Raw genomic sequence first — 72,089 nt, 5'->3', positions numbered from 1 at the left:
AGTCTGTGTTCTAACAGAATGTGGACTCAGATTTTGTTCAAAAATTACTCAGTCTGTTTCTAACAGAATATGGTCTCAGTCTTTGTTTAAAGAATACTCACTCAGCTCAGTGTTCTAACATAACACTCACTTAGCCTGTGTTCTAACAGAATGTGGTTTCAGATCAAAAATTACTAACTCAGTCTGTGTTCTAACAGAATGTGGGTTCAGATCAAAAATTACTAACTCAGTCTGTGTTCTAACAGAATATGAACTCAGATTTTGTTCAAAAATTACTCAGTCTGTGTTCTAACAGAATATGCACTCAGTCTATATTTAAAGAATACTCACTCACCTCAGTATTCTAACAGAACCCTCACGTAGCCAGTGTTCTAACAGAATACTAACTCATCCTGTGTTCTAACAGAATGTGGATTCAGATCAAAAATTACTAACTCAGTCTGTGTTCTAACAGAATGTGGACTCAGATTTTGTTCAAAAATTACTCAGTCTGTTTCTAACAGAATATGGTCTCAGTCTTTGTTTAAAGAATACTCACTCAGCTCAGTGTTCTAACATAACACTCACTTAGCCTGTGTTCTAACAGAATGTGGTTTCAGATCAAAAATTACTAACTCAGTCTGTGTTCTAACAGAATATGAACTCAGATTTTGTTCAAAAATTACTCAGTCTGTGTTCTAACAGAATATGGACTCAGTCTATGTTTAAAGAATACTCACTCAGCCAGTGTTCTACCAGAATATGGATTCAGACTATTTTCAAGAATACTCACTCAGCCTGTGTTCTAGCAGAACGCTCACTTAGCCTGTGTTCTAACAGAATGTGTACTCAGATATTGTTCAAAAATTACTTACTCAGTCTGTGTTCTAACAGAATTTGGACGCAGTCTCTGTTTAAAGAATACTCACTCAGCCAGTATTTTACCAGAGTATGGACTCAGCCTGTGTTCTAACAGAATACTCACACAGCCTGTGTTCTAACAGAATATGTACTCAGTCTATATTTAAAGAATACTCACTCACCTAAGTATTCTAACAGAACACTCACGTAGCCAGTGTTCTAACAGAATACTAACTCATCCTGTGTTCTAACAGAATGTGGATTCAGATCAAAAATTACTAACTCAGTCTGTGTTCTAACAGAATGTGGACTCAGATTTTGTTCAAAAATTACTCAGTCTGTTTCTAACAGAATATGGTCTCAGTCTTTGTTTAAAGAATACTCACTCAGCTCAGTGTTCTAACATAACACTCACTTAGCCTGTGTTCTAACAGAATGTGGTTTCAGATCAAAAATTACTAACTCAGTCTGTGTTCTAACAGAATATGAACTCAGATTTTGTTCAAAAATTACTCAGTCCGTGTTCTAACAGAATATGGACTCAGTCTATATTTAAAGAATACTCACTCACCTCAGTATTCTAACAGAACACTCACGTAGCCTGTGTTCTAACAGAACACTAACTCAGCCTTCTTTCTAACAGAATGTGGATTCAGATCAAATATTACTAACGCAGTCTGTGTTCTAACAGAATGTGGACTCAGTCTATGTTTAAAGAATACTCACTCAGCCAGTGTTCTACCAGAATATGGATTCAGACTATTTTCAAGAATACTCACTCAGCCTGTGTTCTAGCAGAACGCTCACTTAGCCTGTGTTCTAACAGAATGTGGACTCAGATATTGTTCAAAAATTACTAACTCAGTCTGTGTTCTAACAGAATTTGGACGCAGTCTCTGTTTAAAAAATACTCACTCACCTCAGTGTTCTAACAGAACACTCACGTAGCCTGTGTTCTAACAGAACACTAACTCAGCCTGTTTTCTAACAAAATGTGGATTCAGATCAAAAATTACTAACGCAGTCTGTGTTCTAACAGAATATGGACTTAGATTTTGTTCAAAAATTACTCAGTCTGTGTTCTAACAGAATATGGACTCAGTCTATGTTTAAAGAATACTCACTCAGCCAGTATTTTACCAGAGTATGGACTCAGCCTGTGTTCTAACAGAATACTCACACAGCCTGTGTTCTAACAGAATATGTACTCAGTCTATATTTAAAGAATACTCACTCACCTCAGTATTCTAACAGAACACTCACGTAGCCAGTGTTCTAACAGAATACTAACTCAGCCTGTGTTCTAACAGAATGTGGACTCAGATTTTGTTCAAAAATTACTCAGTCTGTTTCGAACAGAATATGGACTCAGTCTATGTTTAAAGAATACTCACTCAACCAGTATTTTAACAGAGTATGGACTCAGCCTGTGTTCTACCAGAATACTCACACAGCCTGTGTTCTAACAGAATATGGACTCAGTCTATATTTAAAGAATACTAACTGACCTCAGTATTCTAACAGAACACTCACGTACCCTGTGTTCTAACAGAACACTAACTTAGCCTGTTTTCTAACAGAATGTGGATTCAGATCAAAAATTACTAACGCAGTCTGTGTTCTAACAGAATATGGACTTAGATTTTGTTCAAAAATTACTCAGTCTGTGTTCTAACAGCATATGGACTCAGTCTATGTTTAAAGAATACTCACTCAGCCAGTATTTTACCAGAGTATGGACTCAGCCTGTGTTCTAACAGAATACTCACACAGCCTGTGTTCTAACAGAATATGGACTCAGTCTATATTTAAAGAATACTCACTCACCTCAGTATTCCTACAGAACACTTACGTAGCCAGTGTTCTAACAGAATACTAACTCAGCCTGTGTTCTAACAGAATGTGCATTCAGATCAAATATTACTAACTCAGTCTGTGTTCTAACAGAATGTGGACTCAGATTTTGTTCAAAAATTACTCAGTCTGTGTTCTAACAGAATGTGGATTCAGATCAAAAATTACTAACTCAGTCTGTGTTCTAACAGAATGTGGGTTCAGATCAAAAATTACTAACTCAGTCTGTGTTCTAACAGAATGTGGACTCAGATTTTGTTCAAAAATTACTCAGTCTGTTTCTAACAGAATATGGTCTCAGTCTTTGTTTAAAGAATACTCACTCAGCTCAGTGTTCTAACATAACACTCACTTAGCCTGTGTTCTAACAGAATGTGGTTTCAGATCAAAAATTACTAACTCAGTCTGTGTTCTAACAGAATATGAACTCAGATTTTGTTCAAAAATTACTCAGTCTGTGTTCTAACAGAATATGGACTCAGTCTATGTTTAAAGAATACTCACTCAGCCAGTGTTCTACCAGAATATGGATTCAGACTATTTTCAAGAATACTCACTCAGCCTGTGTTCTAGCAGAACGCTCACTTAGCCTGTGTTCTAAAAGAATGTGTACTCAGATATTGTTCAAAAATTACTAACTCAGTCTGTGTTCTAACAGAATTTGGACGCAGTCTCTGTTTAAAAAATACTCACTCACCTCAGTGTTCTAACAGAACACTCACGTAGCCTGTGTTCTAAGAGAACACTAACTCAGCCTGTTTTCTAACAAAATGTGGATTCAGATCAAAAATTACTAACGCAGTCTGTGTTCTAACAGAATATGGACTTAGATTTTGTTCAAAAATTACTCAGTCTGTGTTCTAACAGAATATGGACTCAGTCTATGTTTAAAGAATACTCACTCAGCCAGTATTTTACCAGAGTATGGACTCAGCCTGTGTTCTAACAGAATACTCACACAGCCTGTGTTCTAACAGAATATGGACTCAGTCTATATTTAAAGAATACTCACTCACCTCAGTATTCCAACAGAACACTCATGTAGCCAGTGTTATAACAGAATACTAACTCAGCCTGTGTTCTAACGGAATGTGGATTCAGATCAAATATTACTAACTCAGTCTGTGTTCTAACAGAATGTGGACTCAGATTTTGTTCAAAAATTATTCAGTCTGTTTCTAACAGAATATGGTCTCAGTCTTTGTTTAAAGAATACTCACTCAGCTCAGTGTTCTAACATAACACTCACTTAGCCTGTGTTCTAACAGAATGTGGTTTCAGATCAAAAATTACTAACTCAGTCTGTGTTCTAACAGAATATGAACTCAGATTTTGTTCAAAAATTACTCAGTCTGTGTTCTAACAGAATATGGACTCAGTCTATGTTTAAAGAATACTCACTCAGCCAGTGTTCTACCAGAATATGGATTCAGACTATTTTCAAGAATACTCACTCAGCCTGTGTTCTAGCAGAACGCTCACTTAGCCTGTGTTCTAACAGAATGTGGACTCAGATATTGTTCAAAAATTACTTACTCAGTCTGTGTTCTAACAGAATTTGGACGCAGTCTCTGTTTAAAAAATACTCACTCACCTCAGTATTCTAACAGAACACTCACGTAGCCTGTGTTCTAACAGAACACTAACTCAGCCTGTTTTCTAACAAAATGTGGATTCAGATCAAAAATTACTAACGCAGTCTGTGTTCTAACAGAATATGGACTTAGATTTTGTTCAAAAATTACTCAGTCTGTGTTCTAACAGAATATGGACTCAGTCTATGTTTAAAGAATACTCACTCAGCCAGTATTTTACCAGAGTATGGACTCAGCCTGTGTTCTAACAGAATACTCACACAGCCTGTGTTCTAACAGAATATGTACTCAGTCTATATTTAAAGAATACACACTCACCTCAGTATTCTAACAGAACACTCACGTAGCCAGTGTTCTAACAGAATACTAACTCAGCCTGTGTTCTAACAGAATGTGGTTTCAGATCAAAAATTACTAACTCAGTCTGTGTTCTAACAGAATATGAACTCAGATTTTGTTCAAAAATTACTCAGTCTGTGTTCTAACAGAATATGGACTCAGTCTATGTTTAAAGAATACTCACTCAGCCAGTGTTCTACCAGAATATGGATTCAGACTATTTTCAAGAATACTCACTCAGCCTGTGTTCTAGCAGAACGCTCACTTAGCCTGTGTTCTAACAGAATGTGTACTCAGATATTGTTCAAAAATTACTTACTCAGTCTGTGTTCTAACAGAATTTGGACGCAGTCTCTGTTTAAAAAATACTCACTCACCTCAGTATTCTAACAGAACACTCACGTAGCCTGTGTTCTAACAGAACACTAACTCAGCCTGTTTTCTAACAAAATGTGGATTCAGATCAAAAATTACTAACGCAGTCTGTGTTCTAACAGAATATGGACTTAGATTTTGTTCAAAAATTACTCAGTCTGTGTTCTAACAGAATATGGACTCAGTGTATGTTTAAAGAATACTCACTCAGCCAGTATTTTACCAGAGTATGGACTCAGCCTGTGTTCTAACAGAATACTCACACAGCCTGTGTTCTAACAGAATATGTACTCAGTCTATATTTAAAGAATACTCACTCACCTCAGTATTCTAACAGAACACTCACGTAGCCAGTGTTCTAACAGAATACTAACTCAGCCTGTGTTCTAACAGAATGTGGACTCAGATTTTGTTCAAAAATTACTCAGTCTGTTTCTAACAGAATATGGACTCAGTCTATGTTTAAAGAATACTCACTCAACCAGTATTTTACCAGAGTATGGACTCAGCCTGTGTTTTACCAGAATACTCACACAGCCTGTGTTCTAACAGAATATGGACTCAGTCTATATTTAAAGAATACTAACTGACCTCAGTATTCTAACAGAACACTCACGTACCCTGTGTTCTAACAGAACACTAACTCAGCCTGTTTTCTAACAGAATGTGGATTCAGATCAAAAATTACTAACGCAGTCTGTGTTCTAACAGAATATGGACTTAGATTTTGTTCAAAAATTACTCAGTCTGTGTTCTAACAGCATATGGACTCAGTCTATGTTTAAAGAATACTCACTCAGCCAGTATTTTACCAGAGTATGGACTCAGCCTGTGTTCTAACAGAATACTCACACAGCCTGTGTTCTAACAGAATATGGACTCAGTCTATATTTAAAGAATACTCACTCACCTCAGTATTCCTACAGAACACTCACGTAGCCAGTGTTCTAACAGAATACTAACTCAGCCTGTGTTCTAACAGAATGTGCATTCAGATCAAATATTACTAACTCAGTCTGTGTTCTAACAGAATGTGGACTCAGATTTTGTTCAAAAATTACTCAGTCTGTGTTCTAACAGAATGTGGATTCAGATCAAAAATTACTAACTCAGTCTGTGTTCTAACAGAATGTGGGTTCAGATCAAAAATTACTAACTCAGTCTGTGTTCTAACAGAATATGAACTCAGATTTTGTTCAAAAATTACTCAGTCTGTGTTCTAACAGAATATGCACTCAGTCTATATTTAAAGAATACTCACTCACCTCAGTATTCTAACAGAACACTCACGTAGCCAGTGTTCTAACAGAATACTAACTCATCCTGTGTTCTAACAGAATGTGGATTCAGATCAAAAATTACTAACTCAGTCTGTGTTCTAACAGAATGTGGACTCAGATTTTGTTCAAAAGTTACTCAGTCTGTTTCTAACAGAATATGGTCTCAGTCTTTGTTTAAATAATACTCACTCAGCTCAGTGTTCTAACATAACACTCACTTAGCCTGTGTTCTAACAGAATGTGGTTTCAGATCAAAAATTACTAACTCAGTCTGTGTTCTAACAGAATATGAACTCAGATTTTGTTCAAAAATTACTCAGTCTGTGTTCTAACAGAATATGGACTCAGTCTATGTTTAAAGAATACTCACTCAGCCAGTGTTCTACCAGAATATGGATTCAGACTATTTTCAAGAATACTCACTCAGCCTGTGTTCTAGCAGAACGCTCACTTAGCCTGTGTTCTAACAGAATGTGTACTCAGATATTGTTCAAAAATTACTAACTCAGTCTGTGTTCTAACAGAATTTGGACGCAGTCTCTGTTTAAAAAATACTCACTCACCTCAGTGTTCTAACAGAACACTCACGTAGCCTGTGTTCTAAGAGAACACTAACTCAGCCTGTTTTCTAACAAAATGTGGATTCAGATCAAAAATTACTAACGCAGTCTGTGTTCTAACAGAATATGGACTTAGATTTTGTTCAAAAATTACTCAGTCTGTGTTCTAACAGAATATGGACTCAGTCTATGTTTAAAGAATACTCACTCAGCCAGTATTTTACCAGAGTATGGACTCAGCCTGTGTTCTAACAGAATACTCACACAGCCTGTGTTCTAACAGAATATGGACTCAGTCTATATTTAAAGAATACTCACTCACCTCAGTATTCCAACAGAACACTCATGTAGCCAGTGTTATAACAGAATACTAACTCAGCCTGTGTTCTAACGGAATGTGGATTCAGATCAAATATTACTAACTCAGTCTGTGTTCTAACAGAATGTGGACTCAGATTTTGTTCAAAAATTATTCAGCCTGTGTTCAAACAGAATGTGGATTCAGATAAAAATTACTAACTCAGTCTGTGTTCTAACAGAATGTGGGTTCAGATCAAAAATTACTAACTCAGTCTGTGTTCTAACAGAATATGAACTCAGATTTTGTTCAAAAATTACTCAGTCTGTGTTCTAGCAGAATATGGACTCAGTCTATATTTAAAGAATATTCACTAACCTAAGTATTCTAACAGAACACTCACGTAGCCAGTGTTCTAACAGAATACTAACTCATCCTGTGTTCTAACAGAATGTGGACTCAGATTTTGTTCAAAAATTACTCAGTCTGTTTCTAACAGAATATGGTCTCAGTCTTTGTTTAAAGAATACTCACTCAGCTCAGTGTTCTAACATAACACTCACTTAGCCTGTGTTCTAACAGAATGTGGTTTCAGATCAAAAATTACTAACTCAGTCTGTGTTCTAACAGAATGTGGGTTCAGATCAAAAATTACTAACTCAGTCTGTGTTCTAACAGAATATGAACTCAGATTTTGTTCAAAAATTACTCAGTCTGTGTTCTAACAGAATATGGACTCAGTCTATGTTTAAAGAATACTCACTCAGCCAGTATTTTACCAGAGTATGGACTCAGCCTGTGTTCTAACAGAATACTCACACAGCCTGTGTTCTAACAGAATATGGACTCAGTCTATATTTAAAGAATACTCACTCACCTCAGTATTCCTACAGAACACTCACGTAGCCAGTGTTCTAACAGAATACTAACTCAGCCTGTGTTCTAACAGAATGTGCATTCAGATCAAATATTACTAACTCAGTCTGTGTTCTAACAGAATGTGGACTCAGATTTTGTTCAAAAATTACTCAGTCTGTGTTCTAACAGAATGTGGATTCAGATCAAAAATTACTAACTCAGTCTGTGTTCTAACAGAATGTGGATTCAGATCAAAAATTACTAACTCAGTCTGTGTTCTAACAGAATATGAACTCTGATTTTGTTCAAAAATTACTCAGTCTGTGTTCTAACAGAATATGGACTCAGTCTATATTTAAAGAATACTCACTCACCTCAGTATTCTAACAGAACACTCACGTAGCCAGTGTTCTAACAGAATACTAACTCATCCTGTGTTCTAACAGAATGTGGATTCAGATCAAAAATTACTAACTCAGTCTGTGTTCTAACAGAATGTGGACTCAGATTTTGTTCAAAAATTACTCAGTCTGTTTCTAACAGAATATGGTCTCAGTCTTTGTTTAAAGAATACTCACTCAGCTCAGTGTTCTAACATAACACTCACTTAGCCTGTGTTCTAACAGAATGTGGTTTCAGATCAAAAATTACTAACTCAGTCTGTGTTCTAACAGAATATGAACTCAGATTTTGTTCAAAAATTACTCAGTCTGTGTTCTAACAGAATATGGACTCAGTCTATGTTTAAAGAATACTCACTCAGCCAGTGTTCTACCAGAATATGGATTCAGACTATTTTCAAGAATACTCACTCAGCCTGTGTTCTAGCAGAACGCTCACTTAGCCTGTGTTCTAACAGAATGTGTACTCAGATATTGTTCAAAAATTACTTACTCAGTCTGTGTTCTAACAGAATTTGGACGCAGTCTCTGTTTAAAAAATACTCACTCACCTCAGTATTCTAACAGAACACTCACGTAGCCTGTGTTCTAACAGAATACTCACACAGCCTGTGTTCTAACAGAATATGTACTCAGTCTATATTTAAAGAATACTCACTCACCTCAGTATTCTAACAGAACACTCACGTAGCCAGTGTTCTAACAGAATACTAACTCAGCCTGTGTTCTAACAGAATGTGGACTCAGATTTTGTTCAAAAATTACTCAGTCTGTTTCGAACAGAATATGGACTCAGTCTATGTTTAAAGAATACTCACTCAACCAGTATTTTACCAGAGTATTGACTCAGCCTGTGTTCTAACAGAATACTCACACAGCCTGTGTTCTAACAGAATATGGACTCAGTCTATATTTAAAGAATACTCACTGACCTCAGTATTCTAACAGAACACTCACGTACCCTGTGTTCTAACAGAACACTAACTCAGCCTGTTTTCTAACAGAATGTGGATTCAGATCAAAAATTACTAACGCAGTCTGTGTTCTAACAGAATATGGACTTAGATTTTGTTCAAAAATTACTCAGTCTGTGTTCTAACAGAATATGGACTCAGTCTATGTTTAAAGAATACTCACTCAGCCAGTATTTTACCAGAGTATGGACTCAGCCTGTGTTCTAACAGAATACTCACACAGCCTGTGTTCTAACAGAGTATGTACTCAGTCTATATTTAAAGAATACTCACTCACCTCAGTATTCTAACAGAACACTCACGTAGCCAGTGTTCTAACAGAATACTAACTCAGCCTGTGTTCTAACAGAATGTGGACTCAGATTTTGTTCAAAAATTACTCAGTCTGTTTCGAACAGAATATGGACTCAGTCTATGTTTAAAGAATACTCACTCAACCAGTATTTTACCAGAGTATGGACTCAGCCTGTGTTCTACCAGAATACTCACACAGCCTGTGTTCTAACAGAATATGGACTCAGTCTATATTTAAAGAATACTCACTGACCTCAGTATTCTAACAGAACACTCACGTACCCTGTGTTCTAACAGAACACTAACTCAGCCTGTTTTCTAACAGAATGTGGATTCAGATCAAAAATTACTAACGCAGTCTGTGTTCTAACAGAATATGGACTTAGATTTTGTTCAAAAATTACTCAGTCTGTGTTCTAACAGAATATGGACTCAGTCTATGTTTAAAGAATACTCACTCAGCCAGTATTTTACCAGAGTATGGACTCAGCCTGTGTTCTAACAGAATACTCACACAGCCTGTGTTCTAACAGAATATGGACTCAGTCTATATTTAAAGAATACTCACTCACCTCAGTATTCCTACAGAACACTCACGTAGCCAGTGTTCTAACAGAATACTAACTCAGCCTGTGTTCTAACAGAATGTGCATTCAGATCAAATATTACTAACTCAGTCTGTGTTCTAACAGAATGTGGACTCAGATTTTGTTCAAAAATTACTCAGTCTGTGTTCTAACAGAATGTGGATTCAGATCAAAAATTACTAACTCAGTCTGTGTTCTAACAGAATATGAACTCAGATTTTGTTCAAAAATTACTCAGTCTGTGTTCTAACAGAATATGCACTCAGTCTATATTTAAAGAATACTCACTCACCTCAGTATTCTAACAGAACACTCACGTAGCCAGTGTTCTAACAGAATACTAACTCATCCTGTGTTCTAACAGAATGTGGATTCAGATCAAAAATTACTAACTCAGTCTGTGTTCTAACAGAATGTGGACTCAGATTTTGTTCAAAAATTACTCAGTCTGTTTCTAACAGAATATGGTCTCAGTCTTTGTTTAAAGAATACTCACTCAGCTCAGTGTTCTAACATAACACTCACTTAGCCTGTGTTCTAACAGAATGTGGTTTCAGATCAAAAATTACTAACTCAGTCTGTGTTCTAACAGAATATGAACTCAGATTTTGTTCAAAAATTACTCAGTCTGTGTTCTAACAGAATATGGACTCAGTCTATGTTTAAAGAATACTCACTCAGCCAGTGTTCTACCAGAATATGGATTCAGACTATTTTCAAGAATACTCACTCAGCCTGTGTTCTAGCAGAACGCTCACTTAGCCTGTGTTCTAACAGAATGTGTACTCAGATATTGTTCAAAAATTACTAACTCAGTCTGTGTTCTAACAGAATTTGGACGCAGTCTCTGTTTAAAAAATACTCACTCACCTCAGTGTTCTAACAGAACACTCACGTAGCCTGTGTTCTAACAGAACACTAACTCAGCCTGTTTTCTAACAAAATGTGGATTCAGATCAAAAATTACTAACGCAGTCTGTGTTCTAACAGAATATGGACTTAGATTTTGTTCAAAAATTACTCAGTCTGTGTTCTAACAGAATATGGACTCAGTCTATGTTTAAAGAATACTCACTCAGCCAATATTTGACCAGAGTATGGACTCAGCCTGTGTTCTAACAGAATACTCACACAGCCTGTGTTCTAACAGAATATGGACTCAGTCTATATTTAAAGAATACTCACTCACCTCAGTATTCCTACAGAACACTCACGTAGCCAGTGTTCTAACAGAATATTAACTCAGCCTGTGTTCTAACAGAATGTGGATTCAGATCAAATATTACTAACTCAGTCTGTGTTCTAACAGAATGTGGACTCAGATTTTGTTCAAAAATTACTCAGTCTGTGTTCTAACAGAATATGGACTAAGTCTATGTTTAAAGAATACTCACTCAGCTCAGTGTTCTAACATAACACTCACTTAGCCTGTGTTCTAACAGAATGTGGTTTCAGATCAAAAATTACTAACTCAGTCTGTGTTCTAAAAGAATGTGGACTCAGATTTTGTTCAAAAATTACTCAGTCTGTGTTCTAACAGAATATGGACTCAGTCTATGTTTAAAGAATACTCACTCAGCCAGTGTTCTACCAGAATATGGATTCAGACTATTTTCAAGAATACTCACTCAGCCTGTGTTCTAGCAGAACGCTCACTTAGCCTGTGTTCTAACAGAATATGGACTTAGATTTTGTTCAAAAATTACTCAGTCTGTGTTCTAACAGAATATGGACTCAGTCTATGTTTAAAGAATACTCACTCAGCCAGTATTTTACCAGAGTATGGACTCAGCCTGTGTTCTAACAGAATACTCACACAGCCTGTGTTCTAACAGAATATGTACTCAGTCTATATTTAAAGAATACTCACTCACCTCAGTATTCTAACAGAACACTCACGTAGCCAGTGTTCTAACAGAATACTAACTCAGCCTGTGTTCTAACAGAATGTGGACTCAGATTTTGTTCAAAAATTACTCATTCTGTTTCTAACAGAATATGGAGTCAGTCTATGTTTAAAGAATACTCACTCAACCAGTATTTTACCAGAGTATGGACTCAGCCTTTGTTCTACCAGAATACTCACACAGCCTGTGTTCTAACAGAATATGGACTCAGTCTATATTTAAAGAATACTCACTCACCTCAGTTTTCTAACACAACACTCACGTACCCTGTGTTCTAACAGAACACTAACTCAGCCTGTTTTCTAACAGAATGTGGATTCAGATCAAAAATTACTAACGCAGTCTGTGTTCTAACAGAATATGGACTTAGATTTTGTTCAAAAATTACTCAGTCTGTGTTCTAACAGAATATGGACTCAGTCTATGTTTAAAGAATACTCACTCAGCCAATATTTTACCAGAGTATGGACTCAGCCTGTGTTCTAACAGAATACTCACACAGCCTGTGTTCTAACAGAATATGTACTCAGTCTATATTTAAAGAATACTCACTCACCACAGTATTCCAACAGAACACTCACGTAGCCAGTGTTCTAACAGAATACTAACTCAGCCTGTGTTCTAACAGAATGTGGATTCAGATCAAATATTACTAACTCAGTCTGTGTTCTAACAGAATGTGGACGCAGATTTTGTTCAAAAATTATTCAGCCTGTGTTCTAACAGAATGTGGATTCAGATCAAAAATTACTAACTCAGTCTGTGTTCTAACAGAATGTGGACTCAGATTTTGTTCAAAAATTACTCAGTCTGTTTCTAACAGAATATGGTCTCAATCTATGTTTAAAGAATACTCACTCAGCCAGTATTTTACCAGAGTATGGACTCAGCCTGTGTTCTAACAGAATACTCACACAGCCTGTGTTCTAACAGAATATGGACTCAGTCTATATTTAAAGAATACTCACTCACCTCAGTATTCTAACAGAACACTCACGTAGCCTGTGTTCTAACAGAACACTAACTCAGCCTGCTTTCTAACAGAATGTCGATTCAGATCAAAAATTACTAACGCAGTCTGTGTTCTAACAGAATATGGACTTAGATTTTGTTCAAAAATTACTCAGTCTGTGTTCTAACAGAATATGGACTCAGTCTATGTTTAAAGAATACTCACTCAGCCAGTATTTTACCAGAGTATGGACTCAGCCTGTGTTCTAACAGAATACTCACACAGCCTGTGTTCTAACAGAATATGGACTCAGTCTATATTTAAAGAATACTCACTCACCTCAGTATTCCTACAGAACACTCACGTAGCCAGTGTTCTAACAGAATACTAACTCAGCCTGTGTTCTAACAGAATGTGCATTCAGATCAAATATTACTAACTCAGTCTGTGTTCTAACAGAATGTGGACTCAGATTTTGTTCAAAAATTACTCAGTGTGTGTTCTAACAGAATGTGGATTCAGATCAAAAATTACTAACTCAGTCTGTGTTCTAACAGAATGTGGATTCAGATCAAAAATTACTAACTCAGTCTGTGTTCTAACAGAATATGAACTCAGATTTTGTTCAAAAATTACTCAGTCTGTGTTCTAACAGAATATGGACTCAGTCTATATTTAAAGAATACTCACTCACCTCAGTATTCTAACAGAACACTCACGTAGCCAGTGTTCTAACAGAATACTAACTCATCCTGTGTTCTAACAGAATGTGGATTCAGATCAAAAATTACTAACTCAGTCTGTGTTCTAACAGAATGTGGACTCAGATTTTGTTCAAAAATTACTCAGTCTGTTTCTAACAGAATATGGTCTCAGTCTATATTTAAAGAATACTCACTCACCTCAGTATTCCTACAGAACACTTACGTAGCCAGTGTTCTAACAGAATACTAACTCAGCCTGTGTTCTAACAGAATGTGCATTCAGATCAAATATTACTAACTCAGTCTGTGTTCTAACAGAATGTGGACTCAGATTTTGTTCAAAAATTACTCAGTCTGTGTTCTAACAGAATGTGGATTCAGATCAAAAATTACTAACTCAGTCTGTGTTCTAACAGAATGTGGGTTCAGATCAAAAATTACTAACTCAGTCTGTGTTCTAACAGAATGTGGACTCAGATTTTGTTCAAAAATTACTCAGTCTGTTTCTAACAGAATATGGTCTCAGTCTTTGTTTAAAGAATACTCACTCAGCTCAGTGTTCTAACATAACACTCACTTAGCCTGTGTTCTAACAGAATGTGGTTTCAGATCAAAAATTACTAACTCAGTCTGTGTTCTAACAGAATATGAACTCAGATTTTGTTCAAAAATTACTCAGTCTGTGTTCTAACAGAATATGGACTCAGTCTATGTTTAAAGAATACTCACTCAGCCAGTGTTCTACCAGAATATGGATTCAGACTATTTTCAAGAATACTCACTCAGCCTGTGTTCTAGCAGAACGCTCACTTAGCCTGTGTTCTAAAAGAATGTGTACTCAGATATTGTTCAAAAATTACTAACTCAGTCTGTGTTCTAACAGAATTTGGACGCAGTCTCTGTTTAAAAAATACTCACTCACCTCAGTGTTCTAACAGAACACTCACGTAGCCTGTGTTCTAAGAGAACACTAACTCAGCCTGTTTTCTAACAAAATGTGGATTCAGATCAAAAATTACTAACGCAGTCTGTGTTCTAACAGAATATGGACTTAGATTTTGTTCAAAAATTACTCAGTCTGTGTTCTAACAGAATATGGACTCAGTCTATGTTTAAAGAATACTCACTCAGCCAGTATTTTACCAGAGTATGGACTCAGCCTGTGTTCTAACAGAATACTCACAAAGCCTGTGTTCTAACAGAATATGGACTCAGTCTATATTTAAAGAATACTCACTCACCTCAGTATTCCAACAGAACACTCATGTAGCCAGTGTTATAACAGAATACTAACTCAGCCTGTGTTCTAACGGAATGTGGATTCAGATCAAATATTACTAACTCAGTCTGTGTTCTAACAGAATGTGGACTCAGATTTTGTTCAAAAATTATTCAGTCTGTTTCTAACAGAATATGGTCTCAGTCTTTGTTTAAAGAATACTCACTCAGCTCAGTGTTCTAACATAACACTCACTTAGCCTGTGTTCTAACAGAATGTGGTTTCAGATCAAAAATTACTAACTCAGTCTGTGTTCTAACAGAATATGAACTCAGATTTTGTTCAAAAATTACTCAGTCTGTGTTCTAACAGAATATGGACTCAGTCTATGTTTAAAGAATACTCACTCAGCCAGTGTTCTACCAGAATATGGATTCAGACTATTTTCAAGAATACTCACTCAGCCTGTGTTCTAGCAGAACGCTCACTTAGCCTGTGTTCTAACAGAATGTGGACTCAGATATTGTTCAAAAATTACTTACTCAGTCTGTGTTCTAACAGAATTTGGACGCAGTCTCTGTTTAAAAAATACTCACTCACCTCAGTATTCTAACAGAACACTCACGTAGCCTGTGTTCTAACAGAACACTAACTCAGCCTGTTTTCTAACAAAATGTGGATTCAGATCAAAAATTACTAACGCAGTCTGTGTTCTAACAGAATATGGACTTAGATTTTGTTCAAAAATTACTCAGTCTGTGTTCTAACAGAATATGGACTCAGTCTATGTTTAAAGAATACTCACTCAGCCAGTATTTTACCAGAGTATGGACTCAGCCTGTGTTCTAACAGAATACTCACACAGCCTGTGTTCTAACAGAATATGTACTCAGTCTATATTTAAAGAATACACACTCACCTCAGTATTCTAACAGAACACTCACGTAGCCAGTGTTCTAACAGAATACTAACTCAGCCTGTGTTCTAACAGAATGTGGTTTCAGATCAAAAATTACTAACTCAGTCTGTGTTCTAACAGAATATGAACTCAGATTTTGTTCAAAAATTACTCAGTCTGTGTTCTAGCAGAATATGGACTCAGTCTATGTTTAAAGAATACTCACTCAGCCAGTGTTCTACCAGAATATGGATTCAGACTATTTTCAAGAATACTCACTCAGCCTGTGTTCTAGCAGAACGCTCACTTAGCCTGTGTTCTAACAGAATGTGTACTCAGATATTGTTCAAAAATTACTTACTCAGTCTGTGTTCTAACAGAATTTGGACGCAGTCTCTGTTTAAAAAATACTCACTCACCTCAGTATTCTAACAGAACACTCACGTAGCCTGTGTTCTAACAGAACACTAACTCAGCCTGTTTTCTAACAAAATGTGGATTCAGATCAAAAATTACTAACGCAGTCTGTGTTCTAACAGAATATGGACTTAGATTTTGTTCAAAAATTACTCAGTCTGTGTTCTAACAGAATATGGACTCAGTGTATGTTTAAAGAATACTCACTCAGCCAGTATTTTACCAGAGTATGGACTCAGCCTGTGTTCTAACAGAATACTCACACAGCCTGTGTTCTAACAGAATATGTACTCAGTCTATATTTAAAGAATACTCACTCACCTCAGTATTCTAACAGAACACTCACGTAGCCAGTGTTCTAACAGAATACTAACTCAGCCTGTGTTCTAACAGAATGTGGACTCAGATTTTGTTCAAAAATTACTCAGTCTGTTTCTAACAGAATATGGACTCAGTCTATGTTTAAAGAATACTCACTCAACCAGTATTTTACCAGAGTATGGACTCAGCCTGTGTTTTACCAGAATACTCACACAGCCTGTGTTCTAACAGAATATGGACTCAGTCTATATTTAAAGAATACTAACTGACCTCAGTATTCTAACAGAACACTCACGTACCCTGTGTTCTAACAGAACACTAACTCAGCCTGTTTTCTAACAGAATGTGGATTCAGATCAAAAATTACTAACGCAGTCTGTGTTCTAACAGAATATGGACTTAGATTTTGTTCAAAAATTACTCAGTCTGTGTTCTAACAGCATATGGACTCAGTCTATGTTTAAAGAATACTCACTCAGCCAGTATTTTACCAGAGTATGGACTCAGCCTGTGTTCTAACAGAATACTCACACAGCCTGTGTTCTAACAGAATATGGACTCAGTCTATATTTAAAGAATACTCACTCACCTCAGTATTCCTACAGAACACTCACGTAGCCAGTGTTCTAACAGAATACTAACTCAGCCTGTGTTCTAACAGAATGTGCATTCAGATCAAATATTACTAACTCAGTCTGTGTTCTAACAGAATGTGGACTCAGATTTTGTTCAAAAATTACTCAGTCTGTGTTCTAACAGAATGTGGATTCAGATCAAAAATTACTAACTCAGTCTGTGTTCTAACAGAATGTGGGTTCAGATCAAAAATTACTAACTCAGTCTGTGTTCTAACAGAATATGAACTCAGATTTTGTTCAAAAATTACTCAGTCTGTGTTCTAACAGAATATGCACTCAGTCTATATTTAAAGAATACTCACTCACCTCAGTATTCTAACAGAACACTCACGTAGCCAGTGTTCTAACAGAATACTAACTCATCCTGTGTTCTAACAGAATGTGGATTCAGATCAAAAATTACTAACTCAGTCTGTGTTCTAACAGAATGTGGACTCAGATTTTGTTCAAAAGTTACTCAGTCTGTTTCTAACAGAATATGGTCTCAGTCTTTGTTTAAATAATACTCACTCAGCTCAGTGTTCTAACATAACACTCACTTAGCCTGTGTTCTAACAGAATGTGGTTTCAGATCAAAAATTACTAACTCAGTCTGTGTTCTAACAGAATATGAACTCAGATTTTGTTCAAAAATTACTCAGTCTGTGTTCTAACAGAATATGGACTCAGTCTATGTTTAAAGAATACTCACTCAACCAGTATTTTACCAGAGTATGGACTCAGCCTGTGTTTTACCAGAATACTCACACAGCCTGTGTTCTAACAGAATATGGACTCAGTCTATATTTAAAGAATACTAACTGACCTCAGTATTCTAACAGAACACTCACGTACCCTGTGTTCTAACAGAACACTAACTCAGCCTGTTTTCTAACAGAATGTGGATTCAGATCAAAAATTACTAACGCAGTCTGTGTTCTAACAGAATATGGACTTAGATTTTGTTCAAAAATTACTCAGTCTGTGTTCTAACAGCATATGGACTCAGTCTATGTTTAAAGAATACTCACTCAGCCAGTATTTTACCAGAGTATGGACTCAGCCTGTGTTCTAACAGAATACTCACACAGCCTGTGTTCTAACAGAATATGGACTCAGTCTATATTTAAAGAATACTCACTCACCTCAGTATTCCTACAGAACACTCACGTAGCCAGTGTTCTAACAGAATACTAACTCAGCCTGTGTTCTAACAGAATGTGCATTCAGATCAAATATTACTAACTCAGTCTGTGTTCTAACAGAATGTGGACTCAGATTTTGTTCAAAAATTACTCAGTCTGTGTTCTAACAGAATATGGACTCAGTCTATGTTTAAAGAATACTCACTCAGCCAGTATTTTACCAGAGTATGGACTCAGCCTGTGTTCTAACAGAATACTCACACAGCCTGTGTTCTAACAGAATATGTACTCAGTCTATATTTAAAGAATACTCACTCACCTCAGTATTCTAACAGAACACTCACGTAGCCAGTGTTCTAACAGAATACTAACTCAGCCTGTGTTCTAACAGAATGTGGACTCAGATTTTGTTCAAAAATTACTCATTCTGTTTCTAACAGAATATGGAGTCAGTCTATGTTTAAAGAATACTCACTCAACCAGTATTTTACCAGAGTATGGACTCAGCCTTTGTTCTACCAGAATACTCACACAGCCTGTGTTCTAACAGAATATGGACTCAGTCTATATTTAAAGAATACTCACTCACCTCAGTTTTCTAACACAACACTCACGTACCCTGTGTTCTAACAGAACACTAACTCAGCCTGTTTTCTAACAGAATGTGGATTCAGATCAAAAATTACTAACGCAGTCTGTGTTCTAACAGAATATGGACTTAGATTTTGTTCAAAAATTACTCAGTCTGTGTTCTAACAGAATATGGACTCAGTCTATGTTTAAAGAATACTCACTCAGCCAATATTTTACCAGAGTATGGACTCAGCCTGTGTTCTAACAGAATACTCACACAGCCTGTGTTCTAACAGAATATGTACTCAGTCTATATTTAAAGAATACACACTCACCTCAGTATTCTAACAGAACACTCACGTAGCCAGTGTTCTAACAGAATACTAACTCAGCCTGTGTTCTAACAGAATGTGGTTTCAGATCAAAAATTACTAACTCAGTCTGTGTTCTAACAGAATATGAACTCAGATTTTGTTCAAAAATTACTCAGTCTGTGTTCTAGCAGAATATGGACTCAGTCTATGTTTAAAGAATACTCACTCAGCCAGTGTTCTACCAGAATATGGATTCAGACTATTTTCAAGAATACTCACTCAGCCTGTGTTCTAGCAGAACGCTCACTTAGCCTGTGTTCTAACAGAATGTGTACTCAGATATTGTTCAAAAATTACTTACTCAGTCTGTGTTCTAACAGAATTTGGACGCAGTCTCTGTTTAAAAAATACTCACTCACCTCAGTATTCTAACAGAACACTCACGTAGCCTGTGTTCTAACAGAACACTAACTCAGCCTGTTTTCTAACAAAATGTGGATTCAGATCAAAAATTACTAACGCAGTCTGTGTTCTAACAGAATATGGACTTAGATTTTGTTCAAAAATTACTCAGTCTGTGTTCTAACAGAATATGGACTCAGTGTATGTTTAAAGAATACTCACTCAGCCAGTATTTTACCAGAGTATGGACTCAGCCTGTGTTCTAACAGAATACTCACACAGCCTGTGTTCTAACAGAATATGTACTCAGTCTATATTTAAAGAATACTCACTCACCTCAGTATTCTAACAGAACACTCACGTAGCCAGTGTTCTAACAGAATACTAACTCAGCCTGTGTTCTAACAGAATGTGGACTCAGATTTTGTTCAAAAATTACTCAGTCTGTTTCTAACAGAATATGGACTCAGTCTATGTTTAAAGAATACTCACTCAACCAGTATTTTACCAGAGTATGGACTCAGCCTGTGTTTTACCAGAATACTCACACAGCCTGTGTTCTAACAGAATATGGACTCAGTCTATATTTAAAGAATACTAACTGACCTCAGTATTCTAACAGAACACTCACGTACCCTGTGTTCTAACAGAACACTAACTCAGCCTGTTTTCTAACAGAATGTGGATTCAGATCAAAAATTACTAACGCAGTCTGTGTTCTAACAGAATATGGACTTAGATTTTGTTCAAAAATTACTCAGTCTGTGTTCTAACAGCATATGGACTCAGTCTATGTTTAAAGAATACTCACTCAGCCAGTATTTTACCAGAGTATGGACTCAGCCTGTGTTCTAACAGAATACTCACACAGCCTGTGTTCTAACAGAATATGGACTCAGTCTATATTTAAAGAATACTCACTCACCTCAGTATTCCTACAGAACACTCACGTAGCCAGTGTTCTAACAGAATACTAACTCAGCCTGTGTTCTAACAGAATGTGCATTCAGATCAAATATTACTAACTCAGTCTGTGTTCTAACAGAATGTGGACTCAGATTTTGTTCAAAAATTACTCAGTCTGTGTTCTAACAGAATGTGGATTCAGATCAAAAATTACTAACTCAGTCTGTGTTCTAACAGAATGTGGGTTCAGATCAAAAATTACTAACTCAGTCTGTGTTCTAACAGAATATGAACTCAGATTTTGTTCAAAAATTACTCAGTCTGTGTTCTAACAGAATATGCACTCAGTCTATATTTAAAGAATACTCACTCACCTCAGTATTCTAACAGAACACTCACGTAGCCAGTGTTCTAACAGAATACTAACTCATCCTGTGTTCTAACAGAATGTGGATTCAGATCAAAAATTACTAACTCAGTCTGTGTTCTAACAGAATGTGGACTCAGATTTTGTTCAAAAGTTACTCAGTCTGTTTCTAACAGAATATGGTCTCAGTCTTTGTTTAAATAATACTCACTCAGCTCAGTGTTCTAACATAACACTCACTTAGCCTGTGTTCTAACAGAATGTGGTTTCAGATCAAAAATTACTAACTCAGTCTGTGTTCTAACAGAATATGAACTCAGATTTTGTTCAAAAATTACTCAGTCTGTGTTCTAACAGAATATGGACTCAGTCTATGTTTAAAGAATACTCACTCAGCCAGTGTTCTACCAGAATATGGATTCAGACTATTTTCAAGAATACTCACTCAGCCTGTGTTCTAGCAGAACGCTCACTTAGCCTGTGTTCTAACAGAATGTGTACTCAGATATTGTTCAAAAATTACTAACTCAGTCTGTGTTCTAACAGAATTTGGACGCAGTCTCTGTTTAAAAAATACTCACTCACCTCAGTGTTCTAACAGAACACTCACGTAGCCTGTGTTCTAAGAGAACACTAACTCAGCCTGTTTTCTAACAAAATGTGGATTCAGATCAAAAATTACTAACGCAGTCTGTGTTCTAACAGAATATGGACTTAGATTTTGTTCAAAAATTACTCAGTCTGTGTTCTAACAGAATATGGACTCAGTCTATGTTTAAAGAATACTCACTCAGCCAGTATTTTACCAGAGTATGGACTCAGCCTGTGTTCTAACAGAATACTCACACAGCCTGTGTTCTAACAGAATATGGACTCAGTCTATATTTAAAGAATACTCACTCACCTCAGTATTCCAACAGAACACTCATGTAGCCAGTGTTATAACAGAATACTAACTCAGCCTGTGTTCTAACGGAATGTGGATTCAGATCAAATATTACTAACTCAGTCTGTGTTCTAACAGAATGTGGACTCAGATTTTGTTCAAAAATTATTCAGCCTGTGTTCAAACAGAATGTGGATTCAGATAAAAATTACTAACTCAGTCTGTGTTCTAACAGAATGTGGGTTCAGATCAAAAATTACTAACTCAGTTTGTGTTCTAACAGAATATGAACTCAGATTTTGTTCAAAAATTACTCAGTCTGTGTTCTAGCAGAATATGGACTCAGTCTATATTTAAAGAATATTCACTCACCTAAGTATTCTAACAGAACACTCACGTAGCCAGTGTTCTAACAGAATACTAACTCATCCTGTGTTCTAACAGAATGTGGACTCAGATTTTGTTCAAAAATTACTCAGTCTGTTTCTAACAGAATATGGTCTCAGTCTTTGTTTAAAGAATACTCACTCAGCTCAGTGTTCTAACATAACACTCACTTAGCCTGTGTTCTAACAGAATGTGGTTTCAGATCAAAAATTACTAACTCAGTCTGTGTTCTAACAGAATGTGGGTTCAGATCAAAAATTACTAACTCAGTCTGTGTTCTAACAGAATATGAACTCAGATTTTGTTCAAAAATTACTCAGTCTGTGTTCTAACAGAATATGGACTCAGTCTATGTTTAAAGAATACTCACTCAGCCAGTATTTTACCAGAGTATGGACTCAGCCTGTGTTCTAACAGAATACTCACACAGCCTGTGTTCTAACAGAATATGGACTCAGTCTATATTTAAAGAATACTCACTCACCTCAGTATTCCTACAGAACACTCACGTAGCCAGTGTTCTAACAGAATACTAACTCAGCCTGTGTTCTAACAGAATGTGCATTCAGATCAAATATTACTAACTCAGTCTGTGTTCTAACAGAATGTGGACTCAGATTTTGTTCAAAAATTACTCAGTCTGTGTTCTAACAGAATGTGGATTCAGATCAAAAATTACTAACTCAGTCTGTGTTCTAACAGAATGTGGATTCAGATCAAAAATTACTAACTCAGTCTGTGTTCTAACAGAATATGAACTCAGATTTTGTTCAAAAATTACTCAGTCTGTGTTCTAACAGAATATGGACTCAGTCTATATTTAAAGAATACTCACTCACCTCAGTATTCTAACAGAACACTCACGTAGCCAGTGTTCTAACAGAATACTAACTCATCCTGTGTTCTAACAGAATGTGGATTCAGATCAAAAATTACTAACTCAGTCTGTGTTCTAACAGAATGTGGACTCAGATTTTGTTCAAAAATTACTCAGTCTGTTTCTAACAGAATATGGTCTCAGTCTTTGTTTAAAGAATACTCACTCAGCTCAGTGTTCTAACATAACACTCACTTAGCCTGTGTTCTAACAGAATGTGGTTTCAGATCAAAAATTACTAACTCAGTCTGTGTTCTAACAGAATATGAACTCAGATTTTGTTCAAAAATTACTCAGTCTGTGTTCTAACAGAATATGGACTCAGTCTATGTTTAAAGAATACTCACTCAGCCAGTGTTCTACCAGAATATGGATTCAGACTATTTTCAAGAATACTCACTCAGCCTGTGTTCTAGCAGAACGCTCACTTAGCCTGTGTTCTAACAGAATGTGTACTCAGATATTGTTCAAAAATTACTTACTCAGTCTGTGTTCTAACAGAATTTGGACGCAGTCTCTGTTTAAAAAATACTCACTCACCTCAGTATTCTAACAGAACACTCACGTAGCCTGTGTTCTAACAGAATACTCACACAGCCTGTGTTCTAACAGAATATGTACTCAGTCTATATTTAAAGAATACTCACTCACCTCAGTATTCTAACAGAACACTCACGTAGCCAGTGTTCTAACAGAACACTAACTCAGCCTGTTTTCTAACAGAATGTGGATTCAGATCAAAAATTACTAACGCAGTCTGTGTTCTAACAGAATATGGACTTAGATTTTGTTCAAAAATTACTCAGTCTGTGTTCTAACAGAATATGGACTCAGTCTATGTTTAAAGAATACTCACTCAGCCAGTATTTTACCAGAGTATGGACTCAGCCTGTGTTCTAACAGAATACTCACACAGCCTGTGTTCTAACAGAGTATGTACTCAGTCTATATTTAAAGAATACTCACTCACCTCAGTATTCTAACAGAACACTCACGTAGCCAGTGTTCTAACAGAATACTAACTCAGCCTGTGTTCTAACAGAATGTGGACTCAGATTTTGTTCAAAAATTACTCAGTCTGTTTCGAACAGAATATGGACTCAGTCTATGTTTAAAGAATACTCACTCAACCAGTATTTTACCAGAGTATGGACTCAGCCTGTGTTCTACCAGAATACTCACACAGCCTGTGTTCTAACAGAATATGGACTCAGTCTATATTTAAAGAATACTCACTGACCTCAGTATTCTAACAGAACACTCACGTACCCTGTGTTCTAACAGAACACTAACTCAGCCTGTTTTCTAACAGAATGTGGATTCAGATCAAAAATTACTAACGCAGTCTGTGTTCTAACAGAATATGGACTTAGATTTTGTTCAAAAATTACTCAGTCTGTGTTCTAACAGAATATGGACTCAGTCTATGTTTAAAGAATACTCACTCAGCCAGTATTTTACCAGAGTATGGACTCAGCCTGTGTTCTAACAGAATACTCACACAGCCTGTGTTCTAACAGAATATGGACTCAGTCTATATTTAAAGAATACTCACTCACCTCAGTATTCCTACAGAACACTCACGTAGCCAGTGTTCTAACAGAATACTAACTCAGCCTGTGTTCTAACAGAATGTGCATTCAGATCAAATATTACTAACTCAGTCTGTGTTCTAACAGAATGTGGACTCAGATTTTGTTCAAAAATTACTCAGTCTGTGTTCTAACAGAATGTGGATTCAGATCAAAAATTACTAACTCAGTCTGTGTTCTAACAGAATATGAACTCAGATTTTGTTCAAAAATTACTCAGTCTGTGTTCTAACAGAATATGCACTCAGTCTATATTTAAAGAATACTCACTCACCTCAGTATTCTAACAGAACACTCACGTAGCCAGTGTTCTAACAGAATACTAACTCATCCTGTGTTCTAACAGAATGTGGATTCAGATCAAAAATTACTAACTCAGTCTGTGTTCTAACAGAATGTGGACTCAGATTTTGTTCAAAAATTACTCAGTCTGTTTCTAACAGAATATGGTCTCAGTCTTTGTTTAAAGAATACTCACTCAGCTCAGTGTTCTAACATAACACTCACTTAGCCTGTGTTCTAACAGAATGTGGTTTCAGATCAAAAATTACTAACTCAGTCTGTGTTCTAACAGAATATGAACTCAGATTTTGTTCAAAAATTACTCAGTCTGTGTTCTAACAGAATATGGACTCAGTCTATGTTTAAAGAATACTCACTCAGCCAGTGTTCTACCAGAATATGGATTCAGACTATTTTCAAGAATACTCACTCAGCCTGTGTTCTAGCAGAACGCTCACTTAGCCTGTGTTCTAACAGAATGTGTATTCAGATATTGTTCAAAAATTACTAACTCAGTCTGTGTTCTAACAGAATTTGGACGCAGTCTCTGTTTAAAAAATACTCACTCACCTCAGTGTTCTAACAGAACACTCACGTAGCCTGTGTTCTAACAGAACACTAACTCAGCCTGTTTTCTAACAAAATGTGGATTCAGATCAAAAATTACTAACGCAGTCTGTGTTCTAACAGAATATGGACTTAGATTTTGTTCAAAAATTACTCAGTCTGTGTTCTAACAGAATATGGACTCAGTCTATGTTTAAAGAATACTCACTCAGCCAATATTTTACCAGAGTATGGACTCAGCCTGTGTTCTAACAGAATACTCACACAGCCTGTGTTCTAACAGAATATGGACTCAGTCTATATTTAAAGAATACTCACTCACCTCAGTATTCCTACAGAACACTCACGTAGCCAGTGTTCTAACAGAATATTAACTCAGCCTGTGTTCTAACAGAATGTGGATTCAGATCAAATATTACTAACTCAGTCTGTGTTCTAACAGAATGTGGACTCAGATTTTGTTCAAAAATTACTCAGTCTGTGTTCTAACAGAATATGGACTAAGTCTATGTTTAAAGAATACTCACTCAGCTCAGTGTTCTAACATAACACTCACTTAGCCTGTGTTCTAACAGAATGTGGTTTCAGATCAAAAATTACTAACTCAGTCTGTGTTCTAAAAGAATGTGGACTCAGATTTTGTTCAAAAATTACTCAGTCTGTGTTCTAACAGAATATGGACTCAGTCTATGTTTAAAGAATACTCACTCAGCCAGTGTTCTACCAGAATATGGATTCAGACTATTTTCAAGAATACTCACTCAGCCTGTGTTCTAGCAGAACGCTCACTTAGCCTGTGTTCTAACAGAATATGGACTTAGATTTTGTTCAAAAATTACTCAGTCTGTGTTCTAACAGAATATGGACTCAGTCTATGTTTAAAGAATACTCACTCAGCCAGTATTTTACCAGAGTATGGACTCAGCCTGTGTTCTAACAGAATACTCACACAGCCTGTGTTCTAACAGAATATGTACTCAGTCTATATTTAAAGAATACTCACTCACCTCAGTATTCTAACAGAACACTCACGTAGCCAGTGTTCTAACAGAATACTAACTCAGCCTGTGTTCTAACAGAATGTGGACTCAGATTTTGTTCAAAAATTACTCATTCTGTTTCTAACAGAATATGGAGTCAGTCTATGTTTAAAGAATACTCACTCAACCAGTATTTTACCAGAGTATGGACTCAGCCTTTGTTCTACCAGAATACTCACACAGCCTGTGTTCTAACAGAATATGGACTCAGTCTATATTTAAAGAATACTCACTCACCTCAGTTTTCTAACACAACACTCACGTACCCTGTGTTCTAACAGAACACTAACTCAGCCTGTTTTCTAACAGAATGTGGATTCAGATCAAAAATTACTAACGCAGTCTGTGTTCTAACAGAATATGGACTTAGATTTTGTTCAAAAATTACTCAGTCTGTGTTCTAACAGAATATGGACTCAGTCTATGTTTAAAGAATACTCACTCAGCCAGTATTTTACCAGAGTATGGACTCAGCCTGTGTTCTAACAGAATACTCACACAGCCTGTGTTCTAACAGAATATGTACTCAGTCTATATTTAAAGAATACACACTCACCTCAGTATTCTAACAGAACACTCACGTAGCCAGTGTTCTAACAGAATACTAACTCAGCCTGTGTTCTAACAGAATGTGGTTTCAGATCAAAAATTACTAACTCAGTCTGTGTTCTAACAGAATATGAACTCAGATTTTGTTCAAAAATTACTCAGTCTGTGTTCTAGCAGAATATGGACTCAGTCTATGTTTAAAGAATACTCACTCAGCCAGTGTTCTACCAGAATATGGATTCAGACTATTTTCAAGAATACTCACTCAGCCTGTGTTCTAGCAGAACGCTCACTTAGCCTGTGTTCTAACAGAATGTGTACTCAGATATTGTTCAAAAATTACTTACTCAGTCTGTGTTCTAACAGAATTTGGACGCAGTCTCTGTTTAAAAAATACTCACTCACCTCAGTATTCTAACAGAACACTCACGTAGCCTGTGTTCTAACAGAACACTAACTCAGCCTGTTTTCTAACAAAATGTGGATTCAGATCAAAAATTACTAACGCAGTCTGTGTTCTAACAGAATATGGACTTAGATTTTGTTCAAAAATTACTCAGTCTGTGTTCTAACAGAATATGGACTCAGTGTATGTTTAAAGAATACTCACTCAGCCAGTATTTTACCAGAGTATGGACTCAGCCTGTGTTCTAACAGAATACTCACACAGCCTGTGTTCTAACAGAATATGTACTCAGTCTATATTTAAAGAATACTCACTCACCTCAGTATTCTAACAGAACACTCACGTAGCCAGTGTTCTAACAGAATACTAACTCAGCCTGTGTTCTAACAGAATGTGGACTCAGATTTTGTTCAAAAATTACTCAGTCTGTTTCTAACAGAATATGGACTCAGTCTATGTTTAAAGAATACTCACTCAACCAGTATTTTACCAGAGTATGGACTCAGCCTGTGTTTTACCAGAATACTCACACAGCCTGTGTTCTAACAGAATATGGACTCAGTCTATATTTAAAGAATACTAACTGACCTCAGTATTCTAACAGAACACTCACGTACCCTGTGTTCTAACAGAACACTAACTCAGCCTGTTTTCTAACAGAATGTGGATTCAGATCAAAAATTACTAACGCAGTCTGTGTTCTAACAGAATATGGACTTAGATTTTGTTCAAAAATTACTCAGTCTGTGTTCTAACAGCATATGGACTCAGTCTATGTTTAAAGAATACTCACTCAGCCAGTATTTTACCAGAGTATGGACTCAGCCTGTGTTCTAACAGAATACTCACACAGCCTGTGTTCTAACAGAATATGGACTCAGTCTATATTTAAAGAATACTCACTCACCTCAGTATTCCTACAGAACACTCACGTAGCCAGTGTTCTAACAGAATACTAACTCAGCCTGTGTTCTAACAGAATGTGCATTCAGATCAAATATTACTAACTCAGTCTGTGTTCTAACAGAATGTGGACTCAGATTTTGTTCAAAAATTACTCAGTCTGTGTTCTAACAGAATGTGGATTCAGATCAAAAATTACTAACTCAGTCTGTGTTCTAACAGAATGTGGGTTCAGATCAAAAATTACTAACTCAGTCTGTGTTCTAACAGAATATGAACTCAGATTTTGTTCAAAAATTACTCAGTCTGTGTTCTAACAGAATATGCACTCAGTCTATATTTAAAGAATACTCACTCACCTCAGTATTCTAACAGAACACTCACGTAGCCAGTGTTCTAACAGAATACTAACTCATCCTGTGTTCTAACAGAATGTGGATTCAGATCAAAAATTACTAACTCAGTCTGTGTTCTAACAGAATGTGGACTCAGATTTTGTTCAAAAGTTACTCAGTCTGTTTCTAACAGAATATGGTCTCAGTCTTTGTTTAAATAATACTCACTCAGCTCAGTGTTCTAACATAACACTCACTTAGCCTGTGTTCTAACAGAATGTGGTTTCAGATCAAAAATTACTAACTCAGTCTGTGTTCTAACAGAATATGAACTCAGATTTTGTTCAAAAATTACTCAGTCTGTGTTCTAACAGAATATGGACTCAGTCTATGTTTAAAGAATACTCACTCAGCCAGTGTTCTACCAGAATATGGATTCAGACTATTTTCAAGAATACTCACTCAGCCTGTGTTCTAGCAGAACGCTCACTTAGCCTGTGTTCTAACAGAATGTGTACTCAGATATTGTTCAAAAATTACTAACTCAGTCTGTGTTCTAACAGAATTTGGACGCAGTCTCTGTTTAAAAAATACTCACTCACCTCAGTGTTCTAACAGAACACTCACGTAGCCTGTGTTCTAAGAGAACACTAACTCAGCCTGTTTTCTAACAAAATGTGGATTCAGATCAAAAATTACTAACGCAGTCTGTGTTCTAACAGAATATGGACTTAGATTTTGTTCAAAAATTACTCAGTCTGTGTTCTAACAGAATATGGACTCAGTCTATGTTTAAAGAATACTCACTCAGCCAGTATTTTACCAGAGTATGGACTCAGCCTGTGTTCTAACAGAATACTCACACAGCCTGTGTTCTAACAGAATATGGACTCAGTCTATATTTAAAGAATACTCACTCACCTCAGTATTCCAACAGAACACTCATGTAGCCAGTGTTATAACAGAATACTAACTCAGCCTGTGTTCTAACGGAATGTGGATTCAGATCAAATATTACTAACTCAGTCTGTGTTCTAACAGAATGTGGACTCAGATTTTGTTCAAAAATTATTCAGCCTGTGTTCAAACAGAATGTGGATTCAGATAAAAATTACTAACTCAGTCTGTGTTCTAACAGAATGTGGGTTCAGATCAAAAATTACTAACTCAGTCTGTGTTCTAACAGAATATGAACTCAGATTTTGTTCAAAAATTACTCAGTCTGTGTTCTAGCAGAATATGGACTCAGTCTATATTTAAAGAATATTCACTCACCTAAGTATTCTAACAGAACACTCACGTAGCCAGTGTTCTAACAGAATACTAACTCATCCTGTGTTCTAACAGAATGTGGACTCAGATTTTGTTCAAAAATTACTCAGTCTGTTTCTAACAGAATATGGTCTCAGTCTTTGTTTAAAGAATACTCACTCAGCTCAGTGTTCTAACATAACACTCACTTAGCCTGTGTTCTAACAGAATGTGGTTTCAGATCAAAAATTACTAACTCAGTCTGTGTTCTAACAGAATGTGGGTTCAGATCAAAAATTACTAACTCAGTCTGTGTTCTAACAGAATATGAACTCAGATTTTGTTCAAAAATTACTCAGTCTGTGTTCTAACAGAATATGGACTCAGTCTATGTTTAAAGAATACTCACTCAGCCAGTATTTTACCAGAGTATGGACTCAGCCTGTGTTCTAACAGAATACTCACACAGCCTGTGTTCTAACAGAATATGGACTCAGTCTATATTTAAAGAATACTCACTCACCTCAGTATTCCTACAGAACACTCACGTAGCCAGTGTTCTAACAGAATACTAACTCAGCCTGTGTTCTAACAGAATGTGCATTCAGATCAAATATTACTAACTCAGTCTGTGTTCTAACAGAATGTGGACTCAGATTTTGTTCAAAAATTACTCAGTCTGTGTTCTAACAGAATGTGGATTCAGATCAAAAATTACTAACTCAGTCTGTGTTCTAACAGAATGTGGATTCAGATCAAAAATTACTAACTCAGTCTGTGTTCTAACAGAATATGAACTCAGATTTTGTTCAAAAATTACTCAGTCTGTGTTCTAACAGAATATGGACTCAGTCTATATTTAAAGAATACTCACTCACCTCAGTATTCTAACAGAACACTCACGTAGCCAGTGTTCTAACAGAATACTAACTCATCCTGTGTTCTAACAGAATGTGGATTCAGATCAAAAATTACTAACTCAGTCTGTGTTCTAACAGAATGTGGACTCAGATTTTGTTCAAAAATTACTCAGTCTGTTTCTAACAGAATATGGTCTCAGTCTTTGTTTAAAGAATACTCACTCAGCTCAGTGTTCTAACATAACACTCACTTAGCCTGTGTTCTAACAGAATGTGGTTTCAGATCAAAAATTACTAACTCAGTCTGTGTTCTAACAGAATATGAACTCAGATTTTGTTCAAAAATTACTCAGTCTGTGTTCTAACAGAATATGGACTCAGTCTATGTTTAAAGAATACTCACTCAGCCAGTGTTCTACCAGAATATGGATTCAGACTATTTTCAAGAATACTCACTCAGCCTGTGTTCTAGCAGAACGCTCACTTAGCCTGTGTTCTAACAGAATGTGTACTCAGATATTGTTCAAAAATTACTTACTCAGTCTGTGTTCTAACAGAATTTGGACGCAGTCTCTGTTTAAAAAATACTCACTCACCTCAGTATTCTAACAGAACACTCACGTAGCCTGTGTTCTAACAGAATACTCACACAGCCTGTGTTCTAACAGAATATGTACTCAGTCTATATTTAAAGAATACTCACTCACCTCAGTATTCTAACAGAACACTCACGTAGCCAGTGTTCTAACAGAACACTAACTCAGCCTGTTTTCTAACAGAATGTGGATTCAGATCAAAAATTACTAACGCAGTCTGTGTTCTAACAGAATATGGACTTAGATTTTGTTCAAAAATTACTCAGTCTGTGTTCTAACAGAATATGGACTCAGTCTATGTTTAAAGAATACTCACTCAGCCAGTATTTTACCAGAGTATGGACTCAGCCTGTGTTCTAACAGAATACTCACACAGCCTGTGTTCTAACAGAGTATGTACTCAGTCTATATTTAAAGAATACTCACTCACCTCAGTATTCTAACAGAACACTCACGTAGCCAGTGTTCTAACAGAATACTAACTCAGCCTGTGTTCTAACAGAATGTGGACTCAGATTTTGTTCAAAAATTACTCAGTCTGTTTCGAACAGAATATGGACTCAGTCTATGTTTAAAGAATACTCACTCAACCAGTATTTTACCAGAGTATGGACTCAGCCTGTGTTCTACCAGAATACTCACACAGCCTGTGTTCTAACAGAATATGGACTCAGTCTATATTTAAAGAATACTCACTGACCTCAGTATTCTAACAGAACACTCACGTACCCTGTGTTCTAACAGAACACTAACTCAGCCTGTTTTCTAACAGAATGTGGATTCAGATCAAAAATTACTAACGCAGTCTGTGTTCTAACAGAATATGGACTTAGATTTTGTTCAAAAATTACTCAGTCTGTGTTCTAACAGAATATGGACTCAGTCTATGTTTAAAGAATACTCACTCAGCCAGTATTTTACCAGAGTATGGACTCAGCCTGTGTTCTAACAGAATACTCACACAGCCTGTGTTCTAACAGAATATGGACTCAGTCTATATTTAAAGAATACTCACTCACCTCAGTATTCCTACAGAACACTCACGTAGCCAGTGTTCTAACAGAATACTAACTCAGCCTGTGTTCTAACAGAATGTGCATTCAGATCAAATATTACTAACTCAGTCTGTGTTCTAACAGAATGTGGACTCAGATTTTGTTCAAAAATTACTCAGTCTGTGTTCTAACAGAATGTGGATTCAGATCAAAAATTACTAACTCAGTCTGTGTTCTAACAGAATATGAACTCAGATTTTGTTCAAAAATTACTCAGTCTGTGTTCTAACAGAATATGCACTCAGTCTATATTTAAAGAATACTCACTCACCTCAGTATTCTAACAGAACACTCACGTAGCCAGTGTTCTAACAGAATACTAACTCATCCTGTGTTCTAACAGAATGTGGATTCAGATCAAAAATTACTAACTCAGTCTGTGTTCTAACAGAATGTGGACTCAGATTTTGTTCAAAAATTACTCAGTCTGTTTCTAACAGAATATGGTCTCAGTCTTTGTTTAAAGAATACTCACTCAGCTCAGTGTTCTAACATAACACTCACTTAGCCTGTGTTCTAACAGAATGTGGTTTCAGATCAAAAATTACTAACTCAGTCTGTGTTCTAACAGAATATGAACTCAGATTTTGTTCAAAAATTACTCAGTCTGTGTTCTAACAGAATATGGACTCAGTCTATGTTTAAAGAATACTCACTCAGCCAGTGTTCTACCAGAATATGGATTCAGACTATTTTCAAGAATACTCACTCAGCCTGTGTTCTAGCAGAACGCTCACTTAGCCTGTGTTCTAACAGAATGTGTATTCAGATATTGTTCAAAAATTACTAACTCAGTCTGTGTTCTAACAGAATTTGGACGCAGTCTCTGTTTAAAAAATACTCACTCACCTCAGTGTTCTAACAGAACACTCACGTAGCCTGTGTTCTAACAGAACACTAACTCAGCCTGTTTTCTAACAAAATGTGGATTCAGATCAAAAATTACTAACGCAGTCTGTGTTCTAACAGAATATGGACTTAGATTTTGTTCAAAAATTACTCAGTCTGTGTTCTAACAGAATATGGACTCAGTCTATGTTTAAAGAATACTCACTCAGCCAATATTTTACCAGAGTATGGACTCAGCCTGTGTTCTAACAGAATACTCACACAGCCTGTGTTCTAACAGAATATGGACTCAGTCTATATTTAAAGAATACTCACTCACCTCAGTATTCCTACAGAACACTCACGTAGCCAGTGTTCTAACAGAATATTAACTCAGCCTGTGTTCTAACAGAATGTGGATTCAGATCAAATATTACTAACTCAGTCTGTGTTCTAACAGAATGTGGACTCAGATTTTGTTCAAAAATTACTCAGTCTGTGTTCTAACAGAATATGGACTAAGTCTATGTTTAAAGAATACTCACTCAGCTCAGTGTTCTAACATAACACTCACTTAGCCTGTGTTCTAACAGAATGTGGTTTCAGATCAAAAATTACTAACTCAGTCTGTGTTCTAAAAGAATGTGGACTCAGATTTTGTTCAAAAATTACTCAGTCTGTGTTCTAACAGAATATGGACTCAGTCTATGTTTAAAGAATACTCACTCAGCCAGTGTTCTACCAGAATATGGATTCAGACTATTTTCAAGAATACTCACTCAGCCTGTGTTCTAGCAGAACGCTCACTTAGCCTGTGTTCTAACAGAATATGGACTTAGATTTTGTTCAAAAATTACTCAGTCTGTGTTCTAACAGAATATGGACTCAGTCTATGTTTAAAGAATACTCACTCAGCCAGTATTTTACCAGAGTATGGACTCAGCCTGTGTTCTAACAGAATACTCACACAGCCTGTGTTCTAACAGAATATGTACTCAGTCTATATTTAAAGAATACTCACTCACCTCAGTATTCTAACAGAACACTCACGTAGCCAGTGTTCTAACAGAATACTAACTCAGCCTGTGTTCTAACAGAATGTGGACTCAGATTTTGTTCAAAAATTACTCATTCTGTTTCTAACAGAATATGGAGTCAGTCTATGTTTAAAGAATACTCACTCAACCAGTATTTTACCAGAGTATGGACTCAGCCTTTGTTCTACCAGAATACTCACACAGCCTGTGTTCTAACAGAATATGGACTCAGTCTATATTTAAAGAATACTCACTCACCTCAGTTTTCTAACACAACACTCACGTACCCTGTGTTCTAACAGAACACTAACTCAGCCTGTTTTCTAACAGAATGTGGATTCAGATCAAAAATTACTAACGCAGTCTGTGTTCTAACAGAATATGGACTTAGATTTTGTTCAAAAATTACTCAGTCTGTGTTCTAACAGAATATGGACTCAGTCTATGTTTAAAGAATACTCACTCAGCCAATATTTTACCAGAGTATGGACTCAGCCTGTGTTCTAACAGAATACTCAAACAGCCTGTGTTCTAACAGAATATGTACTCAGTCTATATTTAAAGAATACTCACTCACCACAGTATTCCAACAGAACACTCACGTAGCCAGTGTTCTAACAGAATACTAACTCAGCCTGTGTTCTAACAGAATGTGGATTCAGATCAAATATTACTAACTCAGTCTGTGTTCTAACAGAATGTGGACGCAGATTTTGTTCAAAAATTATTCAGCCTGTGTTCTAACAGAATGTGGATTCAGATCAAAAATTACTAACTCAGTCTGTGTTCTAACAGAATGTGGACTCAGATTTTGTTCAAAAATTACTCAGTCTGTTTCTAACAGAATATGGTCTCAATCTATGTTTAAAGAATACTCACTCAGCCAGTATTTTACCAGAGTATGGACTCAGCCTGTGTTCTAACAGAATACTCACACAGCCTGTGTTCTAACAGAATATGGACTCAGTCTATATTTAAAGAATACTCACTCACCTCAGTATTCTAACAGAACACTCACGTAGCCTGTGTTCTAACAGAACACTAACTCAGCCTGCTTTCTAACAGAATGTCGATTCAGATCAAAAATTACTAACGCAGTCTGTGTTCTAACAGAATATGGACTTAGATTTTGTTCAAAAATTACTCAGTCTGTGTTCTAACAGAATATGGACTCAGTCTATGTTTAAAGAATACTCACTCAGCCAGTATTTTACCAGAGTATGGACTCAGCCTGTGTTCTAACAGAATACTCACACAGCCTGTGTTCTAACAGAATATGGACTCAGTCTATATTTAAAGAATACTCACTCACCTCAGTATTCCTACAGAACACTCACGTAGCCAGTGTTCTAACAGAATACTAACTCAGCCTGTGTTCTAACAGAATGTGCATTCAGATCAAATATTACTAACTCAGTCTGTGTTCTAACAGAATGTGGACTCAGATTTTGTTCAAAAATTACTCAGTCTGTGTTCTAACAGAATGTGGATTCAGATCAAAAATTACTAACTCAGTCTGTGTTCTAACAGAATGTGGATTCAGATCAAAAATTACTAACTCAGTCTGTGTTCTAACAGAATATGAACTCAGATTTTGTTCAAAAATTACTCAGTCTGTGTTCTAACAGAATATGGACTCAGTCTATATTTAAAGAATACTCACTCACCTCAGTATTCTAACAGAACACTCACGTAGCCAGTGTTCTAACAGAATACTAACTCATCCTGTGTTCTAACAGAATGTGGATTCAGATCAAAAATTACTAACTCAGTCTGTGTTCTAACAGAATGTGGACTCAGATTTTGTTCAAAAATTACTCAGTCTGTTTCTAACAGAATATGGTCTCAGTCTTTGTTTAAAGAATACTCATTCAGCTCAGTGTTCTAACATAACACTCACTTAGCCTGTGTTCTAACAGAATGTGGTTTCAGATCAAAAATTACTAACTCAGTCTGTGTTCTAACAGAATGTGGACTCAGATTTTGTTCAAAAATTACTCAGTCTGTGTTCTAACAGAATATGGACTCAGTCTATGTTTAAAGAATACTCACTCAGCCAGTGTTCTACCAGAATATGGATTCAGACTATTTTCAAGAATACTCACTCAGCCTGTGTTCTAGCAGAACGCTCACTTAGCCTGTGTTCTAACAGAATGTGTACTCAGATATTGTTCAAAAATTACTAACTCAGTCTGTGTTCTAACAGAATTTGGACGCAGTCTCTGTTTAAAAAATACTCACTCACCTCAGTGTTCTAACAGAACACTCACGTAGCCTGTGTTCTAAGAGAACACTAACTCAGCCTGTTTTCTAACAAAATGTGGATTCAGATCAAAAATTACTAACGCAGTCTGTGTTCTAACAGAATATGGACTTAGATTTTGTTCAAAAATTACTCAGTCTGTGTTCTAACAGAATATGGACTCAGTCTATGTTTAAAGAATACTCACTCAGCCAATATTTGACCAGAGTATGGACTCAGCCTGTGTTCTAACAGAATACTCACACAGCCTGTGTTCTAACAGAATATGGACTCAGTCTATATTTAAAGAATACTCACTCAACTCAGTATTCCTACAGAACACTCACGTAGCCAGTGTTCTAACAGAATATTAACTCAGCCTGTGTTCTAACAGAATGTGGATTCAGATCAAATATTACTAACTCAGTCTGTGTTCTAACAGAATGTGGACTCAGATTTTGTTCAAAAATTACTCAGTCTGTGTTCTAACAGAATATGGACTAAGTCTATGTTTAAAGAATACTCACTCAGCTCAGTGTTCTAACATAACACTCACTTAGCCTGTGTTCTAACAGAATGTGGTTTCAGATCAAAAATTACTAACTCAGTCTGTGTTCTAAAAGAATGTGGACTCAGATTTTGTTCAAAAATTACTCAGTCTGTGTTCTAACAGAATATGGACTCAGTCTATGTTTAAAGAATACTCACTCAGCCAGTGTTCTACCAGAATATGGATTCAGACTATTTTCAAGAATACTCACTCAGCCTGTGTTCTAGCAGAACGCTCACTTAGCCTGTGTTCTAACAGAATATGGACTTAGATTTTGTTCAAAAATTACTCAGTCTGTGTTCTAACAGAATATGGACTCAGTCTATGTTTAAAGAATACTCACTCAGCCAGTATTTTACCAGAGTATGGACTCAGCCTGTGTTCTAACAGAATACTCACACAGCCTGTGTTCTAACAGAATATGTACTCAGTCTATATTTAAAGAATACTCACTCACCTCAGTATTCTAACAGAACACTCACGTAGCCAGTGTTCTAACAGAATACTAACTCAGCCTGTGTTCTAACAGAATGTGGACTCAGATTTTGTTCAAAAATTACTCAGTCTGTTTCTAACAGAATATGGAGTCAGTCTATATTTAAAGAATACTCACTCAACCAGTATTTTACCAGAGTATGGACTCAGCCTTTGTTCTACCAGAATACTCACACAGCCTGTGTTCTAACAGAATATGGACTCAGTCTATATTTAAAGAATACTCACTCACCTCAGTTTTCTAACACAACACTCACGTACCCTGTGTTCTAACAGAACACTAACTCAGCCTGTTTTCTAACAGAATGTGGATTCAGATCAAAAATTACTAACGCAGTCTGTGTTCTAACAGAATATGGACTTAGATTTTGTTCAAAAATTACTCAGTCTGTGTTCTAACAGAATATGGACTCAGTCTATGTTTAAAGAATACTCACTCAGCCAATATTTTACCAGAGTATGGACTCAGCCTGTGTTCTAACAGAATACTCACACAGCCTGTGTTCTAACAGAATATGTACTCAGTCTATATTTAAAGAATACTCACTCACCACAGTATTCCAACAGAACACTCACGTAGCCAGTGTTCTAACAGAATACTAACTCAGCCTGTGTTCTAACAGAATGTGGATTCAGATCAAATATTACTAACTCAGTCTGTGTTCTAACAGAATGTGGACGCAGATTTTGTTCAAAAATTATTCAGCCTGTGTTCTAACAGAATGTGGATTCAGATCAAAAATTACTAACTCAGTCTGTGTTCTAACAGAATGTGGACTCAGATTTTGTTCAAAAATTACTCAGTCTGTTTCTAACAGAATATGGTCTCAATCTATGTTTAAAGAATACTCACTCAGCCAGTATTTTACCAGAGTATGGACTCAGCCTGTGTTCTAACAGAATACTCACACAGCCTGTGTTCTAACAGAATATGGACTCAGTCTATATTTAAAGAATACTCACTCACCTCAGTATTCTAACAGAACACTCACGTAGCCTGTGTTCTAACAGAACACTAACTCAGCCTGCTTTCTAACAGAATGTCGATTCAGATCAAAAATTACTAACGCAGTCTGTGTTCTAACAGAATATGGACTTAGATTTTGTTCAAAAATTACTCAGTCTGTGTTCTAACAGAATATGGACTCAGTCTATGTTTAAAGAATACTCACTCAGCCAGTGTTCTACCAGAATATGGATTCAGACTATTTTGAAGAATACTCACTCAGCCTGTGTTCTAGCAGAACGCTCACTTAGCCTGAGTTCTAGCAGAATGTGTACTCAGATATTGTTCAAAAATTACTTACTCAGTCTGTGTTCTAACAGAATTTGGACGCAGTCTCTGTTTAAAAAATACTCACTCACCTCAGTATTCTAACAGAACACTCACGTAGCCTGTGTTCTAACAGAACACTAACTCAGCCTGTTTTCTAACAAAATGTGGATTCAGATCAAAAATTACTAACGCAGTCTGTGTTCTAACAGAATATGGACTTAGATTTTGTTCAAAAATTACTCAGTCTGTGTTCTAACAGAATATGGACTCAGTCTATGTTTAAAGAATACTCACTCAGCCAGTATTTTACCAGAGTATGGACTCAGCCTGTGTTCTAACAGAATACTCACACAGCCTGTGTTCTAACAGAATATGTACTCAGTCTATATTTAAAGAATACTCACTCACCTCAGTATTCTAACAGAACACTCACGTAGCCAGTGTTCTAACAGAATACTAACTCAGCCTGTGTTCTAACAGAATGTGGACTCAGATTTTGTTCAAAAATTACTCAGTCTGTTTCTAACAGAATATTGTCTCAGTCTATGTTTAAAGAATACTCACTCAGCCAGTATTTTACCAGAGTATGGACTCAGCCTGTGTTCTAACAGAATACTCACACAGCCTGTGTTCTAACAGAATATGGACTCAGTCTATATTTAAAGAATACTCACTCACCTCAGTATTCTAACAGAACACTCACGTAGCCTGTGTTCTAACAGTACACTAACTCAGCCTGCTTTCTAACAGAATGTGGATTCAGATCAAATATTACTAACGCAGTCTGTGTTCTAACAGAATATGGACTTAGATTTTGTTCAAAAATTACTCAGTCTGTGTTCTAACAGAATATGGACTCAGTCTATATTTAAAGAATACTGACTCACCTCAGTATTCCAACAGAACACTCACGTAGCCAGTGTTGTAACAGAATACTAACTCAGCCTGTGTTATAACAGAATGTGGATTCAGATCAAATATTAATAACTCAGTCTGTGTTCTAACAGAATGTGGACTCAGATTTTGTTCAAAATTACTCAGTCTCTGTTCTAACAGAATATGGACTAAGTCTATGTTTAAAAAATACTCACTCAGCTCAGTGTTCTAACATAACACTCACTTAGCCTGTGTTCTAACAGAATGTGGGTTCAGATCAAATATTACTAACTCAGTCTGTGTTCTAACAGAATGTGGACTCAGATTTTGTTCAAAAATTACTCAGTCTGTTTCTAACAGAATATGGACTCAGTCTATGTTTAAAGAATACTCACTCAGCCAGTATTTTACCAGAGTATGGACTCAGCCTGTGTTCTACCAGAATACTCACACAGCCTGTGTTCTAACAGAATATGGACTCAGTCTATATTTAAAGAATACTCACTCACCTCAGTTTTCTAACACAACACTCACGTACCCTGTGTTCTAACAGAACACTAACTCAGCCTGTTTTCTAACAGAATGTGGATTCAGATCAAAAATTACTAACGCAGTCTGTGTTCTAACAGAATATGGACTTAGATTTTGTTCAAAAATTACTCAGTCTGTGTTCTAACAGAATATGGACTCAGTCTATGTTTAAAGAATACTCACTCAGCCAATATTTTACCAGAGTATGGACTCAGCCTGTGTTCTAACAGAATACTCACACAGCCTGTGTTCTAACAGAATATGTACTCAGTCTATATTTAAAGAATACTCACTCAACACAGTATTCCAACAGAACACTCACGTAGCCAGTGTTCTAACAGAATACTAACTCAGCCTGTGTTCTAACAGAATGTGGATTCAGATCAAATATTACTAACTCAGTCTGTGTTCTAACAGAATGTGGACGCAGATTTTGTTCAAAAATTATTCAGCCTGTGTTCTAACAGAATGTGGATTCAGATCAAAAATTACTAACTCAGTCTGTGTTCTAACAGAATGTGGACTCAGATTTTGTTCAAAAATTACTCAGTCTGTTTCTAACAGAATATGGTCTCAATCTATGTTTAAAGAATACTCACTCAGCCAGTATTTTACCAGAGTATGGACTCAGCATGTGTTCTAACAGAATACTCACACAGCCTGTGTTCTAACAGAATATGGACTCAGTCTATATTTAAAGAATACTCACTCACCTCAGTATTCTAACAGAACACTCACGTAGCCTGTGTTCTAACAGAACACTAACTCAGCCTGCTTTCTAACAGAATGTCGATTCAGATCAAAAATTACTAACGCAGTCTGTGTTCTAACAGAATATGGACTTAGATTTTGTTCAAAAATTACTCAGTCTGTGTTCTAACAGAATATTGACTCAGTCTATGTTTAAAGAATACTCACTCAGCCAGTATTTTACCAGAGTATGGACTCAGCCTGTGTTCTAACAGAATACTCACACAGCCTGTGTTCTAACAGAGTATGTACTCAGTCTATATTTAAAGAATACTCACTCACCTCAGTATTCTAACAGAACACTCACGTAGCCAGTGTTCTAACAGAATACTAACTCAGCCTGTGTTCTAACAGAATGTGGACTCAGATTTTGTTCAAAAATTACTCAGTCTGTTTCGAACAGAATATGGACTCAGTCTATGTTTAAAGAATACTCACTCAACCAGTATTTTACCAGAGTATGGACTCAGCCTGTGTTCTACCAGAATACTCACACAGCCTGTGTTCTAACAGAATATGGACTCAGTCTATATTTAAAGAATACTCACTGACCTCAGTATTCTAACAGAACACTCACGTACCCTGTGTTCTAACAGAACACTAACTCAGCCTGTTTTCTAACAGAATGTGGATTCAGATCAAAAATTACTAACGCAGTCTGTGTTCTAACAGAATATGGACTTAGATTTTGTTCAAAAATTACTCAGTCTGTGTTCTAACAGAATATGGACTCAGTCTATGTTTAAAGAATACTCACTCAGCCAGTATTTTACCAGAGTATGGACTCAGCCTGTGTTCTAACAGAATACTCACACAGCCTGTGTTCTAACAGAATATGGACTCAGTCTATATTTAAAGAATACTCACTCACCTCAGTATTCCTACAGAACACTCACGTAGCCAGTGTTCTAACAGAATACTAACTCAGCCTGTGTTCTAACAGAATGTGCATTCAGATCAAATATTACTAACTCAGTCTGTGTTCTAACAGAATGTGGACTCAGATTTTGTTCAAAAATTACTCAGTCTGTGTTCTAACAGAATGTGGATTCAGATCAAAAATTACTAACTCAGTCTGTGTTCTAACAGAATGTGGATTCAGATCAAAAATTACTAACTCAGTCTGTGTTCTAACAGAATATGAACTCAGATTTTGTTCAAAAATTACTCAGTCTGTGTTCTAACAGAATATGGACTCAGTCTATATTTAAAGAATACTCACTCACCTCAGTATTCTAACAGAACACTCACGTAGCCAGTGTTCTAACAGAATACTAACTCATCCTGTGTTCTAACAGAATGTGGATTCAGATCAAAAATTACTAACTCAGTCTGTGTTCTAACAGAATGTGGACTCAGATTTTGTTCAAAAATTACTCAGTCTGTTTCTAACAGAATATGGTCTCAGTCTTTGCTTAAAGAATACTCACTCAGCTCAGTGTTCTAACATAACACTCACTTAGCCTGTGTTCTAACAGAATGTGGTTTCAGATCAAAAATTACTAACTCAGTCTGTGTTCTAACAGAATATGAACTCAGATTTTGTTCAAAAATTACTCAGTCTGTGTTCTAACAGAATATGGACTCAGTCTATGTTTAAAGAATACTCACTCAGCCAGTGTTCTACCAGAATATGGATTCAGACTATTTTCAAGAATACTCACTCAGCCTGTGTTCTAGCAGAACGCTCACTTAGCCTGTGTTCTAACAGAATGTGTACTCAGATATTGTTCAAAAATTACTAACTCAGTCTGTGTTCTAACAGAATTTGGACGCAGTCTCTGTTTAAAAAATACTCACTCACCTCAGTGTTCTAACAGAACACTCACGTAGCCTGTGTTCTAACAGAACACTAACTCAGCCTGTTTTCTAACAAAATGTGGATTCAGATCAAAAATTACTAACGCAGTCTGTGTTCTAACAGAATATGGACTTAGATTTTGTTCAAAAATTACTCAGTCTGTGTTCTAACAGAATATGGACTCAGTCTATGTTTAAAGAATACTCACTCAGCCAATATTTGACCAGAGTATGGACTCAGCCTGTGTTCTAACAGAATACTCACACAGCCTGTGTTCTAACAGAATATGGACTCAGTCTATATTTAAAGAATACTCACTCACCTCAGTATTCCTACAGAACACTCACGTAGCCAGTGTTCTAACAGAATATTAACTCAGCCTGTGTTCTAACAGAATGTGGATTCAGATCAAATATTACTAACTCAGTCTGTGTTCTAACAGAATGTGGACTCAGATTTTGTTCAAAAATTACTCAGTCTGTGTTCTAACAGAATATGGACTAAGTCTATGTTTAAAGAATACTCACTCAGCTCAGTGTTCTAACATAACACTCACTTAGCCTGTGTTCTAACAGAATGTGGTTTCAGATCAAAAATTACTAACTCAGTCTGTGTTCTAAAAGAATGTGGACTCAGATTTTGTTCAAAAATTACTCAGTCTGTGTTCTAACAGAATATGGACTCAGTCTATGTTTAAAGAATACTCACTCAGCCAGTGTTCTACCAGAATATGGATTCAGACTATTTTCAAGAATACTCACTCAGCCTGTGTTCTAGCAGAACGCTCACTTAGCCTGTGTTCTAACAGAATATGGACTTAGATTTTGTTCAAAAATTACTCAGTCTGTGTTCTAACAGAATATGGACTCAGTCTATGTTTAAAGAATACTCACTCAGCCAGTATTTTACCAGAGTATGGACTCAGCCTGTGTTCTAACAGAATACTCACACAGCCTGTGTTCTAACAGAATATGTACTCAGTCTATATTTAAAGAATACTCACTCACCTCAGTATTCTAACAGAACACTCACGTAGCCAGTGTTCTAACAGAATACTAACTCAGCCTGTGTTCTAACAGAATGTGGACTCAGATTTTGTTCAAAAATTACTCAGTCTGTTTCTAACAGAATATGGAGTCAGTCTATGTTTAAAGAATACTCACTCAACCAGTATTTTACCAGAGTATGGACTCAGCCTTTGTTCTACCAGAATACTCACACAGCCTGTGTTCTAACAGAATATGGACTCAGTCTATATTTAAAGAATACTCACTCACCTCAGTTTTCTAACACAACACTCACGTACCCTGTGTTCTAACAGAACACTAACTCAGCCTGTTTTCTAACAGAATGTGGATTCAGATCAAAAATTACTAACGCAGTCTGTGTTCTAACAGAATATGGACTTAGATTTTGTTCAAAAATTACTCAGTCTGTGTTCTAACAGAATATGGACTCAGTCTATGTTTAAAGAATACTCACTCAGCCAATATTTTACCAGAGTATGGACTCAGCCTGTGTTCTAACAGAATACTCACACAGCCTGTGTTCTAACAGAATATGTACTCAGTCTATATTTAAAGAATACTCACTCACCACAGTATTCCAACAGAACACTCACGTAGCCAGTGTTCTAACAGAATACTAACTCAGCCTGTGTTCTAACAGAATGTGGATTCAGATCAAATATTACTAACTCAGTCTGTGTTCTAACAGAATGTGGACGCAGATTCTGTTCAAAAATTATTCAGCCTGTGTTCTAACAGAATGTGGATTCAGATCAAAAATTACTAACTCAGTCTGTGTTCTAACAGAATGTGGACTCAGATTTTGTTCAAAAATTACTCAGTCTGTTTCTAACAGAATATGGTCTCAATCTATGTTTAAAGAATACTCACTCAGCCAGTATTTTACCAGAGTATGGACTCAGCCTGTGTTCTAACAGAATACTCACACAGCCTGTGTTCTAACAGAATATGGACTCAGTCTATATTTAAAGAATACTCACTCACCTCAGTATTCTAACAGAACACTCACGTAGCCTGTGTTCTAACAGAACACTAACTCAGCCTGCTTTCTAACAGAATGTCGATTCAGATCAAAAATTACTAACGCAGTCTGTGTTCTAACAGAATATGGACTTAGATTTTGTTCAAAAATTACTCAGTCTGTGTTCTAACAGAATATGGACTCAGTCTATGTTTAAAGAATACTCACTCAGCCAATATTTTACCAGAGTATGGACTCAGCCTGTGTTCTAACAGAATACTCACACAGCCTGTGTTCTAACAGAATATGTACTCAGTCTATATTTAAAGAATACTCACTCAACACAGTATTCCAACAGAACACTCACGTAGCCAGTGTTCTAACAGAATACTAACTCAGCCTGTGTTCTAACAGAATGTGGATTCAGATCAAATATTACTAACTCAGTCTGTGTTCTAACAGAATGTGGACGCAGATTTTGTTCAAAAATTATTCAGCCTGTGTTCTAACAGAATGTGGATTCAGATCAAAAATTACTAACTCAGTCTGTGTTCTAACAGAATGTGGACTCAGATTTTGTTCAAAAATTACTCAGTCTGTTTCTAACAGAATACGGTCTCAATCTATGTTTAAAGAATACTCACTCAGCCAGTATTTTACCAGAGTATGGACTCAGCATGTGTTCTAACAGAATACTCACACAGCCTGTGTTCTAACAGAATATGGACTCAGTCTATATTTAAAGAATACTCACTCACCTCAGTATTCTAACAGAACACTCACGTAGCCTGTGTTCTAACAGAACACTAACTCAGCCTGCTTTCTAACAGAATGTCGATTCAGATCAAAAATTACTAACGCAGTCTGTGTTCTAACAGAATATGGACTTAGATTTTGTTCAAAAATTACTCAGTCTGTGTTCTAACAGAATATTGACTCAGTCTATGTTTAAAGAATACTCACTCAGCCAGTATTTTACCAGAGTATGGACTCAGCCTGTGTTCTAACAGAATACTCACACAGCCTGTGTTCTAACAGAGTATGTACTCAGTCTATATTTAAAGAATACTCACTCACCTCAGTATTCTAACAGAACACTCACGTAGCCAGTGTTCTAACAGAATACTAACTCAGCCTGTGTTCTAACAGAATGTGGACTCAGATTTTGTTCAAAAATTACTCAGTCTGTTTCGAACAGAATATGGACTCAGTCTATGTTTAAAGAATACTCACTCAACCAGTATTTTACCAGAGTATGGACTCAGCCTGTGTTCTACCAGAATACTCACACAGCCTGTGTTCTAACAGAATATGGACTCAGTCTATATTTAAAGAATACTCACTGACCTCAGTATTCTAACAGAACACTCACGTACCCTGTGTTCTAACAGAACACTAACTCAGCCTGTTTTCTAACAGAATGTGGATTCAGATCAAAAATTACTAACGCAGTCTGTGTTCTAACAGAATATGGACTTAGATTTTGTTCAAAAATTACTCAGTCTGTGTTCTAACAGAATATGGACTCAGTCTATGTTTAAAGAATACTCACTCAGCCAGTATTTTACCAGAGTATGGACTCAGCCTGTGTTCTAACAGAATACTCACACAGCCTGTGTTCTAACAGAATATGGACTCAGTCTATATTTAAAGAATACTCACTCACCTCAGTATTCCTACAGAACACTCACGTAGCCAGTGTTCTAACAGAATACTAACTCAGCCTGTGTTCTAACAGAATGTGCATTCAGATCAAATATTACTAACTCAGTCTGTGTTCTAACAGAATGTGGACTCAGATTTTGTTCAAAAATTACTCAGTCTGTGTTCTAACAGAATGTGGATTCAGATCAAAAATTACTAACTCAGTCTGTGTTCTAACAGAATGTGGATTCAGATCAAAAATTACTAACTCAGTCTGTGTTCTAACAGAATATGAACTCAGATTTTGTTCAAAAATTACTCAGTCTGTGTTCTAACAGAATATGGACTCAGTCTATATTTAAAGAATACTCACTCACCTCAGTATTCTAACAGAACACTCACGTAGCCAGTGTTCTAACAGAATACTAACTCATCCTGTGTTCTAACAGAATGTGGATTCAGATCAAAAATTACTAACTCAGTCTGTGTTCTAACAGAATGTGGACTCAGATTTTGTTCAAAAATTACTCAGTCTGTTTCTAACAGAATATGGTCTCAGTCTTTGCTTAAAGAATACTCACTCAGCTCAGTGTTCTAACATAACACTCACTTAGCCTGTGTTCTAACAGAATGTGGTTTCAGATCAAAAATTACTAACTCAGTCTGTGTTCTAACAGAATATGAACTCAGATTTTGTTCAAAAATTACTCAGTCTGTGTTCTAACAGAATATGGACTCAGTCTATGTTTAAAGAATACTCACTCAGCCAGTGTTCTACCAGAATATGGATTCAGACTATTTTCAAGAATACTCACTCAGCCTGTGTTCTAGCAGAACGCTCACTTAGCCTGTGTTCTAACAGAATGTGTACTCAGATATTGTTCAAAAATTACTAACTCAGTCTGTGTTCTAACAGAATTTGGACGCAGTCTCTGTTTAAAAAATACTCACTCACCTCAGTGTTCTAACAGAACACTCACGTAGCCTGTGTTCTAACAGAACACTAACTCAGCCTGTTTTCTAACAAAATGTGGATTCAGATCAAAAATTACTAACGCAGTCTGTGTTCTAACAGAATATGGACTTAGATTTTGTTCAAAAATTACTCAGTCTGTGTTCTAACAGAATATGGACTCAGTCTATGTTTAAAGAATACTCACTCAGCCAATATTTGACCAGAGTATGGACTCAGCCTGTGTTCTAACAGAATACTCACACAGCCTGTGTTCTAACAGAATATGGACTCAGTCTATATTTAAAGAATACTCACTCACCTCAGTATTCCTACAGAACACTCACGTAGCCAGTGTTCTAACAGAATATTAACTCAGCCTGTGTTCTAACAGAATGTGGATTCAGATCAAATATTACTAACTCAGTCTGTGTTCTAACAGAATGTGGACTCAGATTTTGTTCAAAAATTACTCAGTCTGTGTTCTAACAGAATATGGACTAAGTCTATGTTTAAAGAATACTCACTCAGCTCAGTGTTCTAACATAACACTCACTTAGCCTGTGTTCTAACAGAATGTGGTTTCAGATCAAAAATTACTAACTCAGTCTGTGTTCTAAAAGAATGTGGACTCAGATTTTGTTCAAAAATTACTCAGTCTGTGTTCTAACAGAATATGGACTCAGTCTATGTTTAAAGAATACTCACTCAGCCAGTGTTCTACCAGAATATGGATTCAGACTATTTTCAAGAATACTCACTCAGCCTTGCCCTGGCTGGTTTAGCTCAGTGGATTGAGCGTCGGCCTGCGAGCTAAGTGTCGCTGGTTCGATCTTCCAGTCAGGGTACATCAGAGAAGGAAAACTCTGACTCCAAAAAACCTCCGCTGCCTTGCGGCATACCTCTTCAGGGGAAAGGCTAAGGGAGTAAACCCCGACAGAAAATCCGGAGCCGGAGTCCCTAAGGCGGTTTGACGTTGTAGTCAACACCGGCAACTCCTGCGGCGCACCTGAACCCAAGCTGTATCGACTCCGTCTTTCCCTTGGACCCTTCAGCTGCGAAGAGAGGGGGGGTCTGCTGCATGGGCAACAGCAGACCCTCCATATTACCCTGCCCAGGCTCTGTAGCTTCAGCGTCATCACAAGATGTCGATTCAACACGGGAGGAGACAGATACCATGTCACTCCCGAGTCGGACTGCACAGCCATTCTCGGCGGTGCAGATAGACTCTTAAGAAGCTACACCATCGTCTCTCGAGACGGACGGCTGCCGACGACGACGACTCACTCAGCCTGTGTTCTAGCAGAACGCTCACTTAGCCTGTGTTCTAACAGAATATGGACTTAGATTTTGTTCAAAAATTACTCAGTCTGTGTTCTAACAGAATATGGACTCAGTCTATGTTTAAAGAATACTCACTCAGCCAGTATTTTACCAGAGTATGGACTCAGCCTGTGTTCTAACAGAATACTCACACAGCCTGTGTTCTAACAGAATATGTACTCAGTCTATATTTAAAGAATACTCACTCACCTCAGTATTCTAACAGAACACTCACGTAGCCAGTGTTCTAACAGAATACTAACTCAGCCTGTGTTCTAACAGAATGTGGACTCAGATTTTGTTCAAAAATTACTCAGTCTGTTTCTAACAGAATATGGAGTCAGTCTATGTTTAAAGAATACTCACTCAACCAGTATTTTACCAGAGTATGGACTCAGCCTTTGTTCTACCAGAATACTCACACAGCCTGTGTTCTAACAGAATATGGACTCAGTCTATATTTAAAGAATACTCACTCACCTCAGTTTTCTAACACAACACTCACGTACCCTGTGTTCTAACAGAACACTAACTCAGCCTGTTTTCTAACAGAATGTGGATTCAGATCAAAAATTACTAACGCAGTCTGTGTTCTAACAGAATATGGACTTAGATTTTGTTCAAAAATTACTCAGTCTGTGTTCTAACAGAATATGGACTCAGTCTATGTTTAAAGAATACTCACTCAGCCAATATTTTACCAGAGTATGGACTCAGCCTGTGTTCTAACAGAATACTCACACAGCCTGTGTTCTAACAGAATATGTACTCAGTCTATATTTAAAGAATACTCACTCACCACAGTATTCCAACAGAACACTCACGTAGCCAGTGTTCTAACAGAATACTAACTCAGCCTGTGTTCTAACAGAATGTGGATTCAGATCAAATATTACTAACTCAGTCTGTGTTCTAACAGAATGTGGACGCAGATTTTGTTCAAAAATTATTCAGCCTGTGTTCTAACAGAATGTGGATTCAGATCAAAAATTACTAACTCAGTCTGTGTTCTAACAGAATGTGGACTCAGATTTTGTTCAAAAATTACTCAGTCTGTTTCTAACAGAATATGGTCTCAATCTATGTTTAAAGAATACTCACTCAGCCAGTATTTTACCAGAGTATGGACTCAGCCTGTGTTCTAACAGAATACTCACACAGCCTGTGTTCTAACAGAATATGGACTCAGTCTATATTTAAAGAATACTCACTCACCTCAGTATTCTAACAGAACACTCACGTAGCCTGTGTTCTAACAGAACACTAACTCAGCCTGCTTTCTAACAGAATGTCGATTCAGATCAAAAATTACTAACGCAGTCTGTGTTCTAACAGAATATGGACTTAGATTTTGTTCAAAAATTACTCAGTCTGTGTTCTAACAGAATATGGACTCAGTCTATGTTTAAAGAATACTCACTCAGCCAGTGTTCTACCAGAATATGGATTCAGACTATTTTCAAGAATACTCACTCAGCCTGTGTTCTAGCAGAACGCTCACTTAGCCTGAGTTCTAGCAGAATGTGTACTCAGATATTGTTCAAAAATTACTTACTCAGTCTGTGTTCTAACAGAATTTGGACGCAGTCTCTGTTTAAAAAATACTCACTCACCTCAGTATTCTAACAGAACACTCACGTAGCCTGTGTTCTAACAGAACACTAACTCAGCCTGTTTTCTAACAAAATGTGGATTCAGATCAAAAATTACTAACGCAGTCTGTGTTCTAACAGAATATGGACTTAGATTTTGTTCAAAAATTACTCAGTCTGTGTTCTAACAGAATATGGACTCAGTCTATGTTTAAAGAATACTCACTCAGCCAGTATTTTACCAGAGTATGGACTCAGCCTGTGTTCTAACAGAATACTCACACAGCCTGTGTTCTAACAGAATATGTACTCAGTCTATATTTAAAGAATACTCACTCACCTCAGTATTCTAACAGAACACTCACGTAGCCAGTGTTCTAACAGAATACTAACTCAGCCTGTGTTCTAACAGAATGTGGACTCAGATTTTGTTCAAAAATTACTCAGTCTGTTTCTAACAGAATATTGTCTCAGTCTATGTTTAAAGAATACTCACTCAGCCAGTATTTTACCAGAGTATGGACTCAGCCTGTGTTCTAACAGAATACTCACACAGCCTGTGTTCTAACAGAATATGGACTCAGTCTATATTTAAAGAATACTCACTCACCTCAGTATTCTAACAGAACACTCACGTAGCCTGTGTTCTAACAGTACACTAACTCAGCCTGCTTTCTAACAGAATGTGGATTCAGATCAAATATTACTAACGCAGTCTGTGTTCTAACAGAATATGGACTTAGATTTTGTTCAAAAATTACTCAGTCTGTGTTCTAACAGAATATGGACTCAGTCTATATTTAAAGAATACTGACTCACCTCAGTATTCCAACAGAACACTCACGTAGCCAGTGTTGTAACAGAATACTAACTCAGCCTGTGTTCTAACAGAATGTGGATTCAGATCAAATATTACTAACTCAGTCTGTGTTCTAACAGAATGTGGACTCAGATTTTGTTCAAAATTACTCAGTCTCTGTTCTAACAGAATATGGACTAAGTCTATGTTTAAAAAATACTCACTCAGCTCAGTGTTCTAACATAACACTCACTTAGCCTGTGTTCTAACAGAATGTGGGTTCAGATCAAATATTACTAACTCAGTCTGTGTTCTAACAGAATGTGGACTCAGATTTTGTTCAAAAATTACTCAGTCTGTTTCTAACAGAATATGGACTCAGTCTATGTTTAAAGAATACTCACTCAGCCAGTATTTTACCAGAGTATGGACTCAGCCTGTGTTCTACCAGAATACTCACACAGCCTGTGTTCTAACAGAATATGGACTCAGTCTATATTTAAAGAATACTCACTCACCTCAGTTTTCTAACACAACACTCACGTACCCTGTGTTCTAACAGAACACTAACTCAGCCTGTTTTCTAACAGAATGTGGATTCAGATCAAAAATTACTAACGCAGTCTGTGTTCTAACAGAATATGGACTTAGATTTTGTTCAAAAATTACTCAGTCTGTGTTCTAACAGAATATGGACTCAGTCTATGTTTAAAGAATACTCACTCAGCCAATATTTTACCAGAGTATGGACTCAGCCTGTGTTCTAACAGAATACTCACACAGCCTGTGTTCTAACAGAATATGTACTCAGTCTATATTTAAAGAATACTCACTCAACACAGTATTCCAACAGAACACTCACGTAGCCAGTGTTCTAACAGAATACTAACTCAGCCTGTGTTCTAACAGAATGTGGATTCAGATCAAATATTACTAACTCAGTCTGTGTTCTAACAGAATGTGGACGCAGATTTTGTTCAAAAATTATTCAGCCTGTGTTCTAACAGAATGTGGATTCAGATCAAAAATTACTAACTCAGTCTGTGTTCTAACAGAATGTGGACTCAGATTTTGTTCAAAAATTACTCAGTCTGTTTCTAACAGAATATGGTCTCAATCTATGTTTAAAGAATACTCACTCAGCCAGTATTTTACCAGAGTATGGACTCAGCCTGTGTTCTAACAGAATACTCACACAGCCTGTGTTCTAACAGAATATGGACTCAGTCTATATTTAAAGAATACTCACTCACCTCAGTATTCTAACAGAACACTCACGTAGCCTGTGTTCTAACAGAACACTAACTCAGCCTGCTTTCTAACAGAATGTCGATTCAGATCAAAAATTACTAACGCAGTCTGTGTTCTAACAGAATATGGACTTAGATTTTGTTCAAAAATTACTCAGTCTGTGTTCTAACAGAATATGGACTCAGTCTATGTTTAAAGAATACTCACTCAGCCAGTGTTCTACCAGAATATGGATTCAGACTATTTTCAAGAATACTCACTCAGCCTGTGTTCTAGCAGAACGCTCACTTAGCCTGAGTTCTAGCAGAATGTGTACTCAGATATTGTTCAAAAATTACTTACTCAGTCTGTGTTCTAACAGAATTTGGACGCAGTCTCTGTTTAAAAAATACTCACTCACCTCAGTATTCTAACAGAACACTCACGTAGCCTGTGTTCTAACAGAACACTAACTCAGCCTGTTTTCTAACAAAATGTGGATTCAGATCAAAAATTACTAACGCAGTCTGTGTTCTAACAGAATATGGACTTAGATTTTGTTCAAAAATTACTCAGTCTGTGTTCTAACAGAATATGGACTCAGTCTATGTTTAAAGAATACTCACTCAGCCAGTATTTTACCAGAGTATGGACTCAGCCTGTGTTCTAACAGAATACTCACACAGCCTGTGTTCTAACAGAATATGTACTCAGTCTATATTTAAAGAATACTCACTCACCTCAGTATTCTAACAGAACACTCACGTAGCCAGTGTTCTAACAGAATACTAACTCAGCCTGTGTTCTAACAGAATGTGGACTCAGATTTTGTTCAAAAATTACTCAGTCTGTTTCTAACAGAATATTGTCTCAGTCTATGTTTAAAGAATACTCACTCAGCCAGTATTTTACCAGAGTATGGACTCAGCCTGTGTTCTAACAGAATACTCACACAGCCTGTGTTCTAACAGAATATGGACTCAGTCTATATTTAAAGAATACTCACTCACCTCAGTATTCTAACAGAACACTCACGTAGCCTGTGTTCTAACAGTACACTAACTCAGCCTGCTTTCTAACAGAATGTGGATTCAGATCAAATATTACTAACGCAGTCTGTGTTCTAACAGAATATGGACTTAGATTTTGTTCAAAAATTACTCAGTCTGTGTTCTAACAGAATATGGACTCAGTCTATATTTAAAGAATACTGACTCACCTCAGTATTCCAACAGAACACTCACGTAGCCAGTGTTGTAACAGAATACTAACTCAGCCTGTGTTCTAACAGAATGTGGATTCAGATCAAATATTACTAACTCAGTCTGTGTTCTAACAGAATGTGGACTCAGATTTTGTTCAAAATTACTCAGTCTCTGTTCTAACAGAATATGGACTAAGTCTATGTTTAAAAAATACTCACTCAGCTCAGTGTTCTAACATAACACTCACTTAGCCTGTGTTCTAACAGAATGTGGGTTCAGATCAAATATTACTAACTCAGTCTGTGTTCTAACAGAATGTGGACTCAGATTTTGTTCAAAAATTACTCAGTCTGTTTCTAACAGAATATGGACTCAGTCTATGTTTAAAGAATACTCACTCAGCCAGTATTTTACCAGAGTATGGACTCAGCCTGTGTTCTACCAGAATACTCACACAGCCTGTGTTCTAACAGAATATGGACTCAGTCTATATTTAAAGAATACTCACTCACCTCAGTTTTCTAACACAACACTCACGTACCCTGTGTTCTAACAGAACACTAACTCAGCCTGTTTTCTAACAGAATGTGGATTCAGATCAAAAATTACTAACGCAGTCTGTGTTCTAACAGAATATGGACTTAGATTTTGTTCAAAAATTACTCAGTCTGTGTTCTAACAGAATATGGACTCAGTCTATGTTTAAAGAATACTCACTCAGCCAATATTTTACCAGAGTATGGACTCAGCCTGTGTTCTAACAGAATACTCACACAGCCTGTGTTCTAACAGAATATGTACTCAGTCTATATTTAAAGAATACTCACTCAACACAGTATTCCAACAGAACACTCACGTAGCCAGTGTTCTAACAGAATACTAACTCAGCCTGTGTTCTAACAGAATGTGGATTCAGATCAAATATTACTAACTCAGTCTGTGTTCTAACAGAATGTGGACGCAGATTTTGTTCAAAAATTATTCAGCCTGTGTTCTAACAGAATGTGGATTCAGATCAAAAATTACTAACTCAGTCTGTGTTCTAACAGAATGTGGACTCAGATTTTGTTCAAAAATTACTCAGTCTGTTTCTAACAGAATATGGTCTCAATCTATGTTTAAAGAATACTCACTCAGCCAGTATTTTACCAGAGTATGGACTCAGCATGTGTTCTAACAGAATACTCACACAGCCTGTGTTCTAACAGAATATGGACTCAGTCTATATTTAAAGAATACTCACTCACCTCAGTATTCTAACAGAACACTCACGTAGCCTGTGTTCTAACAGAACACTAACTCAGCCTGCTTTCTAACAGAATGTCGATACAGATCAAAAATTACTAACGCAGTCTGTGTTCTAACAGAATATGGACTTAGATTTTGTTCAAAAAATACTCAGTCTGTGTTCTAACAGAATATGGACTCAGTCTATGTTTAAAGAATACTCACTCAGCCAGTATTTTACCAGAGTATGGACTCAGCCTGTGTTCTAACAGAATACTCACACAGCCTGTGTTCTAACAGAGTATGTACTCAGTCTATATTTAAAGAATACTCACTCACCTCAGTATTCTAACAGAACACTCACGTAGCCAGTGTTCTAACAGAATACTAACTCAGCCTGTGTTCTAACAGAATGTGGACTCAGATTTTGTTCAAAAATTACTCAGTCTGTTTCGAACAGAATATGGACTCAGTCTATGTTTAAAGAATACTCACTCAACCAGTATGTTACCAGAGTATGGACTCAGCCTGTGTTCTACCAGAATACTCACACAGCCTGTGTTCTAACAGAATATGGACTCAGTCTATATTTAAAGAATACTCACTGACCTCAGTATTCTAACAGAACACTCACGTACCCTGTGTTCTAACAGAACACTAACTCAGCCTGTTTTCTAACAGAATGTGGATTCAGATCAAAAATTACTAACGCAGTCTGTGTTCTAACAGAATATGGACTTAGATTTTGTTCAAAAATTACTCAGTCTGTGTTCTAACAGAATATGGACTCAGTCTATGTTTAAAGAATACTCACTCTGCCAGTATTTTACCAGAGTATGGACTCAGCCTGTGTTCTAACAGAATACTCACACAGCCTGTGTTCTAACAGAATATGGACTCAGTCTATATTTAAAGAATACTCACTCACCTCAGTATTCCTACAGAACACTCACGTAGCCAGTGTTCTAACAGAATACTAACTCAGCCTGTGTTCTAACAGAATGTGCATTCAGATCAAATATTACTAACTCAGTCTGTGTTCTAACAGAATGTGGACTCAGATTTTGTTCAAAAATTACTCAGTCTGTGTTCTAACAGAATGTGGATTCAGATCAAAAATTACTAACTCAGTCTGTGTTCTAACAGAATGTGGATTCAGATCAAAAATTACTAACTCAGTCTGTGTTCTAACAGAATATGAACTCAGATTTTGTTCAAAAATTACTCAGTCTGTGTTCTAACAGAATATGGACTCAGTCTATATTTAAAGAATACTCACTCACCTCAGTATTCTAACAGAACACTCATGTAGCCAGTGTTCTAACAGAATACTAACTCATCCTGTGTTCTAACAGAATGTGGATTCAGATCAAAAATTACTAACTCAGTCTGTGTTCTAACAGAATGTGGACTCAGATTTTGTTCAAAAATTACTCAGTCTGTTTCTAACAGAATATGGTCTCAGTCTTTGTTTAAAGAATACTCACTCAGCTGAGTGTTCTAACATAACACTCACTTAGCCTGTGTTCTAACAGAATGTGGTTTCAGATCAAAAATTACTAACTCAGTCTGTGTTCTAACAGAATATGAACTCAGATTTTGTTCAAAAATTACTCAGTCTGTGTTCTAACAGAATATGGACTCAGTCTATGTTTAAAGAATACTCACTCAGCCAGTGTTCTACCAGAATATGGATTCAGACTATTTTCAAGAATACTCACTCAGCCTGTGTTCTAGCAGAACGCTCACTTAGCCTGTGTTCTAACAGAATGTGTACTCAGATATTGTTCAAAAATTACTAACTCAGTCTGTGTTCTAACAGAATTTGGACGCAGTCTCTGTTTAAAAAATACTCACTCACCTCAGTGTTCTAACAGAACACTCACGTAGCCTGTGTTCTAACAGAACACTAACTCAGCCTGTTTTCTAACAAAATGTGGATTCAGATCAAAAATTACTAACGCAGTCTGTGTTCTAACAGAATATGGACTTAGATTTTGTTCAAAAATTACTCAGTCTGTGTTCTAACAGAATATGGACTCAGTCTATGTTTAAAGAATACTCACTCAGCCAATATTTGACCAGAGTATGGACTCAGCCTGTGTTCTAACAGAATACTCACACAGCCTGTGTTCTAACAGAATATGGACTCAGTCTATATTTAAAGAATACTCACTCACCTCAGTATTCCTACAGAACACTCACGTAGCCAGTGTTCTAACAGAATATTAACTCAGCCTGTGTTCTAACAGAATGTGGATTCAGATCAAATATTACTAACTCAGTCTGTGTTCTAACAGAATGTGGACTCAGATTTTGTTCAAAAATTACTCAGTCTGTGTTCTAACAGAATATGGACTAAGTCTATGTTTAAAGAATACTCACTCAGCTCAGTGTTCTAACATAACACTCACTTAGCCTGTGTTCTAACAGAATGTGGTTTCAGATCAAAAATTACTAACTCAGTCTGTGTTCTAAAAGAATGTGGACTCAGATTTTGTTCAAAAATTACTCAGTCTGTGTTCTAACAGAATATGGACTCAGTCTATGTTTAAAGAATACTCACTCAGCCAGTGTTCTACCAGAATATGGATTCAGACTATTTTCAAGAATACTCACTCAGCCTGTGTTCTAGCAGAACGCTCACTTAGCCTGTGTTCTAACAGAATATGGACTTAGATTTTGTTCAAAAATTACTCAGTCTGTGTTCTAACAGAATATGGACTCAGTCTATGTTTAAAGAATACTCACTCAGCCAGTATTTTACCAGAGTATGGACTCAGCCTGTGTTCTAACAGAATACTCACACAGCCTGTGTTCAAACAGAATATGTACTCAGTCTATATTTAAAGAATACTCACTCACCTCAGTATTCTAACAGAACACTCACGTAGCCAGTGTTCTAACAGAATACTAACTCAGCCTGTGTTCTAACAGAATGTGGACTCAGATTTTGTTCAAAAATTACTCAGTCTGTTTCTAACAGAATATGGAGTCAGTCTATATTTAAAGAATACTCACTCAACCAGTATTTTACCAGAGTATGGACTCAGCCTTTGTTCTACCAGAATACTCACACAGCCTGTGTTCTAACAGAATATGGACTCAGTCTATATTTAAAGAATACTCACTCACCTCAGTTTTCTAACACAACACTCACGTACCCTGTGTTCTAACAGAACACTAACTCAGCCTGTTTTCTAACAGAATGTGGATTCAGATCAAAAATTACTAACGCAGTCTGTGTTCTAACAGAATATGGACTTAGATTTTGTTCAAAAATTACTCAGTCTGTGTTCTAACAGAATATGGACTCAGTCTATGTTTAAAGAATACTCACTCAGCCAATATTTTACCAGAGTATGGACTCAGCCTGTGTTCTAACAGAATACTCACACAGCCTGTGTTCTAACAGAATATGTACTCAGTCTATATTTAAAGAATACTCACTCACCACAGTATTCCAACAGAACACTCACGTAGCCAGTGTTCTAACAGAATACTAACTCAGCCTGTGTTCTAACAGAATGTGGATTCAGATCAAATATTACTAACTCAGTCTGTGTTCTAACAGAATGTGGACGCAGATTTTGTTCAAAAATTATTCAGCCTGTGTTCTAACAGAATGTGGATTCAGATCAAAAATTACTAACTCAGTCTGTGTTCTAACAGAATGTGGACTCAGATTTTGTTCAAAAATTACTCAGTCTGTTTCTAACAGAATATGGTCTCAATCTATGTTTAAAGAATACTCACTCAGCCAGTATTTTACCAGAGTATGGACTCAGCCTGTGTTCTAACAGAATACTCACACAGCCTGTGTTCTAACAGAATATGGACTCAGTCTATATTTAAAGAATACTCACTCACCTCAGTATTCTAACAGAACACTCACGTAGCCTGTGTTCTAACAGAACACTAACTCAGCCTGCTTTCTAACAGAATGTCGATTCAGATCAAAAATTACTAACGCAGTCTGTGTTCTAACAGAATATGGACTTAGATTTTGTTCAAAAATTACTCAGTCTGTGTTCTAACAGAATATGGACTCAGTCTATGTTTAAAGAATACTCACTCAGCCAGTATTTTACCAGAGTATGGACTCAGCCTGTGTTCTAACAGAATACTCACACAGCCTGTGTTCTAACAGAATATGGACTCAGTCTATATTTAAAGAATACTCACTCACCTCAGCATTCCTACAGAACACTCACGTAGCCAGTGTTCTAACAGAATACTAACTCAGCCTGTGTTCTAACAGAATGTGCATTCAGATCAAATATTACTAACTCAGTCTGTGTTCTAACAGAATGTGGACTCAGATTTTGTTCAAAAATTACTCAGTCTGTGTTCTAACAGAATGTGGATTCAGATCAAAAATTACTAACTCAGTCTGTGTTCTAACAGAATGTGGATTCAGATCAAAAATTACTAACTCAGTCTGTGTTCTAACAGAATATGAACTCAGATTTTGTTCAAAAATTACTCAGTCTGTGTTCTAACAGAATATGGACTCAGTCTATATTTAAAGAATACTCACTCACCTCAGTATTCTAACAGAACACTCACGTAGCCAGTGTTCTAACAGAATACTAACTCATCCTGTGTTCTAACAGAATGTGGATTCAGATCAAAAATTACTAACTCAGTCTGTGTTCTAACAGAATGTGGACTCAGATTTTGTTCAAAAATTACTCAGTCTGTTTCTAACAGAATATGGTCTCAGTCTTTGTTTAAAGAATACTCACTCAGCTCAGTGTTCTAACATAACACTCACTTAGCCTGTGTTCTAACAGAATGTGGTTTCAGATCAAAAATTACTAACTCAGTCTGTGTTCTAACAGAATATGAACTCAGATTTTGTTCAAAAATTACTCAGTCTGTGTTCTAACAGAATATGGACTCAGTCTATGTTTAAAGAATACTCACTCAGCCAGTGTTCTACCAGAATATGGATTCAGACTATTTTCAAGAATACTCACTCAGCCTGTGTTCTAGCAGAACGCTCACTTAGCCTGTGTTCTAACAGAATGTGTACTCAGATATTGTTCAAAAATTACTAACTCTGTGTTCTAACAGAATTTGGACGCAGTCTCTGTTTAAAAAATACTCACTCACCTCAGTGTTCTAACAGAACACTCACGTAGCCTGTGTTCTAACAGAACACTAACTCAGCCTGTTTTCTAACAAAATGTGGATTCAGATCAAAAATTACTAACGCAGTCTGTGTTCTAACAGAATATGGACTTAGATTTTGTTCAAAAATTACTCAGTCTGTGTTCTAACAGAATATGGACTCAGTCTATGTTTAAAGAATACTCACTCAGCCAATATTTGACCAGAGTATGGACTCAGCCTGTGTTCTAACAGAATACTCACACAGCCTGTGTTCTAACAGAATATGGACTCAGTCTATATTTAAAGAATACTCACTCACCTCAGTATTCCTACAGAACACTCACGTAGCCAGTGTTCTAACAGAATATTAACTCAGCCTGTGTTCTAACAGAATGTGGATTCAGATCAAATATTACTAACTCAGTCTGTGTTCTAACAGAATGTGGACTCAGATTTTGTTCAAAAATTACCCAGTCTGTGTTCTAACAGAATATGGACTAAGTCTATGTTTAAAGAATACTCACTCAGCTCAGTGTTCTAACATAACACTCACTTAGCCTGTGTTCTAACAGAATGTGGTTTCAGATCAAAAATTACTAACTCAGTCTGTGTTCTAAAAGAATGTGGACTCAGATTTTGTTCAAAAATTACTCAGTCTGTGTTCTAACAGAATATGGACTCAGTCTATGTTTAAAGAATACTCACTCAGCCAGTGTTCTACCAGAATATGGATTCAGACTATTTTCAAGAATACTCACTCAGCCTGTGTTCTAGCAGAACGCTCACTTAGCCTGTGTTCTAACAGAATATGGACTTAGATTTTGTTCAAAAATTACTCAGTCTGTGTTCTAACAGAATATGGACTCAGTCTATGTTTAAAGAATACTCACTCAGCCAGTATTTTACCAGAGTATGGACTCAGCCTGTGTTCTAACAGAATACTCACACAGCCTGTGTTCTAACAGAATATGTACTCAGTCTATATTTAAAGAATACTCACTCACCTCAGTATTCTAACAGAACACTCACGTAGCCAGTGTTCTAACAGAATACTAACTCAGCCTGTGTTCTAACAGAATGTGGACTCAGATTTTGTTCAAAAATTACTCAGTCTGTTTCTAACAGAATATGGAGTCAGTCTATGTTTAAAGAATACTCACTCAACCAGTATTTTACCAGAGTATGGACTCAGCCTTTGTTCTACCAGAATACTCACACAGCCTGTGTTCTAACAGAATATGGACTCAGTCTATATTTAAAGAATACTCACTCACCTCAGTTTTCTAACACAACACTCACGTACCCTGTGTTCTAACAGAACACTAACTCAGCCTGTTTTCTAACAGAATGTGGATTCAGATCAAAAATTACTAACGCAGTCTGTGTTCTAACAGAATATGGACTTAGATTTTGTTCAAAAATTACTCAGTCTGTGTTCTAACAGAATATGGACTCAGTCTATGTTTAAAGAATACTCACTCAGCCAATATTTTACCAGAGTATGGACTCAGCCTGTGTTCTAACAGAATACTCACACAGCCTGTGTTCTAACAGAATATGTACTCAGTCTATATTTAAAGAATACTCACTCACCACAGTATTCCAACAGAACACTCACGTAGCCAGTGTTCTAACAGAATACTAACTCAGCCTGTGTTCTAACAGAATGTGGATTCAGATCAAATATTACTAACTCAGTCTGTGTTCTAACAGAATGTGGACGCAGATTTTGTTCAAAAATTATTCAGCCTGTGTTCTAACAGAATGTGGATTCAGATCAAAAATTACTAACTCAGTCTGTGTTCTAACAGAATGTGGACTCAGATTTTGTTCAAAAATTACTCAGTCTGTTTCTAACAGAATATGGTCTCAATCTATGTTTAAAGAATACTCACTCAGCCAGTATTTTACCAGAGTATGGACTCAGCATGTGTTCTAACAGAATACTCACACAGCCTGTGTTCTAACAGAATATGGACTCAGTCTATATTTAAAGAATACTCACTCACCTCAGTATTCTAACAGAACACTCACGTAGCCTGTGTTCTAACAGAACACTAACTCAGCCTGCTTTCTAACAGAATGTCGATTCAGATCAAAAATTACTAACGCAGTCTGTGTTCTAACAGAATATGGACTTAGATTTTGTTCAAAAATTACTCAGTCTGTGTTCTAACAGAATATGGACTCAGTCTATGTTTAAAGAATACTCACTCAGCCAGTATTTTACCAGAGTATGGACTCAGCCTGTGTTCTAACAGAATACTCACACAGCCTGTGTTCTAACAGAGTATGTACTCAGTCTATATTTAAAGAATACTCACTCACCTCAGTATTCTAACAGAACACTCACGTAGCCAGTGTTCTAACAGAATACTAACTCAGCCTGTGTTCTAACAGAATGTGGACTCAGATTTTGTTCAAAAATTACTCAGTCTGTTTCGAACAGAATATGGACTCAGTCTATGTTTAAAGAATACTCACTCAACCAGTATTTTACCAGAGTATGGACTCAGCCTGTGTTCTACCAGAATGCTCACACAGCCTGTGTTCTAACAGAATATGGACTCAGTCTATATTTAAAGAATACTCACTAACCTCAGTATTCTAACAGAACACTCACGTACCCTGTGTTCTAACAGAACACTAACTCAGCCTGTTTTCTAACAGAATGTGGATTCAGATCAAAAATTACTAACGCAGTCTGTGTTCTAACAGAATATGGACTTAGATTTTGTTCAAAAATTACTCAGTCTGTGTTCTAACAGAATATGGACTCAGTCTATGTTTAAAGAATACTCACTCAGCCAGTATTTTACCAGAGTATGGACTCAGCCTGTGTTCTAACAGAATACTCACACAGCCTGTGTTCTAACAGAATATGGACTCAGTCTATATTTAAAGAATACTCACTCACCTCAGTATTCCTACAGAACACTCACGTAGCCAGTGTTCTAACAGAATACTAACTCAGCCTGTGTTCTAACAGAATGTGCATTCAGATCAAATATTACTAACTCAGTCTGTGTTCTAACAGAATGTGGACTCAGATTTTGTTCAAAAATTACTCAGTCTGTGTTCTAACAGAATGTGGATTCAGATCAAAAATTACTAACTCAGTCTGTGTTCTAACAGAATGTGGATTCAGATCAAAAATTACTAACTCAGTCTGTGTTCTAACAGAATATGAACTCAGATTTTGTTCAAAAATTACTCAGTCTGTGTTCTAACAGAATATGGACTCAGTCTATATTTAAAGAATACTCACTCACCTCAGTATTCTAACAGAACACTCACGTAGCCAGTGTTCTAACAGAATACTAACTCATCCTGTGTTCTAACAGAATGTGGATTCAGATCAAAAATTACTAACTCAGTCTGTGTTCTAACAGAATGTGGACTCAGATTTTGTTCAAAAATTACTCAGTCTGTTTCTAACAGAATATGGTCTCAGTCTTTGTTTAAAGAATACTCACTCAGCTCAGTGTTCTAACATAACACTCACTTAGCCTGTGTTCTAACAGAATGTGGTTTCAGATCAAAAATTACTAACTCAGTCTGTGTTCTAACAGAATATGAACTCAGATTTTGTTCAAAAATTACTCAGTCTGTGTTCTAACAGAATATGGACTCAGTCTATGTTTAAAGAATACTCACTCAGCCAGTGTTCTACCAGAATATGGATTCAGACTATTTTCAAGAATACTCACTCAGCCTGTGTTCTAGCAGAACGCTCACTTAGCCTGTGTTCTAACAGAATGCGTACTCAGATATTGTTCAAAAATTACTAACTCAGTCTGTGTTCTAACAGAATTTGGACGCAGTCTCTGTTTAAAAAATACTCACTCACCTCAGTGTTCTAACAGAACACTCACGTAGCCTGTGTTCTAACAGAACACTAACTCAGCCTATTTTCTAACAAAATGTGGATTCAGATCAAAAATTACTAACGCAGTCTGTGTTCTAACAGAATATGGACTTAGATTTTGTTCAAAAATTACTCAGTCTGTGTTCTAACAGAATATGGACTCAGTCTATGTTTAAAGAATACTCACTCAGCCAATATTTGACCAGAGTATGGACTCAGCCTGTGTTCTAACAGAATACTCACACAGCCTGTGTTCTAACAGAATATGGACTCAGTCTATATTTAAAGAATACTCACTCACCTCAGTATTCCTACAGAACACTCACGTAGCCAGTGTTCTAACAGAATATTAACTCAGCCTGTGTTCTAACAGAATGTGGATTCAGATCAAATATTACTAACTCAGTCTGTGTTCTAACAGAATGTGGACTCAGATTTTGTTCAAAAATTACTCAGTCTGTGTTCTAACAGAATATGGACTAAGTCTATGTTTAAAGAATACTCACTCAGCTCAGTGTTCTAACATAACACTCACTTAGCCTGTGTTCTAACAGAATGTGGTTTCAGATAAAAAATTACTAACTCAGTCTGTGTTCTAAAAGAATGTGGACTCAGATTTTGTTCAAAAATTACTCAGTCTGTGTTCTAACAGAATATGGACTCAGTCTATGTTTAAAGAATACTCACTCAGCCAGTGTTCTACCAGAATATGGATTCAGACTATTTTCAAGAATACTCACTCAGCCTGTGTTCTAGCAGAACGCTCACTTAGCCTGTGTTCTAACAGAATATGGACTTAGATTTTGTTCAAAAATTACTCAGTCTGTGTTCTAACAGAATATGGACTCAGTCTATGTTTAAAGAATACTCACTCAGCCAGTATTTTACCAGAGTATGGACTCAGCCTGTGTTCTAACAGAATACTCACACAGCCTGTGTTCTAACAGAATATGTACTCAGTCTATATTTAAAGAATACTCACTCACCTCAGTATTCTAACAGAACACTCACGTAGCCAGTGTTCTAACAGAATACTAACTCAGCCTGTGTTCTAACAGAATGTGGACTCAGATTTTGTTCAAAAATTACTCAGTCTGTTTCTAACAGAATATGGAGTCAGTCTATATTTAAAGAATACTCACTCAACCAGTATTTTACCAGAGTATGGACTCAGCCTTTGTTCTACCAGAATACTCACACAGCCTGTGTTCTAACAGAATATGGACTCAGTCTATATTTAAAGAATACTCACTCACCTCAGTTTTCTAACACAACACTCACGTACCCTGTGTTCTAACAGAACACTAACTCAGCCTGTTTTCTAACAGAATGTGGATTCAGATCAAAAATTACTAACGCAGTCTGTGTTCTAACAGAATATGGACTTAGATTTTGTTCAAAAATTACTCAGTCTGTGTTCTAACAGAATATGGACTCAGTCTATGTTTAAAGAATACTCACTCAGCCAATATTTTACCAGAGTATGGACTCAGCCTGTGTTCTAACAGAATACTCACACAGCCTGTGTTCTAACAGAATATGTACTCAGTCTATATTTAAAGAATACTCACTCACCACAGTATTCCAACAGAACACTCACGTAGCCAGTGTTCTAACAGAATACTAACTCAGCCTGTGTTCTAACAGAATGTGGATTCAGATCAAATATTACTAACTCAGTCTGTGTTCTAACAGAATGTGGACGCAGATTTTGTTCAAAAATTATTCAGCCTGTGTTCTAACAGAATGTGGATTCAGATCAAAAATTACTAACTCAGTCTGTGTTCTAACAGAATGTGGACTCAGATTTTGTTCAAAAATTACTCAGTCTGTTTCTAACAGAATATGGTCTCAATCTATGTTTAAACAATACTCACTCAGCCAGTATTTTACCAGAGTATGGACTCAGCCTGTGTTCTAACAGAATACTCACACAGCCTGTGTTCTAACAGAATATGGACTCAGTCTATATTTAAAGAATACTCACTCACCTCAGTATTCTAACAGAACACTCACGTAGCCTGTGTTCTAACAGAACACTAACTCAGCCTGCTTTCTAACAGAATGTCGATTCAGATCAAAAATTACTAACGCAGTCTGTGTTCTAACAGAATATGGACTTAGATTTTGTTCAAAAATTACTCAGTCTGTGTTCTAACAGAATATGGACTCAGTCTATGTTTAAAGAATACTCACTCAGCCAGTATTTTACCAGAGTATGGACTCAGCCTGTGTTCTAACAGAATACTCACACAGCCTGTGTTCTAACAGAATATGGACTCAGTCTATATTTAAAGAATACTCACTCACCTCAGTATTCCTACAGAACACTCACGTAGCCAGTGTTCTAACAGAATACTAACTCAGCCTGTGTTCTAACAGAATGTGCATTCAGATCAAATATTACTAACTCAGTCTGTGTTCTAACAGAATGTGGACTCAGATTTTGTTCAAAAATTACTCAGTCTGTGTTCTAACAGAATGTGGATTCAGATCAAAAATTACTAACTCAGTCTGTGTTCTAACAGAATGTGGATTCAGATCAAAAATTACTAACTCAGTCTGTGTTCTAACAGAATATGAACTCAGATTTTGTTCAAAAATTACTCAGTCTGTGTTCTAACAGAATATGGACTCAGTCTATATTTAAAGAATACTCACTCACCTCAGTATTCTAACAGAACACTCACGTAGCCAGTGTTCTAACAGAATACTAACTCATCCTGTGTTCTAACAGAATGTGGATTCAGATCAAAAATTACTAACTCAGTCTGTGTTCTAACAGAATGTGGACTCAGATTTTGTTCAAAAATTACTCAGTCTGTTTCTAACAGAATATGGTCTCAGTCTTTGTTTAAAGAATACTCACTCAGCTCAGTGTTCTAACATAACACTCACTTAGCCTGTGTTATAACACAATGTGGTTTCAGATCAAAAATTACTAACTCAGTCTGTGTTCTAACAGAATGTGGACTCAGATTTTGTTCAGAAATTACTCAGTCTGTGTTCTAACAGAATATGGACTCAGTCTATGTTTAAAGAATACTCACTCAGCCAGTGTTCTACCAGAATATGGATTCAGACTATTTTCAAGAATACTCACTCAGCCTGTGTTCTAGCAGAACGCTCACTTAGCCTGTGTTCTAACAGAATGTGTACTCAGATATTGTTCAAAAATTACTAACTCAGTCTGTGTTCTAACAGAATTTGGACGCAGTCTCTGTTTAAAAAATACTCACTCACCTCAGTGTTCTAACAGAACACTCACGTAGCCTGTGTTCTAACAGAACACTAACTCAGCCTGCTTTCTAACAGAATGTCGATTCAGATCAAAAATTACTAACGCAGTCTGTGTTCTAACAGAATATGGACTCAGTCTATGTTTAAAGAATACTCACTCAGCCAATATTTGACCAGAGTATGGACTCAGCCTGTGTTCTAACAGAATACTCACACAGCCTGTGTTCTAACAGAATATGGACTCAGTCTATATTTAAAGAATACTCACTCACCTCAGTATTCCTACAGAACACTCACGTAGCCAGTGTTCTAACAGAATATTAACTCAGCCTGTGTTCTAACAGAATGTGGATTCAGATCAAATATTACTAACTCAGTCTGTGTTCTAACAGAATGTGGACTCAGATTTTGTTCAAAAATTACCCAGTCTGTGTTCTAACAGAATATGGACTAAGTCTATGTTTAAAGAATACTCACTCAGCTCAGTGTTCTAACATAACACTCACTTAGCCTGTGTTCTAACAGAATGTGGTTTCAGATAAAAAATTACTAACTCAGTCTGTGTTCTAAAAGAATGTGGACTCAGATTTTGTTCAAAAATTACTCAGTCTGTGTTCTAACAGAATATGGACTCAGTCTATGTTTAAAGAATACTCACTCAGCCAGTGTTCTACCAGAATATGGATTCAGACTATTTTCAAGAATACTCACTCAGCCTGTGTTCTAGCAGAACGCTCACTTAGCCTGTGTTCTAACAGAATATGGACTTAGATTTTGTTCAAAAATTACTCAGTCTGTGTTCTAACAGAATATGGACTCAGTCTATGTTTAAAGAATACTCACTCAGCCAGTATTTTACCAGAGTATGGACTCAGCCTGTGTTCTAACAGAATACTCACACAGCCTGTGTTCTAACAGAATATGTACTCAGTCTATATTTAAAGAATACTCACTCACCTCAGTATTCTAACAGAACACTCACGTAGCCAGTGTTCTAACAGAATACTAACTCAGCCTGTGTTCTAACAGAATGTGGACTCAGATTTTGTTCAAAAATTACTCAGTCTGTTTCTAACAGAATATGGAGTCAGTCTATGTTTAAAGAATACTCACTCAACCAGTATTTTACCAGAGTATGGACTCAGCCTTTGTTCTACCAGAATACTCACACAGCCTGTGTTCTAACAGAATATGGACTCAGTCTATATTTAAAGAATACTCACTCACCTCAGTTTTCTAACACAACACTCACGTACCCTGTGTTCTAACAGAACACTAACTCAGCCTGTTTTCTAACAGAATGTGGATTCAGATCAAAAATTACTAACGCAGTCTGTGTTCTAACAGAATATGGACTTAGATTTTGTTCAAAAATTACTCAGTCTGTGTTCTAACAGAATATGGACTCAGTCTATGTTTAAAGAATACTCACTCAGCCAATATTTTACCAGAGTATGGACTCAGCCTGTGTTCTAACAGAATACTCACACAGCCTGTGTTCTAACAGAATATGTACTCAGTCTATATTTAAAGAATACTCACTCACCACAGTATTCCAACAGAACACTCACGTAGCCAGTGTTCTAACAGAATACTAACTCAGCCTGTGTTCTAACAGAATGTGGATTCAGATCAAATATTACTAACTCAGTCTGTGTTCTAACAGAATGTGGACGCAGATTTTGTTCAAAAATTATTCAGCCTGTGTTCTAACAGAATGTGGATTCAGATCAAAAATTACTAACTCAGTCTGTGTTCTAACAGAATGTGGACTCAGATTTTGTTCAAAAATTACTCAGTCTGTTTCTAACAGAATATGGTCTCAATCTATGTTTAAAGAATACTCACTCAGCCAGTATTTTACCAGAGTATGGACTCAGCCTGTGTTCTAACAGAATACTCACACAGCCTGTGTTCTAACAGAATATGGACTCAGTCTATATTTAAAGAATACTCACTCACCTCAGTATTCTAACAGAACACTCACGTAGCCTGTGTTCTAACAGAACACTAACTCAGCCTGCTTTCTAACAGAATGTCGATTCAGATCAAAAATTACTAACGCAGTCTGTGTTCTAACAGAATATGGACTTAGATTTTGTTCAAAAATTACTCAGTCTGTGTTCTAACAGAATATGGACTCAGTCTATGTTTAAAGAATACTCACTCAGCCAGTGTTCTACCAGAATATGGATTCAGACTATTTTCAAGAATACTCACTCAGCCTGTGTTCTAGCAGAACGCTCACTTAGCCTGAGTTCTAGCAGAATGTGTACTCAGATATTGTTCAAAAATTACTTACTCAGTCTGTGTTCTAACAGAATTTGGACGCAGTCTCTGTTTAAAAAATACTCACTCACCTCAGTATTCTAACAGAACACTCACGTAGCCTGTGTTCTAACAGAATACTCACACAGCCTGTGTTCTAACAGAATATGGACTCAGTCTATATTTAAAGAATACTCACTCACCTCAGTTTTCTAACACAACACTCACGTACCCTGTGTTCTAACAGAACACTAACTCAGCCTGTTTTCTAACAGAATGTGGATTCAGATCAAAAATTACTAACGCAGTCTGTGTTCTAACAGAATATGGACTTAGATTTTGTTCAAAAATTACTCAGTCTGTGTTCTAACAGAATATGGACTCAGTCTATGTTTAAAGAATACTCACTCAGCCAATATTTTACCAGAGTATGGACTCAGCCTGTGTTCTAACAGAATACTCACACAGCCTGTGTTCTAACAGAATATGTACTCAGTCTATATTTAAAGAATACTCACTCACCACAGTATTCCAACAGAACACTCACGTAGCCAGTGTTCTAACAGAATACTAACTCAGCCTGTGTTCTAACAGAATGTGGATTCAGATCAAATATTACTAACTCAGTCTGTGTTCTAACAGAATGTGGACGCAGATTTTGTTCAAAAATTATTCAGCCTGTGTTCTAACAGAATGTGGATTCAGATCAAAAATTACTAACTCAGTCTGTGTTCTAACAGAATGTGGACTCAGATTTTGTTCAAAAATTACTCAGTCTGTTTCTAACAGAATATGGTCTCAATCTATGTTTAAACAATACTCACTCAGCCAGTATTTTACCAGAGTATGGACTCAGCCTGTGTTCTAACAGAATACTCACACAGCCTGTGTTCTAACAGAATATGGACTCAGTCTATATTTAAAGAATACTCACTCACCTCAGTATTCTAACAGAACACTCACGTAGCCTGTGTTCTAACAGAACACTAACTCAGCCTGCTTTCTAACAGAATGTCGATTCAGATCAAAAATTACTAACGCAGTCTGTGTTCTAACAGAATATGGACTTAGATTTTGTTCAAAAATTACTCAGTCTGTGTTCTAACAGAATATGGACTCAGTCTATGTTTAAAGAATACTCACTCAGCCAGTATTTTACCAGAGTATGGACTCAGCCTGTGTTCTAACAGAATACTCACACAGCCTGTGTTCTAACAGAATATGGACTCAGTCTATATTTAAAGAATACTCACTCACCTCAGTATTCCTACAGAACACTCACGTAGCCAGTGTTCTAACAGAATACTAACTCAGCCTGTGTTCTAACAGAATGTGCATTCAGATCAAATATTACTAACTCAGTCTGTGTTCTAACAGAATGTGGACTCAGATTTTGTTCAAAAATTACTCAGTCTGTGTTCTAACAGAATGTGGATTCAGATCAAAAATTACTAACTCAGTCTGTGTTCTAACAGAATGTGGATTCAGATCAAAAATTACTAACTCAGTCTGTGTTCTAACAGAATATGAACTCAGATTTTGTTCAAAAATTACTCAGTCTGTGTTCTAACAGAATATGGACTCAGTCTATATTTAAAGAATACTCACTCACCTCAGTATTCTAACAGAACACTCACGTAGCCAGTGTTCTAACAGAATACTAACTCATCCTGTGTTCTAACAGAATGTGGATTCAGATCAAAAATTACTAACTCAGTCTGTGTTCTAACAGAATGTGGACTCAGATTTTGTTCAAAAATTACTCAGTCTGTTTCTAACAGAATATGGTCTCAGTCTTTGTTTAAAGAATACTCACTCAGCTCAGTGTTCTAACATAACACTCACTTAGCCTGTGTTATAACACAATGTGGTTTCAGATCAAAAATTACTAACTCAGTCTGTGTTCTAACAGAATGTGGACTCAGAATTTGTTCAGAAATTACTCAGTCTGTGTTCTACCAGAATATGGATTCAGACTATTTTCAAGAATACTCACTCAGCCTGTGTTCTAGCAGAACGCTCACTTAGCCTGTGTTCTAACAGAATGTGTACTCAGATATTGTTCAAAAATTACTAACTCAGTCTGTGTTCTAACAGAATTTGGACGCAGTCTCTGTTTAAAAAATACTCACTCACCTCAGTGTTCTAACAGAACACTCACGTAGCCTGTGTTCTAACAGAACACTAACTCAGCCTGCTTTCTAACAGAATGTCGATTCAGATCAAAAATTACTAACGCAGTCTGTGTTCTAACAGAATATGGACTCAGTCTATGTTTAAAGAATACTCACTCAGCCAATATTTGACCAGAGTATGGACTCAGCCTGTGTTCTAACAGAATACTCACACAGCCTGTGTTCTAACAGAATATGGACTCAGTCTATATTTAAAGAATACTCACTCACCTCAGTATTCCTACAGAACACTCACGTAGCCAGTGTTCTAACAGAATATTAACTCAGCCTGTGTTCTAACAGAATGTGGATTCAGATCAAATATTACTAACTCAGTCTGTGTTCTAACAGAATGTGGACTCAGATTTTGTTCAAAAATTACCCAGTCTGTGTTCTAACAGAATATGGACTAAGTCTATGTTTAAAGAATACTCACTCAGCTCAGTGTTCTAACATAACACTCACTTAGCCTGTGTTCTAACAGAATGTGG

This window comes from Furipterus horrens, unplaced genomic scaffold (assembly GCF_987537825.1).
Source record: "Furipterus horrens unplaced genomic scaffold, mFurHor1.1.pri manual_scaffold_11, whole genome shotgun sequence".
In the NCBI taxonomy this organism is placed as follows: domain Eukaryota; kingdom Metazoa; phylum Chordata; class Mammalia; order Chiroptera; family Furipteridae; genus Furipterus; species Furipterus horrens.
This window is presented reverse-complemented; position numbering follows the sequence as displayed.